This window comes from Channa argus, chromosome 9 (genome assembly GCF_033026475.1).
Source record: "Channa argus isolate prfri chromosome 9, Channa argus male v1.0, whole genome shotgun sequence".
Taxonomy (NCBI): Eukaryota; Metazoa; Chordata; class Actinopteri; order Anabantiformes; family Channidae; genus Channa; species Channa argus.
In genome coordinates, this window is record NC_090205.1 from 6,524,864 (window position 1) to 6,596,195 (window position 71,332).

Consider the following 71,332-nt stretch of genomic DNA (forward strand, 5'->3'; position numbering starts at 1 on the left):
GGATGGCTCGTGAATTCCTCCATTTTAATGAAAAAAAGATCCAAAGACCAGCAGTGGGTCCTCCCTTGTAGACCTGGGCCCTGTGACACACTTTGTTAAACATAATGTCACTAATTTGGGTGTTAAGGTGGGCAGTGGTTTTACCTTGGACGGGCAGGTTAGTTCCAGCTTCTTTCACTTAAGACAACTCTGCTGGATTACTGTAATTCTCTTTATTTTGGTGTCTCTCACTTGTCCCTGTCCCGTCTTCAGCTGGTACAAAATGCAGCTAGATGTTTATTAACGGGAACAGGGAAGAGAGAACACATCACCCCGGGTTTAGCTTCACTGCACTGGCTGCCTGTCCATCTTAGAGTTCATTTTAAAGTTCTTGTGTTTGTTTTTCAATCCTCAAATGGTCGTGTCCCACCCTATATGTGCACCCCCCCTCTCCCTCCAGGTCACTCAGGTCAGCTGACCCAGTATGAGTAGTTTATTATACTATTTTATTGTATTTTATTCCTTAAATTCTTTTATACTTTTTATTTATATATATAATTTGGCTTTACTATTTTAATTGTTAAGCACTTCGGTCAGACTTTGCTGTTTTTTAAAGTGCTTTATAAATAAAGTTGGCTCGACTGTGAGCAACATGCCAATTTTGACTCTGTTTCAGTTTTTATTCTCTCTTGTGTATATACATTACTCCTTCCATTGCTGTTTTAGGTTTGGTGATGATTATTAAACCTTAACTGATTGTCTAAACGTGGGACACCACAGATATAATTGTAATGTTTTAATCTCGGGAATGCGCACACTAGAATATTCATTTAACAACTAACACCACAAACTTTGACATTATGCTCAGCATCAACTAACATGTCAGCTCGTGCTGTTTTGCTCTGAGAAACAAGATATTATCCTTTAGTGGGGCCCAGCTTTAGATGGTTGGCCCTCGCTTTTTTTTTTTTTTTGTCTTTTACTTCCTGTATAAATAAAACTGTTAATCCACGTGAGTTATTATGCCTCCGTTTTGTTGACACACATAAACCAGGATATTGGGATGTAAAGAAAGTGAAGCACTTACTTCAAAGTCGGTGGAGTTCCATCCATCCATTTCCAGGTGCCCTCTTCATCTCTATCACTCAAACCAATCCATGCATCTTCCGCACTGAATCCAGAGAGTAATGTCTGTTTTATATAAAAAATCTTTAACCACCTTACACCTACTTTGAAGTGTTACAAAGACAGATGACACACTTTCAAACAGAAAAAACTGTGCTTAAATATCTGATAACATCATTTACTGTAAACTGACATCAGTTTAGGACACGGTTGTGTAAAATGAATAGAAAACACAGTCCCATTTATTCTACCCAACCTGATGCAGCTTTGTAATTTCCTACTTACTTTCTGGAAAGAACAGTGGCACAAAGGTTTCACAGTTCAGAATAAATGTACAGAAGTTGAGGGGCCGGGGTGGGTTGGGCTGTTAAGACAACACAGCTACAAAAATAAAACAGACTTTGACTGTGTGTGTGTTGTAAATATAATTGCTGCACTTGATATATCGTGACTTCCTGTCTCTGCTGTGTATGTGTCTGACAAAGTGAACTGACTGAGTTTCAGTACAAGGTTAAATTAACTGAGGTCTCTTAAATTAAATTCCTCTTAATCCTTGAACATTTGTCTTCCTCCACTTTTACAATGGAAGTTTGACCCACTATTGTTACCTGCTAAATATTTTTCTGATATATTAGAAGTGTCGCAGTTATATAAGTAAGATTCTCTATAACCTTCATCCACGTGCCTCAAGGCAACGACCATCGTGCCTGTGCCTAAGAAGTCTACTGTCTCCTGCCTCAATGACTACCGTCCCGTCGCGCTCACACCCATCGTGATGAAGTGCTTCGAGAGGCTCGTCATGAGGCACATTAAGACCCAACTCCCAACCTCCCTGGACCCCATGCAGTTTGCGTATCGTCCAAATCGTTCCACGGACGATGCCATCTCCACGCCCCATCTGGCCCTCACCCACCTGGACAGTAAGGACTCATACGTACGAATGCTGTTCATTGACTTCAGCTCAGCATTCAACACAATCATCCCTCAGCACCTGACCGAGAAATTGAGCATACTGGGCCTGAACACCTCCCTCTGCAACTGGATTCTGGACTTCCTGACTGGGAGACCCCAGTCAGTCCGGATCGGGAACAACATCTCCAGCACCACCACACTGAGCACTGGAGCCCCTCAGGGCTGTGTGCTCAGCCCTCTGCTGTTCACTCTGCTGACGCACGACTGTGTAGCAATGCACAGCTCAAACCACATAGTCAAGTTTGCTGATGACACGACCGTGGTGGGTCTAATCAGCAAGAACGACGAGTCAGCCTACAGAGAGGAGGTGCAACGATTAACAGCCTGGTGTGGAGCAAACAACCTGTCTCTGAACGTTGACAAAACTAAAGAGATGGTTGTGGACTTCAGGAGAGCACAGGGTGACCATTCTCCATTGATCATCGATGGATCCTCAGTGGAGATAGTCAAGAGCACCAAATTCCTTGGTGTTCATCTGGCGGACAACCTCACCTGGTCAGTCAACACCAGCTCCATCACCAAGAAGGCCCAGCAGCGTCTCTACTTCCTGAGAAGGCTGAGGAAAGCCCATCTCCCTCCCCCCATCCTGACCATGTTCTACAGAGGGACCATTGAGAGCATCCTGAGCAGCTGCATCACTGCCTGGTTTGGGAACTGCACCGTCGCGGATCGCAAGACCCTACAGAGGATAGTGAGGACAGCTGAGAAGATCATCGGAGTCTCTCTGCCCTCTATCATGCACATTTACACCACACGCTGCATCCGCAAAGCCAACAGCATTGTGGACGACCCCACACACCCATCACACACACTCTTCACACTCCTGCCATCAGGAAAGAGGTTCCGAAGCATTCGGGCCACCACATCCAGACTATGCAACAGTTTTTTCCCACAAGCCATCAGGCTCCTCAACACACAGAACTGAAATAGAACTTAAACACACTGCAAACCGAACTCAGCACATTCTCATCACTCACTACTCATCTCATTCCACCACCACTTATTTATTATTATTTACTTTTATCATTCTACATTTACTGCACTACACTGTTTACCTGCTGTTTTTTGCACATTCCAATGCAATTGCACTTTTTTTACATGCTGGACATTTAAATGCACTATACCGTTTACATGCTGCTCTTTTTTTTAACACCCCTAGCACACTTAACTGAACTGTACTGTACTGTAAAATAGTATACAGTAGGTTTACTGGTCGGCACTGTCTTGGGTCTTGTGTCTTGTGTCCTGTCCTGTGTTACTTGTGTTGTCTGTCTACACTGTCCCTCTGTACTGTTTTTTCGTCTGCACTGTTTGCACTTGGTTGCACTCGATGCACTTTATTATAGCTTGTGTTGTTTGTAGCACCTTGGTTCTTGGAGGAACGTTATCTCGTTTCTACTGTGTACTGTGTACCACTGTGTATAGTAGAAATGACAATAAAAGCCACTTGACTTGACTTGACTTGAGAAGCCCTGAGAGCGGACATGTGAGCATCAGAACTGGACCACAGATCGATGGATAAAGGGGGCCTGGTCTGATCAATCATGCTTTCTTTTACATGATGTGGATGGTTGGTTGCATGTGCATCACTTACTCAGGAAAAGATGCTACCAGGATGCACTATGGCAGAAAGGGAAGCTGGCAGAAGCAGTGTGATGCTCCTGACAATGTTCTGGAGGGAAACCTTACGTTCTGCCATTCTTGCAGATGTTACTTTGACAAGGTACCACCTACATAAATGCTGTTGCTGAGCTGAAGTACACGGAAACTGTATTTCCTAATGTCTGTGGTCTCTTTTAGTGGTCTCTGCCACACTTCAAAAAATGGTTCAACAATGGTTTGAGGAAAACACTGAGTTTGAGATATTGACTTGGCCTCCAAGTTCTATAAATCTCAATGTAATCGAACATCTGTGGGATGTGTTGGAAAAACAAGTCGGATCCATGGAGGCCTTGGAACTTATCAAGCATCTGTTACTGAGAGCTTAGTGCCAGATAACTTCAGGGGTCTAGTGGAGTCTGTGCTTCGATGGGTCAGGTCAGTTTTGGAGGCAAAGAGGGACCTACTCAATGTTTGGGGAATGATTATAATGTTATGGTTGATTGGTGTGTATTCTCTGCAGTGTGCAGAGTGCACACAACTTAGCTCAAGCAGCACTGGCCCCACTGAAACAAACAGCCATAAAGAAATCAAACATTTGTGAATGTCTCAATTGTAATTTACATTATACACAACTTAAATTGCTTCACTTCTTTCCTTTGTAGTTGTTCTTCTTCTTCTCTGTATCTTTCTGCAGATGTCCACGGCTTTGGAGCTGTGTGTTTCCAATGTGCAGTTACTGGCTCTGTCAAAGCTTTAACAGAGGTGTATCCAACTCTAGACCCCTGGCATTTTGTTTGTAGACCAGTAAATAAGCATCAATCATCTCGTTCTTAGACACCTGGAAGATATCACAGCATATGATTGATACCATTGATCATAACATTTTATTACAGAGAGTGGAAGATGAAATTGGGATTAAAGGAACTGCACTAGGTTGGTTTAAATCTTATCTGTCTGATAGATTTCAATTTGTTCATGTTAATGATGAATCCTCCATGCACACAAAGGTTAGCTATGGAGTTCCACAAGGCTCTGTGTTAGGACCAATACTTTTTACTTTATCTATGTCTCCTTTAGGCAAAATAATTAGAAAACACTCCATAAATTTCCACTGTTATGCTGATGATACCCAGCTATATTTATCTATGGAACCAGATGAAAATAATCAGTTAATAAAGCTTCAAGCCTACAAGACATAAAGGCCTGGATGTCCCACAAGTTTTTACTTTTAAACTCAGACAAAACCATGTTGTTACCCTAGATGGCATAAGTCTGGCCTCCAGTACTACTGCAAGGAACCTTGGAGTTATTTTTGACCAGTATGTGTCCTTTACCTCACATGTAAAACAAATCTGTAGAACAGCCTTCTTCCACCTACGGAACATTGCCAAAATTAGGAGCATCCTGTCTCAAAGTGATGCCGAAAAACTAGTCCATGCATTTGTTACTTCTAGGTTGGACTACTGTAATTCCCTACTTTCAGGATGCCCCAGTAACTCCCTAAAGAGCCTGCAATTAATCCAAAATGCTGCAGCAAGAGTGCTGACTGGAACTAGCAAGAGAGATAATATTTCACCTTCACTAGCTTCTCTCCATTGGCTTCCCATTAAATTTAGAATAGAATTTAAAACCCTGCTTCTTACATATAAAGCTCTGAATGGTCAGGCTCCATCATATATAGGAGACATAATAGCACCATATCATCCCAGTAGACCACTTCAATCTCAGAATGCAGGCCTACTTGTGGTTCCCAGAATTTCCAAAGGTAGAATGGGAGGTAGAGCCTTTAGCTATCAAGCTCCTCTCTTGTGGAACCAGCTCCCAGTTCAGATTCGGGAAGCAGACACCCTCTCTACTTTTAAGTCTACGCTTAAAACCTTCCTCTTTAATAAAGCATATAGTTAGTTATAGTTAAGCTGCCATAGGCTTAGACTGCTGGGGGACCCACCCCCCGATGCACTGAGCTCCTTTCCTCCTCTTGACCATCTCTCCTCTCCTCTCACCCCGCAATTGTCACCACTGTATGTCATTAACTCTGTGTGTTCTCTCCCGTAGTTGTCTTTGACCTTCTCTGTACCCCTCTCTTTGGCCCTTTCTGCAGGTGTCCTCCGGCTTTGAAGCTGTGTGTCTTCCAGCGTGCAGCTACTGGTCCTACCAATCTGCCCGATGTTTTGTTTCCACTCACCCCAACTGGTCGAGGCAGATGGCCGTCCACCCTGAGCCTGGTTCTGCTGGAGGTTTCTTCCGTTAAAGGGAGTTTTTCCTCTCCACTGTTGCCTATGGCTTGCTCCAGGGGGAATTGTTGGGTTCTCTTTATACATCTTTATAATCTTGACTTTATTCTGTAAAGTGCCCTGAGATGACTTTGTTGTGAATTGGCGCTATATAAATAAAGTTGAATTGAATTGAATTTAATATGCTCACGTTCTCTTTATTGATTGGGTGCAGTTACTTAAAAGGAACACGAGGTGGCCCTGGTGGCTAATGTAGAGAATAGAGTTGAATAGAGGAATGTAAACAGGAAGTAAAACTTGTTAAGAGTTTGCTAGCAAGAAAGGATGACAACATTTCATACCACACATATGTAGCTGTTCAGTAAAGAGTTGAAGTTTCCCTCCTGGCTATGTGTGGAAGTGTCCTTGGGCAAGACACTGAAATCCCAAGTTGCTCCCAGTGTGTCAGGTGAGCACCATGCATGGCAGCCATCGGTGTGTGAGTGGGTGAATGAGAAGCAACATTGTAAAGTGTTTTGGAAAAAAGTGTTGTACAAGTGGCCATTTATCATTTATCCTCAGGCTCTGACACAGAGATAAAGATATGTCATTACACCACGTTATTACCAAATTAAACAGTTTATGAAAGGGTGCAGCTCCCACCATCTCATGGTCACAGACCATAGTAAAGTTAGAGTTATACTGGTAATATTTTGTTACTATATGTTACTTTGTGTGTTTTTGTATTTATGATTTGCAGTGTTACGTTTTGTCTTGTTTTACCATGCATAAATGTCAGCCTCATTCAAATGAGTGAGTGAGAGCAGTGAGGTACAAGAACCCACAGTACACAAAGAATCCCAGAAAACACTGCTGCAAACACAGTTTTCCATATGAACCTGTCAATGTAGGCAAATACTTGTGTTTGAACACTAATGGCGTCCAAAGGCCGGAGATGACATAGTCAGATTCTCTGTGCATGGTAACATTAATACCACTTAGTGGACAGGAGTCAGCCCTGATAGACGGGTATCGAACCACACGGGTCATCACAGCTTGCAGTGTATGTCCATATGTAGATTATTTAAGATTTTGAACTTTTAGCAATTTACATTTTAAAATAAATGTATTTCTGTATTTTTAGGATTATTGTAACATTTGAATGCTGCTTTTAAACACATTGTAACTTGTGTGATTCTCATCTAAAATGGGCTCTAATGTGAGTGAGGCATAGAAATAGCACTTGTTTATTCAATGTTAGAAATAAATGAGCGATGCTCTCATTAACTAGCCAGTACTTACTGTAATATTGTTTTAGATTCTTCAAAACAATGTAGTCTGATATAAATGATAGAAAAACTAAGCTCTCAGACCTCCCAATAAAGTTGATGTATATCAGTTTAAATAACTTATGAAAACAAAATTACTAACTGGACTCTAAATAATAATAATAATAATAATAATAATAATAATAATAATAATAATTCTTGCATAGACCTTGTATACATGTGCCCTATTATTTGTTATCGTGTACCATCCTCCAGTCACTTATTAGTTTTTGATTGAATTTTCTGATTTTCTATCAGATTTAGTGCTTAGTACAGATAAAGTCATTATAGTGGGTGACTTGTGTGACTTGATGCTGACAGTAACTGCCTCAACACTGCGTTTAATTGATTATTAGATTCAATTGGTTTTTCCCAAAATGTAAAATAAACCCACTCACTGTTTTAGTCAGAGCTTAGACCTTGGCCTTACATATGGCATTGAAACTGATAATTTAATAGTATTTCCTCATAATTCTCTTCTGTTTGACCATTTTCTAATAACATTTGAATTTCCAATAACGGACTATACAGCAGTTAGGAAAAAATTCCACTACAGCAGATGTTTCAGGAGAGGTGAGCACATCGAAGCCACAGGTGTTTTCAATGGTCAGTCAGTCTCCAGAGACTGATATATGGTGTTTCTTCAGTACATGGGAAATGTGTGTGCGTCAGTAACAATGGAACAGGTCAGGAGAACCTGGCGTTTGTCCCAGAATTAAACAGTTCCCAGCGACTCTGTTGAAAACAGTAGGGGCATAGAATTTTTGGCAAGAAAGAGGAAGAGAACAGGAGATGATGTTTGTCCCTGAACTGTTGCTAAGGAGGAGAAAGATGGGAGAGTATTAGAGTCTTTTTGCCTTTTTGCCTGTCTGACTGATGCTTTATCCACGGCATTAACCATCTGCCTTCATACACCTGTACAGCTGGACTGAGGTCAGGTGACCCTGGAGGAGAAGGTCATCCCTGGTGGGCCGTAACAAACTCCCTGGCAGCATTAGCTGTGTGTATGAACCAGTGTGAATGTGAATTCAATAAAAGAGCCTAAAGCCAGTGCTTTAATCTCCTTTCATGTTAAATATGATAAACCACACAGGCAAAACCATTAAAGTGTGTGACTGGACAAGTTACAGGCTGTACTGTACTATACTGTCTAACCTGTTGCTGGTTGTATCCTGGTTGGTTATCACCAGTTTATAAGGTGCAGTTGTGCGCAGCCTCAGTAATTCGTCCTTCATGATGACGATGTCAGGGTGAGCAAGTTTCTGCATCAGCTTTCCCATGAAGGAACCAACTACAAACAGGACACAAATGTCTTCTGTTAAACATTTTGGTGCAATCTGCATCCACAAACCAAAGCTTAATACATTTATTAAAAAAAAAACCACAAGTCAACAAACCCTCCAGCTACACACAAGTCTTTTTAGCCTGTAGCCTCGTGATCACATGTCCCTCTTGGACACAATGAATGATACATGTCTGTACATATATGTAAAAAGGCTGTTTCCCAGGTGGAATAGAGGAGCTACAGTCAGTAAACCAGTTTTGAAATGCAGAAAGGTTAACATTGGTGTATTTGTATCTGTGCTTATCACATACAGATACTATGAAAATATAATGGATATGTATAGTTGTGTATTGCAGTACTGTTACTCTATGCAGCAATGGCTAGAAAGCTAATTTAATCATATTACAGCATTTCTGATCATTTCTGTGGAGAAATTAATGTGATACAATCCACACAGTAGTAAAGTGTCCCTATTTTCATTATAATGTTACTTTGGTTTATGCAAACTAAAACGAAATATCAGAGTCATAAAGTCACATGTTGTTAATATTTTTCAGTCGGTGACGTCTGAGTGACAGTTTTCTTGATGTTGTAATATGACGTTTTTTGATTACAGCATTTTGGATGTAAGGTTCATTGTGCTGAGCGACATGTTTGCAAAGACTCAGTGATGAGTTAACGGCCATAAAAGCTGCAATAAGCAGGTTGACTAAACACAGATCTGGTCACTGGACGTGACAATGTAGGAGTTAAAACCCGGTGAGCTGCACAACAGACGATCATGTTGTAAAAACCAGTAAAGTTGCCGGTCTGTGAGGATCCTCAGTCATCCAGGTCATGGTTATCCCTAAGTGCTGTTCAGTGGAACCTGGACTTCAGCTTGTAATTCTCCAAGACGTGTCCTCTGTCCTCTGAAAGTCTTGTTCAAGCACCAGTCCAGTTCCCACTGAACAGCACTTTTAGTGTAAAGTTAGCTCCCACTGTTTGTTAGCTGTTAGCTACACTAGCTGTAGCTGTTGACCTGCCTGCATCGACTAACGTTATCTGCTGTAGCTAACAGTACAGAAACACTAGAAACACTGTTTGGCTGAGCAGGACAAAGTCAAGAGCAAAACACTACGGCGACTCAAAGACAGGTAAAGGTGAGACTCACCTGAGGGACTGTGGAGGCGGCTCTGTGCTCCTCCGTTCAGCACTGGCTTTACTGACCGACCTCGGAGCTTCATGTGTTCTTCACTAAGCCTGAGCGCGGACTGTAACGCAAACTGTGAGCTGAACCGTACTCTGCCTGTAAGGCTGAGCCTGGGAGTCCGAGCTAAGGGCAAACTAAACCTTCCAAATCGGTTTATGCGCACACTCATCTTGCAGACGGAAGAACAGTAGATAAATTCCACCGATAAAATCACAATTGTGAGGCTTTCCAGCACTTTTACTTATAACCTAAGTGTTTTCTCAGATTATTAGACATTTACAGTTAGTTATTTGAGTGAATACATTTGCACATTATTTTACACACAAATATTACAGTTACAGATTTGTTATATATTTGTTATAAACCTGTTATATTTTTATTGCTTACTTCTACACTTGTTGCGCTTGCAATTTTTACATTTCCCATGAGTAAGAGGTCTAATTATGCGAGTCACAGAGTGCTATGACTCATCAGATGGCACTCATTGATATAACATCTGCAAAGTATTTTGTTTCTCTGTCCTTTAATCTCATTCCATGTTCAGTCACATAAATGTGGACACTAACACTCTACCTGTTCTTCTTTGCTGTTTATTATCACCAGATCTGCTCCTTTATTTTGGCAGTCGCTTCTTCCATTTGTCCAAGAGTCCGACCTACTCCAGAGAATATAGCAGGACCAGCGGAACTTTGTCCATCCTGCAGGACAAGTTTTCTCTGTAACATATAAGACAGAAGATAATAGAAGTCAGTCAAGACAAAGTGAAGACACCATGAGGTAAAACATGCAAATGTGGCACAGAGGTGATTTGTAGTGTCTGACTCCTGTTTAGAATTACATAACAATAACCTCAACATGTTAACATTAGTTTATTAACTTGCACTTAGAATCTGACCAATGCTTTCAAAGTCTTTGGGAAACATTATTTGTGCAAACATAAGTGTCTAAACTGTCTTATATGGACGATTGTACTGTGTACTATTGTGTACAGCTGTGTATAGTATTTTTTGGCATCAGTTAGGCTTCATGTGCCTTGTCCCTTACTGCCCATACTCACTGGACAAACTGTCAAGCCAGTCTCTGTCTTTAGTCATTTCACTGAGTTTGGCAGTCAGGGAAGACACTCTGGAATTCAGCTGGTCTTTCTCTTTAGTCAGGGAGGACACTCTGGAATTCAGCTGGTCTTTGTCTTTAGTCACGGAGGACACTCTGGCATTCAGTCTGTCTTTCTCTGCAGTCAGGGAAGACAGACTAGAATTCAGCCAGTTACTCTCTGCAGTCAGGAAATTAATTCTAGCAGTCAGTCGGCGTCTCTCTTCAGTCAGGGAAGACAGTTTAGCATTCAGCTGGTCTCTCTCTGCAGTCAGGGAAGACATATTGTTCCTGCTGTCCTGGAGACTCTTATTCATGTTGGCCTTCATAGCTTTCCCACTGTTTACTGTGTTATGGTCTAAAAGATAATAAAGCATGTGTGAATGACAAGCATCATATAATACAATTCACCTTATTTCCTATTTTTTTCCTCCATGGCTACAGTGAACTAATGCTCCATATGTTCCATAGATTATTTCTAGTAAAATCTTACACTTGTAAACATGTTCCTTAGTGTTTTATTAGTCTCATGAAACATCGCACAAATCAAATAGCTACATGCATTTAGCTTTGTCTGTTTCTTTTTATTTTATTTTACATTTAAAAAGGCAATTTGTAATGTATTATAAAAGTTTTAAAATATAAAAAAGAAAATTAATAAACAGGAATATTTGAATGTTTAGAACTAAATGTTAGAATTTAACTTGTGTGTATTTGTATTTTAGCTTTGTGCATTTTATTTAGTGTTGTTTTTACAATTGTTTCAAAACACATTTGTCCAGATTTAACACAAAAAACATATTAAGCTTGAACTTCATAGTCTTATATCATTCAGAGTAGCATAATGCTCCTTATAAGAACAAATTAAATGTTAATTTATGAAAACCAGACTCACAGTGGAGATTGAAGATGAAGAGTCCAGTCAACAGGAAAACACTCAGCAGCCCCAGACAGAAAACCACAGCTCTATAAATTCTCCTCTCTGAGCTCCAAAGATCTGAACAGAGAAAAGACCAGTGAATACAGTCAATAAGTTCATAGTAAGACCAGATAATATCAGATTTATTCCCAATCAGTCTGTAAGCATCTATGTCTGACTGAACATTCTTACCTGTCTGAGTTGTTTTCCTTCTTAAGAGAAAAGACTTGTCATTTTTAAAATTCATTTGTATTTCCTCCATTGATAAGGTGGTCAGCTCTTACTAGAAGCTCAGCTCTGCAGCACAGATTGCAGTAAAATGTAAATGAAGAAAGTTAGTTTCAGTTTTTGAGGAAGCTGAGCTTAAGAGGAAATGAATCATTTTGAGGGCCAAATGTTTACGGAGTAGCATTTTAAGACACATGTCCTTACAGCCACATAGGACTGAATCATAACAACAGAATAAAGTCAGGACTATAAAGATGTATAGAGGGAACCCAGCAAACCCCCCTTTAGCAAACACTAGGCAACAGTGGAGAGAAAAACTCCCTTTAACGTATGAAACCTCCAGCAGAACCAGGCTCAGGGTCAGTGGCCATCTGCCTTGACCGGTTGGGGTGAGTGGAAAGTGAAGAGAGAAAAGAAAAGAGCAACAACAAAACATCAGGCAGGTTGGTAGGACCAGTAGCTGCAAGCTGGAAGACACACAGCTTCAAAGCCGGGGACACCTGCAGAAAGGGACAGAGAGAGGGAGACAGAGAAGGACAAAGACAACTATGGGAGAAAACACACAATCCTTCTCAGTGGACATACATACTTGGTTAGAATAAAGAAGTGAAGAATGACGCTAGATTCAATAAGCAGTGTAACTCATGAGCACGTAGTTAAACAGTCGTGTGGGCTGTTAATCACATAAACTGTATGTTAACTCTGTGTGTTTTCTCCCGTAGTTGTCTTTATCCTTCTCTGTCCCCCTCTCTTTGTCCCTTTCTGCAGGTGTCCCCGGGCTTTGAAGCTGTGTGTCTTCCAGCGTGCAGCTACTGGTCCTACCAACCTCCCCGATGTTTTGTTGTTGCTTTTTGTTGCTCTTTTTCATTTCTCTCTTAACTTTACACTCCCCGGGGGGGCCGGGGGATTGCTCCAGGGGGAATTGTTGGGTTCTCTCTTTACATCTTTATAATCTTGAATTTATTCTGTAAAGTTATGACAAAGATGACTTTCTTGTGAATTGGCACTATATAAATAAAGTTGAATTGAATTAAAGGAGACATATATAAAGTAAAAAGTATTGGTCCTAACACAGAGCCTTGTGGAACTCCATAGCTAACCTTTGTGTGCATGGAGGATTCATTGTTAACATTAACAAATTGAAATCTATCAGATAGATAAGATTTAAACCAACCTAGTGCAGTTCCTTTAATCCCAATTTCATCTTCCAGTCTCTGTAATAAAATGTTGGGATCAATGGTATCAAATGAAGCACTAACAGAACAAGTACAGAGACTAGTCCATTATCTGAGGCCATGAGAAGATCGTTGGTGACTTTTACCAGTGCTGTTTCTGTACTATGATGAACTCTAAATCCTGACTGAAACTCTTCATACAAATTATTCCTATGAAGGTGATCACATAATTGTTTTGCAACTACTTTTTCAATTATTTTAGAAATAAAGGGGAGATTAGATATTGGTCTGTAATTGGCTAAAACACCTGGGTCAAGACAGGGTTTTTTAAGTAGTGGTTTAATTACAGCTACCTTATAGGCCTGTGGTACATAGCCTGCTTCTAAAGATAGATTGATGATATCTAATATGAACGTATCTATTAAGGGTAAAGCTTCCTTGAGCAGCTTAGTTGGAATAGGGTCTAGCAGACAGGTTGTTGGTTTAGATGAGGTAATAATTGAAGTTAGCTCAGAGAGATCTATGGGTAAAAAGCAGTCTAACAGGGATTGGGGCCTTATCGATGATTCTAGCACTGCTGTACATGAAGATCTATCTGTAATATTTGGGGGGAGGATCTGGTGACATGTTTCTCTAATAGCTACAATTTTATTCATAAAGAAAGTCATGAAGTCATTGCTGCTCAGAGTTAAGGGAAAACTAGGCTCAACAGAACTATGGCTCTTAGTCAGCCTGGCTACAGTGCTGAACAGAAACTGGGGGTTGTTCTTGTTTTCTTCTATTAATAATGAATAATATGCTGTTCTGGCATCACAGAGAGCTTTTTTGTACATTTTTAAACTATTTTTCCAGGCTAAATGAGATTCTTCTAAATTTCTGGAACGCCACTTCCTTTCCAACTTTCGTGTTGCTTGTTTTAAGTTGCGTGTTTGTGAACTATACCATGGAGATCACCTCTTCTGGTTTACTGCCTTCTTCTCCAGAGGGGCAACACTATCGAGTATTGTATGTAGTGGGAAACCTTTTAGGGAAAAACCCGGTTTGATTAGGAGAGATGGCCTCCATCCAAAACAGTAAAATGTGGATTATTAAATATCAGATCTCTCTTGTCTAAATCTGTGTTAGTAAATGGCCTGATTAATCAAGTCAGTAAGTTGATCAAATTGATAATTTTTTTCTAATTGAAACTTTTCTGCAGCAGGAAGAATATGTGAGTCTAAATAAGTCAACCTAAAAAGTTTACTGTATTGGATTTATGAATTACACCAGGATGCTTTGACCCCATTAATACTGACCTTCATGACCCTGTTAATACCTGCCTAAAAGCATCCTGGCAGACTAAGCACCTTTTTGCTGCCTCACACTGGTTAAGTTTGATCATTGCCTCATTAGTTGCTACTGTACTTGATTGGTTTAATTCAGCTTCACTCAAAAACAAAGAGTAAAGGTTTTTTTCACCCTGTAATTAACTCTAACTTGATGAAAACTACTAAAAGCTGCATATTGTTGATAACTGAGTAAAGCACCTAAAAATCTAAGTTAGGATTACAATTGGATTTTCAGTGTGTTTCTCAAAATGTACATGTACCCACTCATTGTTTTAGTCACACTCTAGACTTTGTCCTTACATAGGGCATTGAAATTGATAATTTAACAATATTTCCCCATAATTTTCTTTTATACAATAATGGACTATACAGCAGTTAGAAAAAAACCTCCATTACAGGACGCGTTTATCCGAAATGCTGTGAACAAATTTAATGAAAAGTTTCTTTTACCATTTACTTCTATGCTATTGTACAAGCGTGAAGTGGCTACTCACAAGTACATTGTCATTGATGGTTCTGCAGCCTCACTGTGACTATACTTGATACTGTTGCCCCTCTGAAAAAGAAGGCAGTAAATCAGAGGAGACAACCTCCATGGTACAATGGTAACATCCAGCTTAAAGCAGTTAGAGAGGAAGTGGAGTTCCACTCATTTAGAAGAAACGCACTTAGCCTGGTAACACAGTTATATATTGGTGCTATATAAATTGAGCTAATTGGAAAAATTTGAATTGAAAGTATAAATATAATAACACATTAAAAAAAGAAAGTAACACTGGTAAAACCTTCTTACTTGGCTCCACTTGAGTGGGAAAAGTTAAAATTAGAAGGTGGGAGGAGTTTGGGGGGTTTTGTGTCATATTTCTCCATGGAGGTCACTATTAACACAAACAAAAATACACACAGAATGATCGTAACCACAAAATTGAAAAAAAAAAAAGAAAAATACACACAAGATGTCACCAAGCTCCAGAAACATAACAAGACACAAGACAAGCGACAATATATATACAATATTTCAAAAAAAGAGACACGTGAGGGTTGGAAATAGACATATATTGAATGAAATTGATCAGAAACAGTTGAAATCAAAACACAAAAATGACTGAAATAATGTGACAGACACATTTGTGGTCACTTGTGTCAGTGGTGGGGCCTTTTACTTGTCTGTGTCCAGGGACCCATTCTCCCACCAATCCATCCATGACACTACTACTGCACCTGCAGTGTGAAAGTCAGAAGGTGGCGACAGATACTGTTGTATTACAGTCACTAAGTAAGTAACAGTAAGAGCAGCAGAATGTACTGCAATACTCTCAGTGCAGTAAATATGAGTTTAAGATGCTTCACAGGTGTCAGACTCAAATTAACCAATGGATGATAAAACAAAAACAGATACAAATATTAATTAAACATCAAAAATGTACGTAAGTCACAAAAAAGGATAAAAAGGCAAATTTTTTAACAAGCAAAAATAAAATGTGAAGGACACTAATAAAAGAAGACAATACTGATAAACTGTCCATTTACTGCTGAAGGGTGAATGCAACTTTAAATAGCTGTGTACTGAGCATAGATTTAAAAGACTATTAATGTGTAGAACAAGTGGATCCTCACACTGGTTTACACAGTTACACAGCACAGAAACTGGTGAGAAAGAGCCGTACGCTACATTTACTGTCTCAGACACAAGATACCAAAGACTTTTTGTGGAATAATATCTGACTTTCTAAAAGCACATGTTACTACTGCTGAAGCTTTTTCTCACAGATCCAGTGTTTAGAAGCATCACATGACTGATCGTTCCAATTATTTTCCAATTCCCTGCCACCTCGGATGTGTGCACAGTCTTCCTCTCCCCACTTTATGTCTCCACCACCGTTGTCAGGTTGATTTGGCTCCCACTGTCTAAACGACAAGAGAATCACAGTACTTATACACATGACTACTGCCTTAAAATGAAGCAAAAGTAGCTGTTTCTTATTTCTTTACATCTGTCTGACCAAAGGCACCTAATTAAAAACAGAAAACTTCTACTAAAGTGCAATTTAGATATATCTAGTATACTTCCATTCCCTTATGATAAATGTATTTCAAGTGTGCTACTGTTCATGTACTTAAAGTCTACTAATGATGTAGAATTAATACAAATAAAAATCTACTAAAATACACTTAAGTGGACTTAACTCTAAAGTCTATTTAAATACATTGTTTTATATTGTTTTGTATCTGTTTAAAATATTTGAAGTATATTTTACTGTATTTTGCTTTTAATATAACTTAATATGTAAAAATATAACCAAAACTTAATACAATAATACAAACAGTAATAATACATAAAACTGTATTACATACAGACAGAATAGATCTGAAGTATATTTAATATTATTGACACAAATAGTGCTGTGATGATTTTGTTTTGTATAATCTCTGCATGTCCACAGTTTAATTATCATTCACATAAGGTCCAACATGAACATTGTGCAGAGACAGAGACAACTTGAAGCCATTCAGACCCAACAGAAGATGCTTGTTTATCATTTTATCATCACAGTAAATTTCTAAGGTGCAGTTACTAGCTGACAATAAACAGGACATGAAAATCCACTTAAATTAAACTTGAACGTAAAGCATTTAAAGCAGCTCAATACGTGAACTAATCAGGGGTTAAACTGGGCAGGAGCTTCGTCCTCTTCATCACATTGTTGGCATTTTTGTTTTCAAGTCACCAAACAAATGTGAACTCCAGCTCAAGTTTTGAATTTAATTACATCCCTGTGGGTCTTAAACTGTAGCAGAAACTGCAGAAAGGGTCAGTAACCATGTGAATCTCCAGCTGGGACATTATTGTCTTCTTACTTTAGTCTTGAAGCTTTTTGTGCAACACCCTGATGGACAGATTCACTCTGTGAAACCAGCGATTTCAGCAGTTTCAAACATTGTTTCCTCTGCGTGTTTTAAGCAGTGAAGGTTTTTTTGATTTGCTTCTTAAATAAACATGAACATAAAAAACAAATATGAAAATTATCTAATTACTTACACAAATAAAATATAAAGCCAGAAGTCTAAAAAGTAATAACAATTTTTGTACTCAAACAGTCAAACTGAAGAGGTTAAATTACTGGGGCTCATTAATCTCGTAAACCAAGATTTTGTTCTTGAAATGTCTCACACTGCTGTAGTGATACGTTACTATAGTGATATGTTATCAGAGCAGATTTTGGATTCAGAAACCACTGGATAAATATGATCATAAACAGCTTCACCAATTATTTGTTGGGTAATATGCAAATATTCTTTCTCTAAACTTGGAGGAAAAAAGTGATGGAGTCTCATCCCGTTGTCTCTGGTATTTACTCAAATACAGCCAAGAAGTTTGATGGACTTTACTTGTGTATTTAGTCTTATTTTAACTTGGCTAAAATTCAGAAAGCAATGCTGCACATTTTCTTATAGTTACATCACAGATACAAATTGTTAAAACAAAATCTATTAAACTTTTAAATGCTGATGTGTTTTTGTGGATGAAGCTTTTTTCAGCACATAAAGTTGTTAAAATGATCTTTACTCGCTGCAACATTAGTGATGTTCACTGTTAATGCAGGAATAATATCATTTATTAATATCGTTCTACATGAGTTATTTTACTTTAAGTATATTTTTTCAGCACTTTTATTGAAATGTTTAAAATCCAAACAGATTTTTTTCTGTCTGATGTCCACAAAAATGTATTTCTTAATGAAATTTCTACTTTTAAACAAGTGCATCTTCAGGCTACTTAAAAATATTCTTTCAGTAAGGTGCTGGTTCAAAAGGATGCTCCTGTTACAGGCTACAGTTTGTGCTGCTGAAACTAATTAGGTCCAACCTCAGAGTCAGTGAAGATCCATCAACCCATTTCCAGGTGCCTTCTTTTTCACTGTCAGTCAAACCAATCCAGGCTCCTACTGTGACGAAGTCTGAGATGAATTTCTGTATGAAAGCAAAAACTAATTATTAAAAAGTTAGTGTTCACATTTACCTTTGTCATTGACCTCAGTGTCCTAAAACATCCACACTGTACCTGTTCTTCAGCACTGTCTATAACAACTAGATCTGCTTCTCTGTCTTTGCAGTCCTGTCTGCCTCTTTTCCAAGAACCAGAGTCATGGGAGATGAAGTAACAGGAAAATTTGAACATGTGCCATCCAGCAGGACACGTTTTCTCTGGAACATATATTAAAAATGTAAAACATACTTAATCAGAATTGGTTTACAAATATTGTCAGTGTGTGTGAATAAGAAATTAGACTTAAACTTTCTTTTGATCGCAACAGGCAACAACCAGCTAAGAGCGGCCGCTTCCACATTGAAGCCTGTAAATGCTGTCCACTCGGATTCCATGTCCCCAGCCCCCCCCGGAATGCAGGAGAAATTACTCTAAGGTGGGAGGTAATGATCTGATACACAGGGGCCTCAACCAGGTGTTCCCAGCACTCCCTAAATACACGTTTGCGTTTACCAGGTCAGTCCATTAGCCTCCCCCGCCCCCTGATCCAACTCACCACCAGGTATTAATGGTTAACAGCTCTGCAATACTCTTCATCCAAGTGTCTAATACAAACAGCCTGAAATCTAATGATACGACCACAGAGTCAATCATTGACCTGAGGCCTAAGGTGTTCTGGTACCAGGTACACTTGTGACCAACCCTATGCTCAAACAGGGTGTTTGTTATGCCCAACCCATGACTAGTCCAGAAGTTCAATAACAAAGCACCTCTCAGGTTCAGATCATGGAGGCCATTCCTACAATCACTTTCCTCAAGGTTTCTCCATCATTGCCCACCTGGGCGTTGAAGTCCCCCAGCAGAACTATGAACTCCAAAGGTGGTAACTTCAAGGACCCGACCCAAAGTCTCCAAGAAGGCTGGATACTCTGTAGTGCTTTTTGGTGTGTAAGCACAAACAACAGCCAGAGCCTCCCCCTCACATATAGGTGACCCTCTCATTCACCAGGGAGTATTCCAACACAGCAGCACTCAGCCGGGGACTTGTGAGTATCCCCACATTTGCCTCACGCCTCTCACTCTGGGCAACTCCAAAAAAAGAAATGAGTCCAACTACTCTCTAGAAGTTTGGTTCCAGAGACAGTGCTATGTGTAGAGTTAAGCCCCACTATATCTAGTTGGTATCACTCATCCTCTCACAGCAACTCCAGTTCACTTCCCTGACAGAAAGGTGAAATTCCATGTTCCTAGATATACTGTAGCTTCCAAAGCACTGAATCAGCATGTCTAGACTCCCAACATTGCCTGCTGCCCAGCTTGCATTGTACCCAACCCTGACTTCTGTTCCTGCATATAGTGGGCCTACAGGATGGTGGCTCCCTTCCCAGGTCTGACTACAAAAGGGTGCGCCGGTCTCCCTATTTTAGGCAAGTTACCAAGTTACTGAACTGCCATATCCTCAGGATGTCTGTGAATTGCATTTAGTCTGGAAACACCTCTGGGACCACTTCGCCTTCTGAGACCCTACCAGGGCCTGTTGCCCCCAACAACAAAGCACCAAGGAACATAGGGAACCACAAGCCCCTACACAATCAGAAAACTGTTTATTGCTAGACACAGTTAAGAAAACTTAAGGTTACTAGGTGCAAACAAATAATCTAAAATAAGAAAGTGCAAAGGTGTGTTACACAACAAATATGACGTATGTACACAAAATGAAATAAAATAAAAATTAAATAAACTATGTACAGAAAAAGTGAGATTAGGGGAGTCCACCACATTAAGGGGGCGATTCTCAGAGGGGAAGCATTTCTCAATCCTTGAAAACATTAAAGGCCTTATCCCATACTGCCTACACCTACTCACTCTGAAGCCTGTTCAGTTCCTCTGCTGTTTTATTGAGTCTGGCATTCAGCTGGTCTCTCTCTTCCGTCAGTGAAGACACTTTGTTCTTACTGTCCTGAAGAAGCTCAGTCAGGTTGGCTTTGATGGTGGAGAGTTCTGCAGCTGCACCATGTGCTGAGTTATAATCTGAAACCACATGAATTCATATAATGTAATACTACTTCCTATTTAGCCAGGTCAGATGTTTCCCCCCAAACTTTACAACGTGCCCATGATTTAAGTTCCATATGCTAAAAATCTCCACAACAATCCTACACTTTTATTCCTACAGTACATTAAGTGGCTTTTTTAAAAAAGCATTAAAAACAGTGGTTAACCAGGGGGTCCTAGGCAAAGAAGTGTAATGAGGCTCCTCAGTAGCAGTGGAGCACGGTATAGAGCCTTTACAGGCTCAGGTTTACAACTCTGTAAACATAGCAATATATTTATCAGCTATTCTGCTGTAGAACTGTTATAATGGCTTTTGATGTAATAATGCATGTTTGCATACAGGCATAATGTGCATACTACAATGGACAAATGAAGAAAATACCAGCTGCTGCAGCTGCTTGCAGCCTTCGCCGCCACCAGATTGGAGGCCCTGAACATTTTAAAAGTGAAAGCACTTGAAAAAATAATTTAACAAAATGCAGTTCCATGGTCACAGGGTGGCATGCGTAGCAGGTTTAAAGGCATTGAACACTATAGAAGTGAAAACAGACGCTACAAAATCTTGTTTACAATTGCGGCATCAAAACTCTTCAGCAGGTGCAGCCATTGCAGCCATTTCTGCTGACTAACTGAAGCACTGAATAATGTAGAAATGAAACTAAACTAACTTAACGACACTAAAAAATCATTTCAAAACATTTATTGCAGTTCCACGAATGGAACAGCACAGGCAGATAAAAAGCACTAAACAACTTTCTTTAATGGTAAAGGATTTATTCCACAATATTTTAAAATAAACCTTTTTCAGGTTTCTGAGTATTCGTAACAGGGTTGCACCAAGGAGAGTGTACAACAAATAAAACACCTCACCAAAATTGTAAAAGTATTGTCTGAGCTGGACAAATCAAATTGTTTAATGGTTAAATACCTATTTATTCTTATTCACAACAGAAAGCTAAAAAATAAAAAGTCAGTTTTTCAAAAGTGTTAATGCTTAAATTTTCCTCCAATTCTGGAACGACCCAAAACATATTCATAATAATTATTGGACGTTAGCTATCAGCACAGAAAGTAAACGCACCCCTCTCCTGACCAGGCTTAACATGTTAGACTTGGAACCATGTTTGTAGCGGTTAGCGTTTAGGACAAGTAGCAGGCCAAATAAAGTATGTACAACAAGAGTGAAATGGAAACAACAAGAGTGTGATTCACACTAATAATGTCAGAGTGGAGGTGAAGTTCCTGTTTGTCTGGTGCTGAACAGCTGAAAGCACTTTTCCTGCTGAACTTTGTCACTTTAGTCAAAACAACGTGCTAAAAACATTTAATTTTTACATTTCAAAATTCAAATGCATAAATAGGAAACTTGAAAAATAAAATTTGTACATTTAAATAACAATACTTCTTAAACTCATAAAGTGTCTCTGATATGAACTTATGTAACATGGACTCACAGTGGACACCGAGGACGATGAGTCCAGCCAACAGGAAAACACTCAGCAGCCCCAGACAGAGAACAACAGCTCCATGACATCTGCTGTCTGAGCTCCTGGGACCTGAACAGAAAAAGACCAGTAAACACAGTCTTAGATCAGAAATAACATATGATTAAAACAGATTTAATCTCTACTCAGCAACTAATTAAACATTCTTACCTGTCTGATTTGTTGAAGGACTTGAGTGAACAGATTTGTCATATTCCACATTGATATATATTTCCTCCATTGATCACAGGTTTGTTAACTGCCTCAGAGCTCTGGTCAGCTTTGCAGCACAGTACATGTAAATGATAAAGACACTTTGGTTTCAGATACTAAGAACCCTGGGCTTTAGAGGAAGTGATGGGCCTTGTGGTTTTGATAGTGGGCAATTCTCATAAGGAGACACAGCAAACTACACTAATAGAAGATTGAAGCACTTAGTTCAGTTTCTTCACAATTCTGACATTTGCTGTACTAAACTGACACCAGTCACATTTATTCTACTTCACCTGAAGCAGCAACAAGACACTTTGTGGCTTTGTATTTATTTTTAGAGCCGTCCAGATTTTCTAGAGGGTCTCCAGTGAACACACATATTCTCTGAAACTTAAATGCAAAATTAGCAGTAAGTCTCTCTGTGCTAAATTAAAACCCCAATATAATTAGCGCAGAATTACAAGAAATTATGTTTCCATTTTCCATCTTTTGACTAAACGATAAATTGTTCAGCTGATGTAGGTCATTCACACAATCTTACATTTTAAACAAAATTTGCATGTCAATGCCAGTTTTAGTACATAGTTGCTCTTCCCAACAAATATGCTGATCTAGATGATTTGTAAAATATAGATTAGCTCATCATTTTAGCATAGTGATGTTACTGCACACATTAAGATCATCATGGCTGCATTTTACCATAGAGATCTGACAGTGTGAGCAGTAACCACAGAGCTGAGTGACTGTGGTCAAACTCTGAAACCTGTTCAGCTGCTCAGTCATTTCAGTGATGCTGCCATGCAACTGCTTTCTCTCTTCAGACACATAGAAAAGCTTGTTGTTGTTCAGTAATGCAGACTATTTTTTAGACTATTGTGCATATTTTTTGGAGCAGGTGTTTCAGGAAAGTTTTTTAATGGTGCTGGTTATTATGAAATGTGACTAGTTTAAATATCATCTACAGAACATTTATTTCAGAGTTTGGCAACAACGTTTTTTATACTGATGACTAAACTTTGTCACCAACCTAAAAGATGATGTATTTGAAGAAAACAAAAGAAAATCTCATCATGGTGATAATCTGAGACGGTGGACTGAAGGTGGTGAAAGCTGGTGGTGGTACAAACAGATGATGAGGGCAGAATAAAATAGTAACTAATGAAGTTGGGGTGAACACACCTGAGTGTAGAGGACAAGTAGGGACGTGACAACAAGCCTTCACACAGTTTCATTCACATTAAACATAGTTTGACATTCTCCTTAAAATGGTTTGTGGCATCATTATAAAAGACTTTTCTTCTGACACACAAGTCAGAATCCACATGGTAACAAGAGGTCCCTGTTACACACAAACAGTTTTTAGACATTTGAACAAACACTGCTGTTGTTTCATTTACAAGATAAAAGACATGTAATAAAGACGTGAGAACACAAAATTAGACAGTTAATTATGGTGTTTATTGGTGACCCAATGTTTGGTAGACTATCAGAAAGTTTAGAAAAATTGCTGTACAAAAGGCCGAGTTCCAAAAACATAGTTTATGTCTTGCTTCCAATGCTGCATCATTTCTTTAGCATGACATCACAAAAAGTGCTTTCGGCTTGTCCCTTCAGGGGCTGACACAGTGAAAGGTGTTCTGCACGTTTTTACGCCGGATGGTCTTCCTGCTGCAACCCTCCCATTTTATCAGGGCTTAGCCCTTGATGCCTGGATTCAAACCCGCGGCCTTCTGCATCCCAACCCAATGCTCTACCACAGAACCACCAGGGCTCCACTAAAGTAAAAGTGCAAGAATTGGCCTAGAAAGTCTGCACAAGTACCACAGCAAATGTTTTACTCAAGTACTAAGCAGAAAATTTATATTTTACTCAAAGTACAAACACATGTCAATGTTAAGTATGTCAATACCTGACGGTGGTCTCGGAACTTGTGTAACCATGTCTACAACTGACTAGAATGAACTGGACACTTTGTGTTGACAGTACAAACATACCATTACTGTGTGTATATACTGCCATTAAGAAACAAGGCCAGAAAGCATGAACTTTATCCACATATATTATTCAACAGTGATATGAGGTTATAGTGACACAATGAAAAAGAATAAACAAGAAGAAGTCATATTTCATTATTTTAAATGATTTATTCTTATTTGTTGCATTATTATTCATTACATTGCTGGTTTTCTTAGAATTTTCACAAGACAACTTTAATGCATTATGTCACTGATAAAAATAGGTTGACAAACAGATAAACATCACCAGCCATCAGCCAGTCTGTGCACTGTTCACTTAACCAACCAAGATGTGGACTCACCTGGCACAAGGCTACAGAGAAATCTAGAATGAAGCCTTGTTCCCTGCAAATCAAACATGCAGAAATGGAGCCTGCTCTCTGATTAGTCCATGGTGTTTGTATATATGTCAAGGACCTATTGCTAGCAGTTTGTTCAACACAGAAAATGTTTGTATGTAAATGAAATATAAATGACAGAGGTGGTGGACAGAGACAGGACATATTCATGTCTTATATAAAATATTTCCATATGTATGATGTCAAAACATTTAGCAATATTGCATTTTTTTCTCACATTCTGTCATGATGTGACTCTCACATTCACTTTTTGCCCTGGACTTTCATTTCGTTCCCCTTCTACGTCTTGTCTCATCTGGATTATCCGTGCAATGTCCAGTCATCTGTTTACCTGTCTCAGGGTTTGTGGACTTCTATCCTGTATCTTGGTCTGAGGTTTGGTTAGATTTTCATTCGATGCCTTAGTAGTTTTTTTCTGTGCTTATTTTCAGTTTATGGTAAGTCCTTGTTTTCTCGTTCATGTTCGTCTGGTTAATAATTTCACATTGATGTTTAGGTTCGGTTCCCTTATTGAATTTGGTTCCTTAGTTTCTTTAGCCCTGGTTAATGTTTATGTCCTATCTTTCCCGTCTTAATATTAAGGTTCACGTTCATTAGTTTCACTGTTCCTAGTTATGGTTATCTTCTGGTTCTAGCATCAACAACCCAGTTTTCAGTTTTAGACTAACCTGTTTGATCCATGTTTACTTTTCATTTTGATTCTTCAGTTTGTCTGCTCAATCCTTGATTAGTCCCTTAATGTACCTATGTGAGTGCCTATGTCCGAGTTAATTTCTTGTCTCTAGTATTATTGTGGCCTTCAGAAACGGTGCCAGTTTAGTCCTCGTTGTAGGAGTGAAATTATGTTAGTAGTTTTTCTTGTCTTTTATTAAAAATTCTAAAGAGAATTTATTTTCTTACGAAATCCCGTCTCGCTTTGTTGCACTTGGGTCGACCCTGAAGGCCGACCCTGACAGATCCATTGCAGAGTTACTTAGTACAGGTCATTCCACCTATAACCTTTCCGAAAGGACAAAAAAAAAAATCTTTAGGTTTTACTAGAAGTTTGTTTCAATCCTCGAGGAAACTGAGCTTTAGAGGAAGTGAGAAGTTGCGATGGTGAGCAATCTTCTACAAGCAACATTATTTGAAGAGCCACCACAGCTATAAAGAAGTGAAACATGAGAACATGTTGTTACTGTTTATCTGTCTTTAATGAAGACAGTTATTCATAAATTATTCAGATTATTCACTAGGAAGACAAATGAAGAACAAAGTAAAATTCATTCTGCCACCACTGATGCACCGTTAGGAGGATTTGGAGAAAGAGTCATAACTAACGTGGCCACAAAATGTCACTGTTAGATTCAAGCAAACACACAATTTGAACAAACACTCACTGTTGTTTAAAATTTATGATAACAGATGAACAAAAATCTTTTGTCATCTTTTGTTTGAGTTATCTGTAGATTCTTTGAGATTTGGAACTTTTAGCAATTTACATTTTAAAATAAATGTATTTCTGTATTTTTAGGATTATTGTAACATTTGAATGCTGCTTTTAAACACATTGCAACTCTGCAATTCTCATCTAAAATGGGCTCTAATGTGAGTGAGACATAGAAATAGCACTTTAATGCTGCCCAGTGTCAGAAAGCTTGGTCTCAGTCACATGTCCTCCAACAGCATAATGACCCACACAGCTCAAAACACCCAAGAATGGCTAAGAACAAACACTGGACTATTCTGAAGTGGCCTTTGATGAGCCCTGATCTAAATCATATTCAAGAAAGAACTGAAACATGCAGTGTGGAGAAGGCTCCCTTCAAACCTGAGACCGCTGGAGCAGTTTGCTCACGAGGAGTGGGCCAAAATACCTGTCGACAGGTGCAGAAGTCACAGAAATCACTTTGTTGCAGTAAATTCAAAAGTAATGTCTGACAAGCTTATTTTAAGTACCAGTGAATTCAGTGACCATAGTGGTTTTTCTTTCTTTAACAAACGGTACCAAGAATGTTTTCCACGTGTGTATGATGGCTAAACAATAGTTATGCTATTTTTCACATATCCATGGCAGCGAGGCTTCACAGGGCAGGTCATTCCACACTCCTTTCTGAGCTCGGATTTGTACACAGTCCTCATTGCCAAAAATACCACCATTGTTGGGCTCCTGCTGCTCCCAGTACCTAACAGAACAAGCACACAAACATCATGATGTGGTAAATATGTGACATCAACAGTTTCTCTGCGGCACCTGATGATCTCCAGGTTGATGACTGGAGTATCAAGTGTTGTCAGCAGACACTCTAGCAGCTCCACAAGTTTCTGCTCCAAGTGATGCTCTAAGCAACATGCCAATTTTGACAGTGGTTCAGTTTTTATTCTCTGTCGTGTATATGTATATTTTTTTCTCCTTCCATTGCTGTTTGAGGTTTGGTGCACATTAGATGATTATTAAATCCTGGCTGGCTTTTAAAATGTGGGAGATCCCAGATATGAAGACAGATTTACAGAATGTTAATCTCAAGAATGCAGCATCAACTAACATGTCAGCTCGTGCTGTTTTGCTCTCAGAATGAAGAAAGAGCATGAGAGGAAAATATTGGGCTGTAAACAAAGTGAAGCACTTACTTCAAAGTCAGTGGAGATCCATCCATCCATTTCCAGGTGCCCTCTTTGTCTGTGTCACTCAAACCAATCCATGCATCACTCTGAGCCAGTTCAGAGAGGAAAGTCTGTTCAGTACAAGAAAACCAGAGTTTACATTTCAGTTTTAAGCATCTTATACCTACTTGTTACACAGTCAACAGTTTGAAAATTAAAAAAACCAAATAAATAATTGACAAATTCATATCTACAATAACCACACGATCAACTGGAAAAATGATTTGACATCTTCATCAGTGTCTTGGGAAAAGTCCAAGCTCACAAAGAAATGAGCTACAGCAGCTTCACAGCACGTAGCATTTCAACATCACACAGACCAGAAACAGACATTTATCCACGACTTCTCTGTAGGTGAACATTCCTTTATTTCCTCAGTCCTCACTCTTTGTTCTGTCACACAAACATGGACACACAAACACACTGCACCTGTTCTTCAGCGCTGTCTACGACCACCAGATCTGCTCTTTTACTGCGGGAGTCCTCTCTGCCTTTTGTCCAGGAACCATGCTCAGTGGAAAGGAGATAAAAAGAGAAGCTAAATATTGTCCATCCAGCACAAGTTTTCTCTGTAACATAAAACAGAAGACATAAGGAATCAAAAAAGACACAACTCCACCTCCTGCAGATGTGACACAGAGATGTTTTAGGTGCATGACTAGTGGAATTGAAATGAAAAAATGTCTCCAAAGCAGCCGTCTTTGGGAATCTCTAGGTGTGCAAACACATACATGCTCAAATTGACCATCTTAAATGGATAATTGTGTTTGAAGCTTTCCCCTCCCCATCAATGACGTATCTTTTCCATTTAGCCTTTAGCCCACACTTACTTTGTCGGGACAAACTCTGAAGCCTGTTCAGTTCTTCAGTTGTTTTAATGAGGCTGATGTTCAGCAGGTCTCTCTCCTCAGTCAGAGAAGACACTTTGTTCTTACAGTCTTGCAGAAGCTCAGTCAGGTTTGCTTTGATGGTGGAGAGTTCTTCAGCTGCACCATGTGCTGCTTTATGGTCTAAAATTATAAAGAGACATGTCTGTGAAACATAAAATACCACATGAATTCATGTACTGTGATGTAACAGATTAGTATGAATAGTCTAATTGTTTCCTATTTTTTGACTATGGTCAGTTTATTGGAACTGACCATGAACTGACCAAGTTGTAGGCGTTAAATATCTTTACTACACGTACATTGATTGTATATCCACACAAATATAGTGACTTTATGTGATATTGCGCATTTACAGGATTGTTTAAATATGATTTCAGAATCAGTGTTGGAAAAATTATTTTGTTTGGTACTGAATAGCTGCATGTATTTGTTTTGTCCTTTTAGTGGAAAAATCTTTTACAGTATAAAAATCAAATTGAAATCAATTATTAAATCCAGTTTTTAAAAATGACTCATGGAAAAGGTAAAAAAATGTTTTAACTAAATGTAACAGTTCCTGTTTGATTGGTACTGACAAGCTGCAATTTTAGCTTTTGCAAAAAATCAGTAAAGTGTAATCGGTGTTTTGGGTTTACAACAGAACAAATTCAAATGTAAAATTACACAATATTTAAAAAAAAACAAAAAACTTTAATTTATTGAGAAAGCCTCTAAAAATCAAAAGATTGGCTCTGACATTAACTCAAAAACTCACATTGGACACTGAGGCTGATGATTCCAACTAACAGGAAAACACTCAGCAGCCCCAGACAGAGAACAGCAGCTCCATGACATCTCTTCTCCGATCTCTAGACAAAGACCAGTGAATAAAATCCATTCTAGAACATTTACTGCAAAGCAGATATAATATGCACTTAGAATAGAATAATACTTTATTGATCCTTTACAGGAAAGAGCCTCTGACAACTTCAGTTTACAGAAGTGCAACTTAAAACAGGAAGTTTCTCACTGTCCAAATTTTGCTACAAATGAAACTTAACATTGTTTTTGTCTTTGTTTTTTGACAACCACAAAGAATAAATGTGCCATATCTGCAGTGAACTGTTGATCAAAGTACAGAAGACTGAGCTTTGTTTATATATAGATTATAATACTTTGATTAGACTCAACTCATCTGAGCTTTGTTTGGACAAACCCTGAACACTGTCCAGTCATAAGTGTGGATTCAGCAGGTCTTTATGATGCATCAGAAAAAACAAAAATGTTTATACTGTCGTACAATCACATGTCAATGCCAACAACTGCTGCAGGTTTTTTAGAGTTTTATATATAGTTTAAACTAAAAAAATGAAGCCTAAACAAAGGTGTTTAACACCATTCAATGAGGGATAATAAAACGTTGATTGAATGGTAACTTATGAAAACCCGAATCCCAATGGACAATGAGGCCAATGAGCTCAGCCAACAGGAAAACACTCAGCAGAAAACAGCTTCATCAAATCTCCTCTCTGAGCTCCTGAGATCTGAACCCAGTTGAATACAGTCAATCAGCCATATAAGAGTAATTTCAGATAATAATATACATCAATTCACAGCTCAGACCATGAGTATCTCTATTATAATAATGTACTGTTATAAAGTCATCATTGTGCTCATTAACATCATTTACTTGAAAAGCTTCAGACCACTTTACAACCTGAGCAACAAACATGAGTTGCTCTGACTTGACCTCTTTCAAGCTGAAACAATGACGTGAATAATTTAACTGGAAGTGGAAGTTCACCGAATTTTTAAAGAAGCAAAACTATTAGATTTCCCAGGGTGCATTGTTGCAGTGAGTGTAAAAACTGTTCAATGACTCTGCTTTTCCACACCCGGCGTAAAAACTGTGCCAAATCAACATGCGGACAATGATCTGCTGTGGTGACCCTGAACTCACGGCATAAGCTGAAAGGACAAAAAACAAAAACAAAAAAAAAAACACAATATAAATATGGTAACCATGATAAAGGTGGTGTTGAATTCAGTTCCTTCCCACACCTAGCACAAACAGTTTTTAGACATTTAAACAAACACTGCTGTTGTTTCACATACAAGATAGAAGACACACAATAAAAGACAGGTAATTAGTTTTAATGGTGACCACATGTTTGACAGACTAAGTTTACAAAATCTTTTTTTAGCACCACATCACTTACAATAACTAAACCAATTAAAAAACGTTACAGCAAACAAAATTCAGAGCAAAACATTTTTCTCGATTCTTCAAAGTAGGCACTGTTTTCCTTGATGACGTTTGCCCCTTAGGTACACTCACCTGCAATGATTTTCCAGTAGCAGGTGAGGTTTATTGCTAGTGGCTTTTCTTTTTGCCATCAGTTGCCTTGTGCTGAAGGGTGAGGAGTTATTCACTGGTGGTGCTCTGCGGTCCACTTTGCAGCGATCAGTGACTGAACATAAACCCTCCAGCACTCTGCAGTGGGTGGGATGGATTGTCCAGGAGAGCATCCTCCTCTCAGCCAGTACATGTTAATAATCCTCCAACCTTAACATGAGTCTTTGTTTGCACTGAACCTTTGCAGGATTTTTTTTCTTCATTGTTTTTAAGTCTTTGTGGTTATTTTTATGCACTATTGTAGCTTTCTGGTTATGAGGGGTCTCCTTTCCACAGGATGTGGGCAGCACTCTGCAAATGAAGATGTGGCAGGTGAGTCTATAGTATAAGCTGGGTAAAAGAGAGCCCCTCAGATGAGTGTGGAAATAGATTGCTGCCATTCCTATTCAACAAACTGCTTCAAACAGCAGAGGGTCTCTGAGCTAACTCACAGTACAGTAGCAGATAAACTACTAACAACACATAGTAATGTCTCGTAATGGTAGATGCACAGATTGAAAGGTTAAGCAAACCACAAAACTCATACACATGCAGCAGCAGATGCAAAGGGGTGAGTAGATATGAGTGTTTGTTGCCAGCCTCTGTGGTCTGGGTGATTGTACTGATAAGATGCAGGTTAGCGTGTGCAGGGGGAGGAGAACAAAGGTCGTCAGAGGGGAGGAGAGTCTGGGGCCATCTGCTGGTACAGGTTTGTTAAAGAAATACATCATTTTCATTATTGTTGCTTCACTCAGATTTTGTACTGTGTGTTGTTCATTAGATTTTTTCTGTAAATTGAACTGTTTTTTCTTTTAACAAAAATAAATGTATTGAAGGATTTAAAAAAATAATGCTTTTCATTTCCAATCCATTTGACTTATCCAGTTTATTACTGCACATCCAGTCTTGATATCCTAAAATAATTTACAAATACTTTGTACCAACTAAACTGTAACTTGCAGGTTGTGTTGAAATTCCCAGAGTTTTCATTTTTGTACCCAAAGTGGGATAAATCACCACTGGATCATACAATGTCCATAACAGTACAGGGTCAAAGATGACACTGTGTCAGCATCATCATATCTCTGATGTCAACACATTCAACAATGTTGTACTTTTTTCTCACAGATCCAGCGCAGGAACGTTTCACAAGGCAGGTCGTTCCACTCTGCAGTGTGTTCTCTGATATGTGCACAGTCCTCTTCAGTCGTTTCATGTTTGCCTCCATTATCAGGCTGGTTCTCCACCCAGGACCTGAACAAAACAAACCGACACCACAACAAGCACAGTAATGTAAGTATGTGACTTACTGTTCAGAGGAACTTGATGGTACTACTGGTCTTTCACGTCCTCAGTAAAGACAGGTCACCACAAGGACTGTTTATGGCAGCTGTGGAGTAGTTGTGTTTGTCAGTGCATGTACAATTGGGTGCAAAAGTTTGCATCCCCTCATGTAAAAATAGTAAAAAGAGTAAAGCAAAGATTGTTTATCAACATTGTATTTAATGCACACTCAGCCTTTTAAAAGTTAAAGCAAATTTATCTGGAGGGATGCAAACTTTTGCACCATTGTAATTCATTTACTATAACTACACTGTATTACTATCAAAAACTTGATCATTTAAATGTTTGTTGTTGCTGAAAAAAAGATTACATCCCATGACTTACAGTGGTGTACCTCCGTAGTACCCGTGGATATGTGGCAAATGCTCTGCCCTCATGTAGCACTTTTCTACCTCTTGGTAGTCAAAGCACTTTACACTGCTTCTCATTCACCCATTTGCACTCGCACACTGATGGGGGAGCTGCTCGTTACTTGACAATATTAAGCAAACTTTGGAAAATAAAAGTGTAACAAAATGAGTATTCACAACATTTAACTATAAAATACTTGTTTCTTATCAATTTTGCCAAAGTTTGCTTATTTTCAACAAGTAACAAATATGTATCCAGAGGTACTATGGAGTTACACCATTGTTACTAATAAGTACACAGTAAGTTAGCTGTACTTACCCTGTAAGTCATGAATGTTGGATTTTTTTTTGGCCAAAATAGGGGGATGCAAACTTTTGTTTCACTCTAAATATTCAACTTTTTTGTTACTTCTGATGATTAAAACACATTTGTACGAGTAGAATATGCATTAATTTGTATGTTGTATTTTTGAAAGATTCTTTTGCCATTTTAATATAAGAAGACGAAAACTTTTGCATCCAGCTTCACAAATTAGTGTCAGGGGTTTTATATGAGGACCCAAGAGACAACACTGCCAGAGGGATGCAAGTAGACACAAGGTTTGAATACCAAATCTAAAACTGAGACTAGGCCGAATAGCAGTGAAAGCAGAAACACAAACTAACTGACAATATAACAAGAAATTAAAATACAAAAATCTGAGCACAGGAGCTACTGTCAACATATGACAGTAAACCAGGGCTAATGAAACAGATCACCACGTGCACACCTATACGGAAACTGAGATGGGGTAGACAAGGGGAACAACCCAAAGGAAAAGGGGGCATGAGAAATAACCTAAATTAGAGACACGCGAGGTATAAAACTAAAAATCTCTCCAAAAAAAACACGGAGGGCAAAACACAGACTTGGGCTAAGAATAGAACACAAATTATTCTGGAAACACAAACCAGAAGAGAACTGAGTACTAGACAGAGAAATGATAACTGGAGCAAGTAAGAGAAGACAGGACAAGGACAACTAAAGAATTATCTGGAAAATGAACATGTGCTCAACAAAGCAGGATGGGAATCAATATGAGAAACAAATGGTGACAGAACAGGGCTACAATAAGAAAGTCAAAAACCATAACCAAACCTCAGACCAAAATACAGAAAACAGAAGTCCCTACAAACAAGAGTCAGGAGTTCAAAAACCACGAGACAGGTAACTGGCTAACTCGTAGACGGTGTGTGGCATGGACAACAAAGACAATGATCTGACCAGGAACAGGGGGAGAGCTGGGTCAAAAGGCAGGGGAACAGGTAAAAACAATTGAGAGCTCTGATCACTGGTGAAGCTGGAGAAATTAACTGGGGACAGGAAGTGTACAAAATAAAAGTCCAAGACAGGAAGTGAGTATGAGGGCCACATTGTGAGAATTAAATAGGAGGATATTTTGATTTTTACTAGGTAAAGAACATTTTTGCCTTACTTCAAAGTCAGTGGAGATCCATCTATCCATTTCCAGGTCCCCTCTTCATCTATGTCACTTAAACCAATCCATGCTGACACGTTGGTGAATCCAGAGAGGAAATTCTGTTCAATATAAAAAGGTTGACGTATAATAACATAAATAGTAGAAAAAAAGTAGAATTCCTGATTTTTAACAGTACTTGAAAACAACATTACTTGAAAATATCTGATGATTAATTTAAATAATTGCACAACGTTTATATTAAAACACATTTGTTATAAAAGTTCATTAAATACATGACTTAAGTTTTAATAGTATCTAAGAAAACCAATTACAGCTTTAACACACTTTTCTACATAAACACTATTGATTTTACCTCCAAATTCTTGCTTAGCATTAATAATTTAGACAGATAAAAACACTGCACCTGTTCTACAGCCGTGTCTATAACCACCAGATGTGCTCCTTGATTTTCACAGTCCGCTCCACCTTTTTTCCAAGAGCCAGACTCAGCAGACAGGTAATAACAGGAGCAGCTGGACACCGTCCATCCTGTCGGACAAGGTTTTTCTGTGACAAAAAAATTACAGATATTAAAAATCTGTCCAGACACTCAGTCGTCTACTGCAAAAGAAAGGTGTGAGGTAAAAACTGCAGATTAAACAGCTTGGTGTTTTTTTTTTTTTTTGGCCACAAAAGGCCACAACAGTAAATGTCCATCGGTGCATTAATGTGCACAGAGAATGTGTCCTGTTGGTCCTTAGTATCTGCAGAACTATAGTGGACTGTGCAAACCTGAACATGCACAGTTTCATATGGATAATTATATTTACAGCATTTGAACCATGTCATGTAATGTATGTGGACAAACTCTGGAGCTTCTTCCGCTCTTCAGTCATTTGAATGATGCTGGCATTCAGCTGGTTTCTCTCTTTAGTCAAGGACGACACTTTGTTCTTAGCGTCCTGGAGACGTTCAGTCAAGTTGTTTTTAATGGTGGAGAGTTCTGCAGCTGCACCGAGCACCGAGTTATAATCTGAAATAATGAAGAGACGTGTTTGTATCTGATGCTCATAATTTAATCTTCATCCAGTCTACATTTGTTAAATGTCACCTACACTGACAACGTATCATAACAGATATAATATTAATTAAAAATAAACCATAAGTCAATTGACAAAAGACAGCAATAAAGACAATGTCTAAGACGAATAAAACCAGGACTTAACTTATGAAAACCAGACTCACAGTGGACACTGAGGACGATGAGTCCAGCCAACAGGAAAACACTCAGAAGCCCCAGACAGAGCACAGCAGGTCCATGACATCTGCTGGGACCTGAACAGAGAAAAGACCAGTGAAGACAGACGAACAACAGAAATAATGGATTATCCTCCTCTCAGTCTGTACACATTTTCATTCTCACCTTTCTGATCAGTTGAAGGTCTTGAATGAACAGACTTGTCATATTCAACATTGACATATACTTCCTCCATTAATCAGAGAGGACAACTGTCTCCTGGAAGGTAAACTGCATTTCACGTAAACTACAAAGGTTTTGTTGGTTTCAGTCTCTCAGTGCTTTAGCTTCAGAGGAAGTGACAAGTTTCAGTGGTTTTAATGGCGGGCACTTCTTTTTAGTATTTAGTTCTGTGTCTTGGGATGTTCACTTTAGACATTATTCACAAATAAAACATTGTAAACAAAGTCACCTTCACTCTACACACTCTGATGCATTTCAGTATAAAAAAATAATCTCTGCATAACTTGAAATTGAAATAGATTTTATCACTTTTACCGAGAACAGTGAGGTCATTTACATTTGTCTTCTGTACAGATTTAAATAATAATAAAACAATTATATAATTAAAAACTCAGAGACTAACAGACCCAATTTTAAAATGAACTTCAACCAGTTCTCTATGGACTCAACACTATGATGTTGTCATGAACATTTGAAACCTGAGCTGTGTAACTGTCTGCTGTTAACAGTCAGTCCCAAGGAGGACTTATTGTCTCCCCATCATTACATCACTGCCAGTAAAAGATGTCTGGTTTGACCTTTACACATTAAAAATAAAGCCACTCAAGTACCCAGTGGCAGGATGGTTTCTGTGTGTGTGTCTGTGTGCGTGTGTGTATGTATGTTTGTGTGAGTATGTGAGTGTGAGAGACAGAAAGAGAAAGAGAATGAAAGAGAGATTTTTTTTTTTACATTTAATGAGGCAGCATGAACCAATTTAAAACCAATATAAAAAAATAAATCATGAAAGCTACTGTACATCTCCCAGGATGATGACTGGCCTAAAATTAAGTGATAATACTTAAATATGCTTCTAAATTAGGTGATAGTTGGACAACATAACTTTAATGCATCATGTCACTGATGGAGTAAGCGAAAGCTACCTGCTGACAGGTATTCTACTACAGGCAAACCTACAATAAGTCACTTTTATCTATGCATCATTTATAAATTGGCGCAAGAGCACAAAACCTCTAAAATTATTGTATTAGGGAAACTCTTGTACATAAAACTTTTACACAGCAGTCTGAGTCGTACAGCCCACATCAACCTGACTGTAGTCTGCTCCAAATACTGTGCAGGACACACAGTATCTTACTATGTGAAAACTCAGTTTCTGAGTTTTCTGAGTACTCAGTTTCTACAAAAGAAACAGTCCATCCAAATAGGCCCAGTTCAAATGGAAACATTTCAGGAACAAAAGCTGATACAAACTGGACTAAACACAATAACAGCAAACACTAATCAGCTCTGTGAAATCACACCTCTCAGCTGCCTGAGTCAAAACAAAGGAAAGACCGGTAAACAGAGTCCGTCATATGACAGTTAAACCACAATACTTGCCTCGGGAGCAACATAGTTGCTCCCGAGGTCATGGATTCTCTTTAAGGTCAGCTCTTTAGCAAAGGTTACTACGCATCTAGACTGGAGGTTTACATTGGTAAAGTTTCTGAAGTGCCAAATAGTTTGAGGACATTTGTAACCTCCCTGAAAATCAGCACTTATATAGCGCTTTTCTACCTATTTGCCCTCAAAGTGCTTCACACTGCTCCTCATTCGCACTCACACACCGATGGGGGAGCTGCTATGCAGCTGGCCAACACTCAGCGTGAGCAACCAAGCTGGGTTTCAGTGACTTGATCAAAGACACTTCACCATGTCACCGGAGGAGCCGGGGATCGAACCAACAACTGCGGAATGGCTGGACGACCGCTCTATACCTTCCACTCTACCGCTCTCTATCTGGGAGAGGCAGCACAGTGCTGGAGTGGTCAGTATCAGTGTCACCTCACAACTAGAAGGACATGCATGTTAGGTTAATTAGGGACTATAAATTACCTGTGGGTAGGAAAGTGCGAGAAGTAAGTATCAGAAATAGTAGTAAATTATACCAGAGATTATCCGTAGGTTGAATAATGTCAACTGGACCCCGCTACTCATCAAAGGAGCTTCTTCAGTCTGATGGACATAGGCTGGGGGGACCCAGTTAATTCATCCAGGGTGGCCTTTGTTTCTCACCTGGCCTGAACAGGCTGTTCAGATGGATAATAGGAGAGATGAGATCAGCGGGGAGCCATCAGGGTGCAATGATTCAGACCCTTCATTCCCCTAGGACGGGGTGTTTAGGTGTGGCCTCATTGGTGGATGTGAAGTGGTATTTATCTTCCTAGAGATGTATGAAAGGGCAGCATGGACAATGCGAGACAGATTTGTGTCTGAGGCCTCGACAGCAAGATACTTCACATAAACATAAATGGAATATAGAATATAGAATCTGTCTTCTCTGTCCAAAATGTGGATATTGTTGTCCTCAAACAAGTGTCCTTTGTCCTTAAGGTGTAGGTACACTGCTGTTTCAGGTCTTGAGGAGTTGCTTCTCCTGGTCTGGGCCGTCCTCTTGTGGAGTTTTTTTTGGTTTCTCTCCAGTCCAATGCACTGTTTAGAGATCTATCTCCAATACACTACGTTGCTCTTCATGTGTTTAGTTGTCTGGTCTTTTGGGTGAACAAGTGTAAGTGGTCAGTGTAAGTTTAAAGTGGACAGGTATGTGGTATTTTCTGAAGATCCTTTTGGGCTTCTCTGACACTCCAGCTGTGTAAGGAATCACCTGGTTTTTCCTTTGACTCTGAGTCTCAGCTCTACCCATTGTCCTTATGTTGTGCTGGAGGTGGGGATGTTTCCTGCCCCGTGGTCCTCATTAAGTCTTTTCCTAACAACTCTCAGGGCATCTGTAGTGGGGATGCTGGTGAAGAGGGAAGTGACTTCAAATAGGATTTCATGGTTTCATCAGCATCCAGTTTCAGTTTCCTAACCTTTGCTGCAAACATACAAAAGTGATTTTTGGATGTGGTGTTCAGTGTGTCCAAATAGCGGTAATAGGATGGTGGCTATGTGAAGCCATTTATGTTCTTATGTAGAATCATTCTCAACAGAGAAGGCCGCTTCATACACAATATGTATTGGGGTTGTGGAGCTGACTCTTCCTCAGTGTGTTGGGAAAGGGGCAGGGTGACACGTACGTTTTCTGATTATTCATTTTTTGTTACTATATTGGTGATGATTACTGTTAACCCAGTGTTAGTGTTTTCCTACTTAATATCCTGCTAACCTAATTAACCAGACAAAATGTAAGTGCACAGAGTTGACAGGGTTGAAAGCACATTTCTCAATTTGGTGGTTTTGTCGCTTTTTGCAATGTGTTTCTTAATGCTGCACCCTCATTGTCAAATTAATGAAGTCGTTTTTCTGTGTTTACAGTGCTGTGGACCAAAATCTAACTCCAATGCAAATCATACTACATGTACACAGTCCCATACACAGCAGGCCATGATGCACCATGTGTTCCGAGACCTCTCAATCATGGCCAGGCTTAATTTTGTCCCATGCTGACCCTTGTCCACCACATGTGTTAGCAGAGACTCTCACCATGTCCCCGCCTGCAGCCGTCGGAGACGTTTAATGTTCTCTGCAAACACAACCACGTCATCCTGTGTGATGATCTCCAGCTTTGAACCACACACACCCTACATCATACACATGCACCACTTTCCTTTGTAGTTACCACTAGGTTTTTTTTTAGCATTATTGCTCGCACATAGTACAAAAAGTCAAGTTTGTCAAACAAATACCACAGGCACATTAAAATAAATATAATATTAATAAAATATATTAAAAATTCAAACATCTGAAGCATTTGTCAGACTAGAATCTTGCTCCTCAAAATCATTGGTTAACGCTGATGTTAACTTATGAAGACCAGACTGACCCAGATGAGATACATATTCTCCAGTATGTTCTGAGCGTACCTTGAGGTCTCTTAACAGCTGCAAAACCTACTATGGAAGCAACCACTTCAACTCGCTCTATTCGAGCTGTGGTTCAACTCCAGATGTGTGAGCTCGGGACCCTATCTCTATCCCCTTCGAGAGTAACCACCTTAACTTGGTGGAGGGGTTTGTGTGTCCTTGTGATGCTGGGAGCTGTGTTGACTGGGACAACAGCACCTGGCAGGGCATCCAGTTGGCCCACCACCGGGTGTTGTGCAACCCAGGCGGCAGGCAAAGTGGGGGACATACAGTAGATGTGCTGAGGACAGCTGGGGTAAAGTTTGGAAAGATATTGACAGTTTTTTGGATTGGAATGGCAGCAGACAGCACAAAGTCTTTATGATAAGCACAAATTACCAACAACAATCTCATCTCGTTCATTCTGAACCATCAACATTCTGTGAGAAAACTAAACAAAGGCTGCAGGATTCAATTTAAGGGAGACAAGAGAGACTCTGGGGACATCTGCTGGTACAGGGAGGACATGACATGGACAGAGATGAGAGGGATGTAGTCACACCATGTTTGTATCAATATCAGGGATTTATCAATGGTATCAATGTTTTTATGATCAACATCACTTCTGATAGTTGCTGCCCCTCATGGAAATCGGTCTTCATTCGGTGATTGTGTGCTGTGTTGTGGTGCTGCTCTTTAACGCAACAGCTCTTTGATTCGTCTGCAATCAAAACACATTTCTAATAAAAACAATACAAAATCATTTTGAAATACGATCAAATGGAATAAAAACTAGAGGGACAATCGTTAGAATTAAGACTTTAAAAAGTGTTTCATTTCCCATGATAGAAACTCATTCCCAATCCCTGGACATAAAGTGAAGAGGATACAACAGGCTGCTTCTAAGATCTAACTCTGCACAACTTCTCTTAATCCCTCACTCTCACTTAAAAACTAAATTGCCTCTGCAATATCCTCAAGTTTAGTCCTGTACTTAACTTGAGGAGGATGTTAAAATAAATTTTAAAATACATGTTTTCATCTTTTAGATCAATCTGAAGTTACCATGCTGGTTGGAATTTATCTCATCATCTTCACATGATAATATCATTTGCAAAAATTTTGTATTGCAATTTGTTCGATCCCACTGTGTTTTCTGCATACACAAACCTTTAACATGCCTTCTTTACTTTTCATATTCTTCTGGATTATCACAACCCTTTATTTGTTAACTTATAAACTTTTTATAGAATTCTACTGCTTTATATTGACTTGTATATCTCTAAACATGCGCACACACACACACACACACACACACACACACACACACACACACAAACACACACACACACAAACACAATGCAGATATTTTTTGCTGTGTGCTTTTAACAGACCCTAACAAAGACCATAAGCTGTTTCTGAAACATCACTGAGAGGCAAAAAACAAAATGACATCAAATGCAGATCATTCACAGAAAATACAAAATCTTATAATGTATTTGAAATAAACATTTACCAACAAGTAGATTTATTTTAAAGAACATAAAAGGCAGCAGCTGAAGGCAGCAGGACTCATGTCATATATACATTAAATCATGACCAAATGATACCTGGCTGCTAATAATTAACCATACATTATTGATTAATAGTAATGAAATTATTATTAATTACTAAGCCCTTTAGAGTGGTTGTTGAGAATCTAATCCTGTGCATTGTGACCTTTCTTTCCAACTTTTTTTGCAGTTTTATGTTTAGAAAGAAACACACAAAACTCTTCCAAAGACAGCAAATAGACTCATTTTTCTGTTTTGCTATTAGCTATTTTTCACAGAGCCACTGTAGAGAAGCTGTACATGACAGATCGTTCCAAATAACGCCAGGGTAAACTCTGAGATGTGCACAGTCCTCTTCACCCCACTGTGGGTCTCCACCACCATTGTCAGGTTGATCGCCTGCCCAGTACCTAGCAGGTCAGTACACAAAAGGATCATGACCCCGGTTATCTCTGGTGAAGTATTCTGACTTCAAACACTTACAAATACAATGTAAATACAATATACAAATAAATGTAACAACGGAAACAGAAGTTCAGATGAAAACTATGTCTGTATCTCCTGGATGTAGATTTTTTTGCCGTCACCTTTGACATAACATATTTAAAAGATAACATTAGTAGGCTGTAGTGGAGTTCTTTAGCCCCCATGTGACTAACAAGTAAATAGAGCATTAAGATTCACCAAGATTAAGATTTGGATCTATGCACCCAGGTTGTTTGGCTTCGCCAGTTGAATCTTACGTCAGAGTCAGTGGAGTGTCATCAATCCATTTCCAGGTTCCCTCTGTTTCCATGTCATTCAAACCAATCCAAGCTGATTTGCTGGTGAACTTTGAGAGAAACGTCTGTGCGACATAAAGAAATGCACATTATATTTGAGATATACCCACAACATGTGCAACATGCAAGTATTTGACAGAAAATATCTAAGAAAAAAACAAGCAAATTATTAAATTGTAAGGTAAAAGACTTTTAAAGAATAATACAACCTCATTTCACAATTTCAGATGTGGAATACAAAAAAAAAACAATGACACCAGTGAATATACAGTATGTACTCCCCCATTTTAGGAGTGCACAGCAATGTTTGAACGCAGCATTTTAATCGGGGAATCCTAAATGTCACCAGTTAGTGGGCATCTTCTCTAGCAGTGTTTGACCACATGTATTGTAGCCATTGCTAATAAACACATTCTCAGTTTGCTTCAAATCAGCTCTCAGCCACAAAAAACTGTCCAACCAGTAGTTATATGAGTAAAGGTAAGTGAGCCACCAACACACTAACACACACTGTTTTGAATCTTGGAAACTTCCTTCTCTGTTACACACTTTGCTCTTGACATTACTCCTTTTTGCTTTATCTGCCCACAAGACCTTTTCCCAGGTACCTCTTACTTACTTGTTGACTTGTAATAATAATGTGGCTCTAGTTGGGTGGGGGTAGCTTGAAAACTAACAGGCCAGGGGTCCCTGTTTGTGGTTGGGAACCACTTCTGTAGACTGTGAGCCAGATTTTCAGATATGTGATCTTACCTCAACATAAATATGGACATTAGTACTGCACCTCTTCTTCGTCGCTGTCTATGACCACAAGATCTGCTCCTCTGTTTCTGCACTCATCTCTGCCTTTCGCCCATGAACCAGATTCATTAGAGAGAAGATAACAGGCACCGCTGAACGTTGTCCATCCTGCAGGACACGTTATCTCTGTAACATAAAACATCCATTGTCGTTCTTTCAGTTTCCAGATGAATAAGAGCCCTGTGATTCTTTGAGAGCTGCAGCTGAACTCTGCCAGGGTGTAATGTGGACATCAGAAAGACTGTGTAGTGGTTGAGAGCAGCATCATTCTGATAAAACACATCTTTGTGTTGTTACCCAAGCAACACTCTGCTTTAATTGTTAAATTTTAATTGTTAAATAATTTAATTGTTAAATTAAAGCAGAGCAAACCAATTGCATTAAAATTGAAACATATTTCAAGAAGCTGTTATACACAGCTTTCTCTTTCATTCACATTCTTCTCAGTCATGGTTTCTTAACCAAAAATGTAATGAACGCACACTACTATGGTAACATTACTATACCACGATACTGTATTATACAGTATATACAGGGCTGCCTGTAGCTCAGTTGGTAAGGCAGGATGGAGATGTAGTAAGTCCTCAGACTCACTAGGTGGTGGTGACCTCCAGTCTATGAGTGAGGACACACAGCTGAGTAACTTAGATATGGAGTCTAAAACATGAAGTGAGAAGTGTGTCTCAGTCTGCCTATTGTGGACAAGGTACAACATTCCCGAAGTGCCACATCATCGAGGGTCTATGTATGACCCACACTTGGTCCGGCCCTCCCTTGGACCACTTTGCCTTGGGAGATCCTACTAGGGGCCGCTGAAAGACTGTTTTGTAAAAATAACCTTAGACAGACCTAAAGTTTCATAACTTATGTTTCTTTTGACAGGTTACCATTTTGATTTAGATGTATTCACACTAAATTCTGATTCACTGCACAAAAGAACTCTGACACCGTAAACCAATTTTTGACACATAATGATATCACACTACATTATTATTCTAAATTAAATTTATCAAAAGCATGGGAAACGTTCACATCCTGTTTTTTGTTATTTCTGTACAACTAAGGTCATCGTAGACAATTATTGTAGGGAGGCGACAGCTTTTCACAGATAAACCTCACCAACTTCCTCAGAGGATCAAATTCCAGAAAGGTTCCAGCCTATATATGACCTGCAAGTTACAATTTAAATATTTTGTACAGACAATATATCAGTAAAATATCTACCAGGTGCCAACATTGGGACAAATGTGCATTGTGCAACAAATTGTTTTCTGTCAAACAAACTATGTCTTTACTGAAAATCAATTTCCAATTTCCTGTTCTCAAGCACAGTGTCCCTGGGGGGTCGATCTTGGATCCATTTTGTTTTCTTTATGCATGATCTTCCTGTTGACTTTAAACTGCCTCTCCCAAAACTATATATCTGACCTCTTAGTTCCATATGAACCCGTATTAAGATCCTCTGACAGAGGCTTTTTATCTGTCCCTGAAGTGCAGCCGAAATCTTGAGCTGGCAGAGAGTTTGTAGTTAGAGCCCCAAAGCTCTGGAATGAGCTGAGGAAATCAGGTCAGTACAGTCAGTAACTTCTTTTAAATCCCTTCTTAAATCATACTGTTAGTGGAGAGCCTTCCTGGACCTTATTTGATTTTAACATTTTTCAACATCTTATTACTATGTCACAGTTTTATGTAGCTCATATTGTATTTGATCCTTTCATTTCGTATTTGTAATTTTGCTCTATGCTTATTTTAGGCACCGTTGAATGTGTCTAAAATTGCAGTGTTTTGAGCTCTCAGGGCCACCGTATGTGATGGATCAATTCACTAGAATAGATTTTAGATTATGCTGTAAAATGAAAAGTGGAGCCATAGAAGGGGGCCTGGGTCCCTCAGCAGAGGTTTCGTATCACCAATACAATATAAATGGTGAAATTACTAAAAATAAAACTACACATTAAGTTTTACTGACACAAGCATTTAAAAAAATATATAAACCACACACTCTGGAGTATCTCTGAAATTCAGGAGCATCTTCAATAAACAATATGTCCCTGTACATTTCCAACACACTGAGGCAGAAGCTCGTCCATCCTTAATACAAAACACCCAGACGTGTACAATGGAGAAACAATACAACTGCTTTACAAATCCGAAGCACTGGAGAGTCAGCTGACTCTCAGTCAGCATCCAGCTTCCTCAGAAAGACAAAGGACACTACTTTAAAGACATTCTGACCAGAAAAGACATATGGTTTGAAAGAAAAGTAAAGGAGGTCATTAAGGTCAAATTGTTAGGAACCCTGCCATAACTTAACAGAGGGGGTGGAGCACAACACCACAGCCTTCCAGTAAAGTCTTGGCATTTTTTTCCCAAGCTATTTAACAGCCGTTGAACCTTTGAAAGCTACAGGTTAGTTTAAAATACACTGACCTGCTCAGCTCGAACATCACCAGGAGTAAAAGACTTGACTTCAGTACTCCTGTGAAACCTGACCAAATACTTCTGGACTATGCATCTTGTAACTCTGCTTCACACTTCACAAGGAAAAAGGAAATGTCTGTTTACTGAGAAGAGAGGAAATGACATTAGTAACACCTTCTTTCTTGTCTTTACATGAGTGTGAAAAGTGATAATCAGATGGTGACCAAGTAGTTGTCACTGTTCACATACAGTGCACTCAACACTTTATCTGAACATAAAGTTCACAGTGAGCCACATATTTTATAACACACTGTACAGGGAAAATTCATTCATCCTCTGGGGAAAAACATTGATGTGGATAATTAATCTGATATTTGTATAATTGTACATTTTTTAATGATTCTTAAATAGCTGAAAGTAAAAACACCAGATGAATCACTGATCGGTTTGAGTATTTTTGTGATCGATATGAGGATTTTCAGATTGTATGCAGGTATTTAGCTGCTGGGATTCAGAGTAGTTTGTATCCATGCACGAGAAAAAGAAACCCAATGTTTTCCCTAAAACAACCTGAAACTCATAATATAAAGGAAAAGAAGTAAAGTGAGACTTTGCGTTTTATTTCTGATTCAACAGAATATTTAAACTAAATCAAACTAAATTAAATTAAACTAATTCAGCTTCACATGTTTTTAACCATGTAACCAGTTATTTAGCCTCTTTAAATTGGAGAAAAGTTGTCACTTATTTGGTTTTTACCTTTGTTGTAATATTTTAAACATTTTACTGACTCAAAAATCCAAAGCAAAGTCAGATTTTTACTTTTGTCAATTTTAACATTTTTCAGAAAAAAATGTGTACAAAACGATTTTATCCACGTCTGTGCAAGTTAAGATAGACGTCAGCAAACACATGCAGACATATTTTTTTTACAAACATAGAAGAATGTCACTAAAAAGTTCTGCATTTATATAAATGACAGTGTCAAAACATTTACAAATATACGATTTAATCACACAACGGTCTTATAGTAGTTTTTCACAGATCCAACGCAGAGAAGCTGTACATGACAGATCATTCCAACGGGTGTTTTCTTCATTTCTGATATGTGCACAGTCCTCGTCACCCCACCGTGAGCTTCCACCACCATTATCAGGCTGACCCTTCACCCAGTACCTAGCAGGGCGGTGAGCAAAAAGATATAATGTACCAACAAACCTCACAGAGAAAAGTACGATGATTAGGATAAGAATCTTCTGATCTTAAACTTAGTCAAATTACTACATATGATACAAACTGCTTGAGGTGACTGTATGGTTTAGTCTAACTACCCTCCGTATCAGATCATTTAAATTCAAGTAAATACAAATGAATTCTATTATTACTATATTTTAACAGTTTTCAATCAAAGTGAAGTCTTACGTCTTAATCAGTGGAGTACCATCTATCCATTTCCAGGTCCCCTCCACTTCTTTATCATTCAAACCAATCCAAGCGGGTTGCTGAGTTAATCCGGAAACAAAGGTCTGTTCAACATAGAGAAACCTTCATCATACTGCATAGAAATATGAGCGACTGGATCTATCTGAGGATACTGTTTTAACTTGGGTAAAGCAAAAGTCTAATACAAATCTTACCTGCACTTCATCACTCTCTATAACCACCAGATCTGCTCCTTTGGCTCTGCAGTCCGCTCTGCCTCTTTCCCAGGAACCAGACAGACTGGAGAGGAGGTAACAGGAACAACTAAACTTCCTCCATCCTGTAGGACATGTTTTCTCTGTAAGATATGTCCAAGGACAGAACTTCAAGAAGAGGCCAGATCTTCTATTTGAGAGGTTACAAGAGGTTTCCAGTCCATGTTCTACACATGATGTTAGTCCACATGTGTTATGCAATGCACAATGAATCCAATTAGCTCTGATCTACAACATGACAAAATGACTATCATCAATCAGCCTTAACTATATTGAAAAAGGTTGTGTAACACCTGGATTATTCTCATGATTAAAGGCTATTTGACAGGTCAGTATCAGCATCAAACATATTGGCATGTCGAATCTGACCGTTCAGTGGTTTAGAAATTATCTTACAGGTAGGATGTGTTGTTGTAGATGGACATTAGTCAGGTATTGTGACAATTTCTAATGGGATCCCTCAAGGTTCTGATTTGGCTCCTATCTTATTTTTCTATTTTTTTAAATGACACTGGGAGAAACCTGAACAGTGCAAAAATCCGCCTTTATGCAGATGACACACTCAATCACTCCCTCTCTGCTCTAGGCTGTTAATGAGCTGCCTCCCTCCCAAAAGAGATCCAATTCAAGGGACATCCTGGTAAAATAAATGAAAATTAATCATGAATTGAAAAATCATGAATTAGTATGAAAAGAGCATCACAGAGGGGCAGAATTTTACGAATTAATAATGAGTCAAGGTTTACCACCCATTGTAAAAGGCTGTGTGGGCAAGTAGTAGACAATTTAAATATGTCCATACATCCATTATCTTAATCACTTATACTTTTAAGGGTTTTCTCAGGCCAGGCATCATGCTTTTCTAAAATATTCTAGGGAGTGGTTTCAACTTAAAATGTAGCAAAGATTTGGCTATTGCAAACAACTGTTAATGTACAGTACAAAAGCATCACACAGTGATTGTGGCCACATTCCAAATATCTCTGGAATGTACCAGAATACCAGAAAAGTCAAGGTATTTTTAAACATTACATTTGTTTTAGCTTTGAAATAGATGCTAAGAAGATTTCTCATAGAATAAGTACACAAATCAATACACAATTAAAGAAAATGTGGCCATGGAAACAAGACCAACGTACTGGAAAGCACTCACTCTGTTTGGACAAACTCTGAAGCCTGTTCCGCTCTCCAGTCATTGCGATGAGGCTGGCATTCAGCTGGTCTCTCTCTGCAGTCAACAAGGAAAGTTGACCATCACTGGCCTGGAAACGTTCAGTCAGATTGGCTTTAACAGCAGAGAGCTCTGCAGCTAAACGATGTGATGAATCACGGTCTGAAATACATTTAGGATACATGTTTCTAAAACAGAAAAAGGTACACATTCATAGTAATAATAGCTAAAGTATAAAGGATGCAAAATACTTTATAGTTTTGTTCTAGGGTTAAAACCTCAGATGTTTTTGTGCTTACTATATGCAGAATGTGACATTTCTCAACCCCAAAACTGAAGTGAAACCAGATTAAAGTTGGCAAAAGGCAATCTCCTGATGCTCAAACCATTATCCCATATAAGTTTATTTACAAAACCAGTGTCTGAGAAGAATTTTGATCTTTACATTACATTTAGTCATTTAGCAGACGGTTTTATCCAAAGCGAATAACAAGTGAGTTACAAGGCAGCAAAAATCTAAGTCTGTCAGTTTTTTGAATATTGGGAGTGAGTTTGCTAAGGTTGCAGAGTTTGGTAGCTCGTTCCGCTCGTAGGATCATTGTGCTAAAAAATCTGTGGTACTTTATAAAACATTTAAAATTTGCTTTAATTAAATGAGTTTGAAAGAAGATTATCGCTGAAAGGCCACAGGGCAAATAGATAAAAGATATAGAAAAAAGTGTTTAAGAGCAAAATACTTAATGTTAATACTTCTGAAATGCAGACTCACAGTGGACAATGAGGCCGATGAGAACAGCCAGAAGACAAACACTCAACAGCCCCGAAAAGAGAACAGCTCCATGAAATTTCTTCTCTGAGCACCTGGAACCTATGAAAAGACCAATGGATTAGGAGTTTAGGTTACATTCTGTCTTTGACTTGGTGTATTTGGTTTGGTTAGGTAACACATTGTTAGGTGTTTTAGCCACTGCTCACGTCCGAAACAAATAAATTGCCACTGTTCGGTTTTGGAACACTAGTGGTTTCGCTGTTTTTGCTTGGAAATGGGAAGAGTGGGGGACCACATTGTGTTGTGCCTAGGTTCCTCTAGACCAGGGGTATAACAATACAGTCAATTATACCACAGTGAAAGCTGATGATATAAATTCAGGCAAAGCACAGTCAGTGAGCATCTGTCTGACCAAACAAACATACCCGTCTCATCTGTTGAAGTTCTCAGTTCCAAGTGTTTTTCAGGTTCGACATTCATATAAATTTCCTCCATCACAACCAAAAATGCCACGTATTTCCTAAAGGTTCAGCTCTGCAGCTCAAACTACAGCATATGTGAGTGATTCATCTCCCAACGCTTTTAATTTCCCTTTTTCATCTTCTGAGGAAGTGATGAGTTTCAGAGGTGGTGAAAATAGTTTGAACAAGAATAATCTGTTAGTGAAACTGAGTTTTTACATTTCTGTATCTGTGTAAAGGGAGTCGCACCACATTTCAATTTCACACAAAATCACGTTAGAGAAAGACTTTCATCTGTTGTTTTATACATGCATATGGTGAATTATTATTAGTAGTTTTTGTATTTAATATCTATTATGTTTTATATTAATTGTTAAATAGAGAGACATCAACCTACTGAGCCAAGGGATATGGAAACATATTTCCGCCACTGGGAGAAGAAAAAAAAAATCTTGATCCTGTATCCCAAAATAATGACATAGTTTCTCAATATTATGAGTTGCTAAGTCAAAATAATGAGATACTTTCTCAAAATAATGACTTGATAAGTCAAAGTAATGAGATACTTCCAGGAAGTACTGTGCAAATATTCCTGTCATTGGATAGTAGCTCTCAACTTGGATTGGTTTGAGTGACAGCGATGAAGAGGGGACCTGGAGATGGATCGATGGAACTAAACTGACTCTTACGTAAGACAGAAATATGCTTCACTTTGTTTAAATCTACATATATCTGGAAATAATGTGTGTTTGGTCCAATACAACTGAAACATGTGAGTTTCAGTAAAGAGCTCATAAAAGCCCTTCATAGTTTAACTAAGGAAAAAAATCGTAAATGACAGAAAGAGAATCCAACCAACCAAACCAGAGCAATTCCACTAGCAAAGAGGACTGTGCAAAAATTAAAAGTTTATATGTGGAATGACAAGCCATGTGAAATGTCTCAGCAATGTTATGTGCAGCTGTAGTCACAGGAACATCAAGCTGCTTGGCGATGGTCTTATAAACTTTACCTGTAACATGTTTGTCAGTAATTTTCTTTCAAATCTCCTGAATCAACTCTCTAAACTTTTGTCAGATTCAAGTTATTTCAGTAACTATTGAGGGTTTTTCTTTCTTTACAGTAAGGATACCAACAATTTTGTCCATGTGTGTACAAACTATATGAAAATGCTTTTACAAGGTCAGCTATGATTATGCAGTGACTTTAGCTGGCAGCGGGTATCCACCACCTCTCATTCATATATGTCACTTACAGCATATACTGTATGTAAAATATTGTGCAAATTTATTGATTCAAAAAAACTAAATGTAAATGTCTAATTATCTGAGAAAACGCATAGTTTTTTACAAAGTGGTCTTTTTACGTGAGGATTTTTGCTACTGTTCTGCCATCTGGGAGATGTGTCTGTATTGGAAGGTTTTGGTTGCCCTCAGCTCGGGCTCCCAGGCTCAGCCTTACAGCATACGGTTCAGCTCACAGTGTGCCTTAGAGTCCGCGCTCAGGCTATTTCAAAGAAGACTGAAGTTCCAACACCAGTCCATAAACCCAGTGCTTAACGGAGGAGCGCCGAGCCGCCTCCACAGTCCCTCAGGTGAGTCTCACCTTTACCTGTCTTTGAGTCGCCGTGGTGTTTTGCTCTTGACTTTGTCCTGCTCAGCCAAACAGTGTTTCTAGTGTTTCTGTACTGTTAGCTACAGCAGATAACGTTAGCCGATGCAGGCAGGTTAGCAGCTTTCAGAGGACAGAGGACATGTCTTGGAGAACTACAAGCAGAAGTCCAGGTTCCACTGAACAGCACTTTGGGATAACCATGACCTGGATCACAGAATCCCCACATTTTGTCCTTTCAGCTTATCCTGTGAGTTCAGTGTCGCCACAGCAGATCACTGTCCGCATGTTGATTTGAGGCTCAGCACATATTTGCTTTAAACCTCTCTGCTCTCTGTCATCTCATGTCATCTCCTCCCTGTGCCAGCAGATGGCCCCAGACTCGTTTACATTTAGTCATTTAGCAGACGCTTTTATCCAAAGCGACTTACAAGTGAGGTACAAGGCAGCATAAATCTAAGTCAAGGAGAAAAAAAAGCAAAGTCCTATCAGAAAAGTGTTCACAGTTCACAAGATGCAAGTGCGAGAAAGAGCAGAAAGGATTTTTATTTATTTATTTATTTATTTTTTAAAGAGATTTAAGTGCATAGGAAGATGCGAAAGAGTTCTGTTTTCAGCAGTTTTTTGAGTATTGGGAGAGAGTTTGCTGAGCGTGCAGAGTTTGGTAGCTCGTTCCACCCTGGTGGGATCATTGCGCTAAACAGTTTTGCTTGGTGTCTTCCGTGCGGTGCTGGGACCACCAGACGTCGTTTGTTGGCAGATTGCAGCGGGCGGGAAGGATTGTAGACTTGAATAAGTGAGTTGAGGTAAGCGGGAGCTGTCGAGTTAACCACCCTGTGAGCCAGAGACAGCGCTTTGAACCTGATGCGAGCAGCTACAGGAAGCCAGTGTAGAGATCTAAAGAGCGGTGTGACATGGGTCTTTTTTGGCTGATTAAAAATGAGGCGAGCTGCTGCATTTTGGATCATCTGCAAGGGTTTGATTGTGGATATCGGTAACCCCATCAACAAAGCGTTGCAGTAATCAAGACGAGATGTGACCAGCGCCTGTACAATGAGTTGGGTTGTATATTCCGTGATGTAGGGTCTGATCTTCCTGATGTTGTAGAGAGCAAATCTGCAAGCCCTAAAGAATGAGGAGATGTGGTCCTTAAAACTCAGTTGGTCGTCGATGATGTCCCCCAGATTTTTGGCCGATTTAGTGGGGACAATCACTGTAGATCCAATGTTGATGCTGATTTTGTGTTGCATCGAAGGTCTGGCCAGGAAGACAAGGACTTCGGTCGTGGAGAGGTTGAGCTGAAGGTGTCTCTCAATCATCCAGGCTGAGATGTCTGAGAGACAGGCAACAATGCACGATGAGACAGTGTGTCATCAGCGTAGCAGTGATAGGAAAGACCATGTGAGTGAATGATGGCACCTAGGGATGAAGTATAGATAGAAAAGAGGAGAGGACCAAGAACTGAGCCCTGTGGCACACCGGTAGAGAGGCTATGAGAGTGAGAAAGATGCCCCCGCCAGGATACCTTGAAGGTTCGTCCCGATAGGTAAGAACAAAGCCAGTCTAGAGCTTATACAGAGATGCCTAAGTCAGAGAGTGTGGACAAGAGGATCTGATGGTTCACAGTGTCAAAGGCTGATGATAGATCAAGTAGAATTAAGACAGATGATTGACCTGTGGCTTTTGCAGCTCGAAGATATTCCACAACAGTCAGGAGTGCCGTTTCTGTGGAGTGACCCCTCTTGAAGCCAGACTGGTTGACATCGAGGAGGTTGTTCTTGGAAAGGAAGTCTGAGAGTTGGTTGAAAACTGCTCATTCCATTGTCTTGGCCAGAAAAGGAAGGAGGGAGAGAGGTCTGTAGTTCTCCACTACAGAGGGATCAAGAGAAGGCTTCTTGAGCAGTGGGGTAATCAAGGCCTGCTTGAAAGAGGTTGGAAAAGTCCCTGTTTTGAGAGATGTGTTGATGACTTGTGTAATAGCTGGCATTAGTGCGGGTGCAACTGCTTGAAGAAGAGTGGAAGGGATTGGATCCAGAGTGCAGGTGGTCGGATGATTAGAGAGGAGGAGGGTGGATACGTCATCCTCAGTCAGAATTGCAAATAATGACAGCAATGCAGTGTTGGAAGAGGTTAGACGGATGTCATCATCTGGAGGAGAGAACTGTGAGCTGATGGCTGCCACCTTGTTGGTAAAAAAGTTGGCAAAGTTGTCAGCAGTGAGAGAGGTAGATGGCGGAGGTGAAGGTGGGTAGATGAGTGATTTGAAAGTGGAGAACAGCTTTCTGGTGTCCGAGGTGTTGCTGAGCTTCTCCTGGTAGTAATTGATCTTTGCCCTGGTGACACTGTGAGAAAAAGGTCCAAGCAGATCCTGATACTCAGCAAGGGCAGATGGAGTCTTGGATTTGCGTCACTTCCTCTCAGCACTCCTGAGCGTGGTGCGTTGTTCACGGATCCTGTCAGTGAGCCACGGATTAGAAGGTGAGAGACGAGCGGGTCTCAAAGACATGGGACAGAGACAATCCAGACATGATGAAAGTGTATTGCAAAGGCTGTCTGTGGCTGCAACTGCATCGCGGATGGAGAGGTCCTGTGTTGGGGGCAGAGTTGCGGAGACCAGCGAGGAGAATCGATCCGGGTTGAGAGACCTGAGGTTGCGCCGGAATGTTACAAGTGTGGGGGAAGAATGCGAAGGTCTAGGGATAAAGACTGTGAGTTGAATGAAGAAATGATCCGATACATGCAGAGGATAGACCAAGATGTTGTCTGTGGTGCAGTTCCGGGTGAGGATGAGGTCGAGGTTGTTGCCAGCTTTGTGGGTCGGAGGAGTGGAGACTAGACTCAGGTCAAATGTGTTTAGAAGAGCAAACACATCAGCCGCATGTGGTTTGTCCAGGTGAATGTTCAGGTCTCCCATGACGATGAGAGGAATGCCATCTTCCGGGAAGTGGGACAGCAACATGTCCAGTTCATCGCAGAAGTTCCCCAGCTTACCCGGTGGTCGATATATCACAATCACCTGGACTGCAATCGGTGCTGAGATCCTAATGGCATGATATTCCAGAGAAGACAGATTGCTGAGTGGTGCTGTTGAGGAAAACTTCCAGGTGTCATTGATGAGAAGTCCAGTCCCACCCCCCGGCCTGATGAGCGAGGAGTGAGAGAGAATGAAAAATTGGCGGAGAGTGCAGCTGGGATGGCCGTGTTCTGTGGCATGATCCAGGTTTCTGCAAGTGCAAGCAGGTGAACAGCTGAGTGTGTAGCAAAAGCTGGAATGAAGTCGGCCTTGTTCACTGCAGACTGGCAGTTCAACAGGGCAAGAGAAAAAGAGGTTGGTGACAAAGTGGTCTGGGTGAGAGTGCGCAGGTGAGAAACATGTTGTTCCCTAGTAGGAAACCATGTCCTGCATCTGCGGAGGAGAACAGGGATCTGCTGAAAACACATAGTATAACAAAGAAAAGGCTTTCCGGGGTAGAAAGGGTTAATGTGAAGCAAAGTAGAGAAACAGAAGTAGAAGAAGTTTGAAATAAACTACCTAGTGTCCTCGCTCGGTGGACTCACGCAGGTAGACTCGCTTGTCTTTACACCGTCAGTCCACTCGCGCAGATTCAAGATTCAAAGTGTTTATTGTCATATGCACAGATAGAACGCATGTTTCCCTGTACAATGAAATTCTTACTTTGCCCTCCACTCTGAATGTCACACAGTAAGTAAAATGAGAATTTACAAAAAATAGAAATAAAATAAAATACAAATAAAAAAAATAATAATAATAAAAATAAGAGCAAACAAATAAGAGCAATAAGGCAATAAAGTGAGGTAGTGCAGTTCTGAGTAAGGCAATAAAGTGAGGTAGTGCCGTTCTCAGTGCGGTAGTGCAATTCTGAAAAAAACAATTTGTGTGCAAATACAAAATGTGATTCGTGAGCAGTTGTGTCCATGTAAACAGTTGTGTCTGTGTAACAGTTATGTTATGTTATGTTATGTTATGTTCATGGTTGCAAACTCCTGTCAGCTGTTTAGGAGTCTGATGGCAGAGGGGAAGAAAGAGTTCTTCAGTCTTGAGGTCCTGCATTTCACACTTCTGTACCTCCGTCCTGAGGGTAGAAGTGTGAACAGTCCGTGCTGGGGGTGGGAGGGGTCTTTGAGGATGGACGCAGCTCTCCTGTGGACTCTGCGGTGGTAGATGCTCTGCAGGGAGGGCAGTGGAGTCCTGGTGATCTTCTGCGCAGTCTTCACCACTCTCTGCAGGTAGACTCGCTTGTCTTTACACCGTCCCTCTTCACACAAGGAGGGCTGAACAAGGGCTGACGCTCCAGCCCAACAGGTGCCTTATATATGGTCTTAATTGGCTACAGCCAAAACCGCCCCCTCGTTGAAACCAACCTAACTTGTGTGACTTTGTTAGGTCAAACAAATTTCAAACAGTACTTACTAGTTGAGTATATCTCCTGTCCTAGTTTGGTGCTTGACTCTCCTCCCCTCTGACGACCTTTGTTCTCCTCCCACACGCTAACCTGCATCTTATCAGTACAATCACCCAGAACACAGAGGCTGGCAACAAACACTCATATCTACTCACCCCTTTGCATCTGCTGCTGCATGTGTATGAGTTTTGTGGTTTGCTTAACCTTTCAAACTGTGCATCAACCATTATGAGACATTACTATGTGTTGTTATTCCCTTTTTATACCTCAGCTCAGAGACTCTTCCTATGCAAAGTGCTGCCCACATCCTGTCACTGAGAACCATCTCAGGTGGCCCCATCAGAAACCTTGAACTCTAGACTGCTAAAATGTAAAAATTCCTCTGTGATTAAAAACCTGCAGGTACCAGAGGACACTTACAAATACATGAAGGTGAAAATTTAACTCAATTACGCAAATAACACATGCTCCAGCTTTGAACCTGAGTTACCGAACTGGCTATAAGCAAAACATACATGAATGCAAAGAGATGAAAAACAAGAGACAAGACACATGAAAACCAAAAATATGTAAAAATGTAAACGGTTGTAACAAGTTATGTGACGTATTTTCTGTGATGATCAGTGAATTTAAGCAAAACCACAACATTTTGGCAACACCTAACCATGTTTACGTAGGGCCTAACCTAACCCGGATCTTTAGCCAGAATAGCAGGGTGCTTGGATTCCTCAGGAATGATTTTTCTGTTGGAAGAAAAAGCTTTTATGATGATACCACAAACCCTCTGAAGGAGAATGTCAAATTATGTTTAATATGAATGAAACTGAACTTACTTTTTCCCCCATGGATAATTTTCTGATCTGCATGTAATAAGAGACAGAACTAATGATTGTAGTTTGGTCAAGAACTGCTCACTATAAAATTATAAACTATAAAATCTCAATATTAAAAATAACTACTTTACCCAATCATTTCACTTAGAAAAGTCATTATGGCTTTCATACGTTCTTCTTGATGGCCTAAAGATCTCCCAGCTGCAGCTGCTGATGTCATGTAGTGTGCTAAACCAAATACAACTATATCATTTGAAGTTATTCCCAGATTCTTTGTCAAACTGAAAGTGTGCAGTGTGTGGGAAGGAACTGAGTTCAACCAAAATCTTTATCATGGTTACCATATTTATATTTTTATAAGAAAGAGAAATGCAATAAAAATTACTACTGGGAGACTAGTCAGGATGGAGGGAAAGATGAATGCAGTAATGTACAGAGACATACTTGATGAAAACCTGTTACATAGCGCTCTGGACCTCAGACTGGGATGACGGTTCATCTTTCTACATGACAACGACCCTAAGAGCACAACCAAGATAACAAAGGAGTAGCTACTCTCTCTGTGAATGTCCCTGAGTGGCTCAGCCAGAGCCCAGACCTGAACCTGATTGAACGTCTCTGGAGAGATCTGAAAACGGCTGTGCACCTTTGCTCCTCATCCAACCTGATGGAGCCTGAGAGGTACTGCAAAGAAGAATGGGAGAAACTGCCCAAAATAGGTGTGTCAAGCTTGTAGCATCATACTCAAAGAGGCTTGAGGCTGTAATTGGTGTTAAAGGTGCTTCAACAAAGTATTAAGCGAATGAGGTGAATATTAATGTACATGTTTTTTTTTCTTAATAAATTTGCAAAGATTTTAAACAAATCTTTCACGTTGTCATTATGGGTTATTGTTTGTAGAACTTTGAGGAAAATAATGAATTTGATCCATTTTGAAATAAGGCTGTAACAAAATGTGGAAAGTTAAGGGCTGGGAATAGTTTCCTTGTGCTACTTACTATGCTGCATACATCAGTAAACACCACTACAGGTTATTTAGGGCAGTCACGAGCGAAAATGTGAAGCACCTGAGCACAATAAGTTCTATGTACGTTTATCATTATCACGTTGAAACTGTCTTTTTTTTTCTCAAAATTTGACAGTTCTGCATTACCGTTGATGGCTCTCTGCGCTCCAGTGACTTTTTTGGCGCCCACCTTTAAATAGGGGGCAGTGGCAGTGATTTGTATTGGCTGATGAGTTGTGGGTAGGAAGGAGGAAGCAAATGTAATTAAAGAACTGGTTCTAAAGTTGCCCCACAATGGTGGTTTAAGTAGCTTGATACAAAACAGGTGCTGTGTTCTACTTGTTTCAGCTTGTGTAAATCTACCATAACTAGCAGAAGTTAGCTTAGCGTTACTCAGCCTACCTGTTGTCTGCAAGGAATGCTAACTGTGGCTAGTGCCTCCAGACATAACTAATAAAGTTCCTATAATGTTAGAAATTATGTTTCACAGCCACCAGGAGCCTGTACATGGCAACAAATCCAAAAGAGCAAGATTAAACATGAAAAATGTATGTTCAGAAACACATGGCAAATACATGTTAAGGCTAACTTAGATAATGCTGTCAAAGGCAGATGGTGGGGAAAGACCAGCTGAGTGCAGCCGTCTTTACTCTGACCAGACGAGGACTGAAATGCACAGTTTAGAAGTTTGGCAGAATTCGTCAGCATTGTGGAGATGATTTATTTTGAATTCAAAGTAATAGTCTCTGGAGCAGACTTTAACTAAAGTGTGTCTGTTGTAGGTGCATCCTTCCAGTTTCCTGCCAGTGAACCTGCTGCTAACAGCTAAACTGAAGTGAATGCTGTAAACCACAGTGTAGATATTGTTACGTATGTCTGAGGCATCACAACTTTTAAAAACTCAAAGACGAGTCTTGTGATACTCACATAACTGCCCACTTCTCTGTCAGATGTGACAGTGATTACAACTACAATGTTTCTGTAACACTAAGCCAAACTGTTTCTCCATTTGTTTGATTTGAATCCAACTCAGTCATTGTTAATTAAATGTGTAGTAAGTCAATGTCACATCAACTCCCTGTATTTTATTGTAATTGCAATTGAACTTTATTCATTCAGTATGTGTTTATGATGCATCACCACCAGTTAACATAAGCAAATAAATCTTAATTAAGTTTACATACATTAGTCCACATTAAGTGTCTTTGATTGAATATTGATGTTAGATTTTGGTATTAAATTTGTCGTTGCCACATGAATCCTAGTCTGTTAGAGGGAGGCTTCAAACAATGAACAGTTTAGTCAACTGAGTTACTGTATTTTATTATATGTATATGGACGTTGTTAAAATGGCACTTTACTATGTTCATACTAGGCTCATACAGTATCACTACATTTGGATAAAAGGATATTAAATGAAAGCAATATAGTTATATTGGCACATATGTGTTTATCACTGCATATAGCAACAATGTGACTGACTATGTTAACATAACAGTAAACACGATTTAACAATGTAATAGTATCACTTTTATTTTGTTCACCCCGTTGGTGTCAATAAAGCTAAATAACAGAAATCCAAAATCACTGAATCAAAAAATCATAAAGGAGTAAACTCCATCATAAAGGAGGATTTATTGGAGTTGTGTTGGACTGAGTTAGTGTAGCTGATACACTCACAACTGAGTAAGAAAGAAATGTAGTGGAGTAAAAAGTTTAATATTTCCCTCTGACATCCAGGTGATTTAGCCAACTATAGACCAATATCAAATCTCCCGTTTATTTCTAAAATCCTGGAAAAAGTAGTTGCAAAACAATTATGTGATCACCTTTACAGGAATAATTTGTATGAAGACTTTCAGTCAGGATTCAGAGCTCATCACAGTACAGAAACAGCACTGGTAAAAGTCTCCAATGATCTTCTCCTGGCTTCAGATAATGGACTTGTGTCTGTACTCGTCTTACTAGACCTTAGTGCCGCATTTGACACCATTGACCACAACATTTTATTACAGAGACTAGAACATAGATTTGGGATTAAAGGAACCACATTACATTGGTTTAAATCTTATCTGTCAGACAGATTCCAACTTGTTCATGTTAATGATGACTCTTCTTTATGCACCAAAGTTAGCTATGGAGTTCCACAGGGCTCTGTGTTAGGACCAATACTTTTTAATCTGTACATGTCACCTTTAGGCAAAATTATTAGGAAACATTCCATAAACTTCCACTGCTATGCAGATGATACCCAGCTCTATTTATCTGTGAAACCAGAAGATACTAACCAATTAGTCAAACTTGAAGCATGTCTAAAAGACATAAAGACCTGGATGTCCTACAACTTCCTACTTCTAAATTCAGACAAAACTGAAATCATCCTCTTTGGGCCTAAAAACATGAGAAATATGCTGTCTAACAATATAGTTACTTTAGATGACATAACTTTGGCCTCCAGTACTGCGGTGAGGAACCTTGGAGTTATTTTTGACCAGGATTTGGCATTTACGTCACATATAAGACAAATCTCTAGAACAGCCTTCTTCCACCTACGGAACATTGCTAAAATTAGAAGCATCCTGTCTCAAAGTGATGCCGAAAAACTGGTCCATGCATTTGTTACTTCTAGGTTGGACTACTGTAATTCCCTACTTCTGGGGTGTCCTAATAACTCCCTAAAAAGCCTTCAATTAATCCAAAATGCTGCAGCAAGAGTGCTGACTGGATTAGGAAAGAGAGATCATATTTCACCTTCACTAGCTTCTCTTCATTGGCTTCCCATAAAATCTAGAATAGAGTTCAAAACCCTCCTCCTTCCATACAAAGCTCTTAATGGTCAAGCTCCATCATATTTAAAAGATCTCATAGTTCTGTATCGCCCGATTAGACCACTTCGATCCCAAAATACAGGCCTACTTGTGGTTCCCAGAGTTTGCAAAAGTAGAATGGGAGGCAGAGCCTTTAGCTATCAAGCTCCTCTCCTGTGGAACCAGCTTCCAATCCAAATTCGGGGAGCAGACACCCTCTCTACTTTTAAGACTAGGCTTAAAACCTTCCTTTTTGATAAAGCTTATAGTTAAACTGCTCACTCAACCTGAACTAGCTTTTCTCTATACATTTACTTGTCACTACTGTATACCATTAATTCTATATCCTACAACCTGCACGATGCTTTGTTGTTGCTTTTTTGTTGTTTTGTTGTTGCTTTTCTTGTTGTTTTGTTGTTGCTTTTTGGTTGTTTTGTTGTTGCTTTTCGTTGTTGCTTTTCGTTGCTCTTTTCTTTTCTTTCTCCACTTTCCACTCACCCCAACCGGTCAAGGCAGATGGCCGCCCACCCTGAGCCTGGTTCTGCTGGAGGTTTCTTCCGTTAAAGGGAGTTTTTCCTCTCCACTGTTGCCTAGGGCTTGCTCAAGGGGGATTTGTTGGGTTGCTTCTACATACTTGTGTAGTCTGGACTTTATTCTGTAAAGTGCCTTGAGATGACTTTGTTGTAAATTGGTGCTATATAAATAAAGTTGAATTGAATTGAATCTACTGAAGTAGTACAAGCACAAGTATTTCAAAATTGTACATGTACTTGTCTTTTAAAATACCTCAGCTAAACACTTACTCTACAACACAATCATCAAAACGCCAAACTAGGGAATGTTTTCTGTAATGTTCATGCTTTTATAGAATCAAAATCATACAAAATATTACTGTACCTTCATGACTCATTTAGTAATAGTATTCAAATTGTACTCATTTATCAGTTGAGAGAGGAAGCTGTGAGAAGTTATTTTCTGGTGGCAGAGGTCGGCGTATCTTTCTCTGGTCATCCACTCCTCCTGGTTCATGACCTTGGACCCCTTCCCACATTGTGCTGTGACTGGTTTGGTTTCGTATTCACAGACAGTGTGTGCTGCCAGTTTCTAGTGTTTATACAATTTCTGCTGAGTCCTTAGGTATTAGACCAGGGTAGTTCAGAACGACAATCCAAATATCTTTATCCATAAAACTACAATAATACAGTTAAATATCAATAATACAGAACAACACAGATTCCATTTTAAACACAGAATCCAAATCCAATTGTCCAGAAAACAGAGAGCCAGAGGCAGAGCTCAGAATCCACAGTATCTGTAATAGTCAGGGATTCAGAGGATCAGACAGTCAAGCAAAAACTCACTTAAGACTGCTTAAGACCTCACTCACCGAGGTCTTAAGCAGAGAAGGCAGATTAGCAGGCAGATTACAGATTATTAGCTGATTCCACTGTTCAATGGTTATGTGGTCACAGTGTCAAAAACTCCAGTCTCATCAGTTCACCTTATATCATATATGAACATACTCAGTACCGAGCTAAGGCAACAAGTAATTAATGAAGAATTCAACAAGCTAAAAGCAACAGCACCACTCTGCAGGAAGTTACCATGTGTTCTGCAGTCGATACAGATTAAAATGTTTAGATAAGAATTTTATATAATCACACCCATGTCTTTGTGTGTGTGCATGTGTGTGTGTCTGTGGGTTGCTTGTTTCTTTGGTTGATTTCCTGTTAACAACTGATGTGATGAATGATGGCTAATTAACACACAAACTATATGTTGATGTGATTTCCTGTAAAATTTCAAAAGAACAGAAGTTTCCTCATTTACACGTAGCATCACTTCTGCTGCAGAGCTGATCTTCCATTATTAAGTTGCCATTTAGTTTCTTCCAGACATGGAGGAGATGAATGTAAATGCTGAACATGACAAGTTTGTTGATTCAAAAATGTCACAAACAGGTAATTTAATATTATACAGACACTGAAAGACTGAATTATCATTATTACTGTTGTATCATATTCACTGGTCTTTTCACTGTTCAGGTCCCAGGAGCTCAGACGGAAGATTTTATAGAGCTGTTGCTCTCTGTTTGGGGCTGCTGAGTGTTTTCCTGCTGGTTGGACTCGCCCTCGGTCTCCATTGTGAGTCTGGTTCACTGTTAGATTTGAGCTGTTTTCTCGTCTTATACTGCTTTTGTGCTTTTAAATTTAAATTGTTTTATATTATTATATTATTTTATATTATTTTTATGTTAAGAAATGAAAAACGTTTAACAATATCCCATGAAAAACTTGATATAATTTTATGCTGCACTTTAAACATGTGGTTTTGCTTTACAGTAACTGAAAACAAAAATTGAGAAATGATGATATTTGTTATGTAAAAAATAAAAATAATGTGAACTGTGAATTGTTTTATCTGTTTAAGACCATAATTTAGATCGAGGTTCAGCTACAGATTTTTCCGTTATGAAAGACAACCTGACCCAGCTTCTCCTAGCCAGTGATAACAAACTGTCTTCCCTGGCTGCAGAGAGAGGCCAGCTGGATGACAGGCTGTCTTCTCTAACTGCAAAGAAGGACCAGCTAGATGCCCAAATATCTAACGTAACTAAAGAAAAGGATCAGCTAAAATCCAGACTCATTGAAATGACTAAAGACCGAGACCGACTTGAGAATTTGACCAGTGAGTGTGGACAGTAAGGGACAAGGCACATGACAGTTTATTTGCTGTAAAGCACTTTGGAGCTTTAAAACTCCTGGTATTTTTTAAAGCTCTATATAAATAAAGATTGAATTCAACTGTATTTTCCATATTAGATTCAAGTCCATTTAGACAAACTTATGTTTGCACAAACAATGTTTGCGCATGTTTTACCTCACACTGTCTTTCTTTGGCAACAGATGGAGTTTGTCTTGACTTACTTCTATTGTCTATTGTCTTATGTTACAGGGAAAACTTGTCCTGCAGGATGGACAAAGTTCAACTGTTCCTTTTATTTTCTCTCCACTGAGTCTGGTTCGTGGACAAAGGCCAGAGAGGACTGCCAGAATAAAGGAGCAGATCTGGTGATCATAAACAGTGCAGAAGAACAGGTACAGCATGTGTGTGTGTCCATGTGTGTGTGGCTGAATAAGGAATGAGGACTGATTAAAGGACATAAAAGGCCATTTCTGCAGAACCACCTACAAGCACGTTAGCACGACTAAGACTAGTGGGAAATGGGTAATTTAAAGTTGACATTGTCTTTGTAGGGAGGAGGTCAGAATGAGTTCCCCCCATGATCTTTACCACTCTGGTTTCCTCCTCCCATGTTTGCTTAACTGGTGACTCTAAATTTCCTGTAGGTGTGAATATGAGTGTGAATGCTTGTCTGTCTGTGTCTCTCACTGTGTTGGACCAGAGACAGACTGGAGACCTGTCCAGGGTGGACCTTGTCTCTTACCCATTGATAGCTGGGATAGGCTCCAGCCCCTGTGACCCTAAACAGGATAAGCTTACAGAAAATGGATGGATGATATTTCCCTACAGTTACTGTCTTATTTTTGTGCCTGAATCTAAGTATAGTCAAAAGGTTTCAGTTCTAGCTTCTAAGTTGTTGTTCTTAGCAATAAGCCAATTTAATAATTGGAATTTTATATTAGGAAGATATTTTAGCATTTGATTGTTCTCTGAATCCATCATAACATAAATGGAATAACTCCAACTTTTTAGCTTATGTGGTTGTTGTGGATCTCAATTTGTTATCTGTTACATTTACACTAGTTTATATTTTAAAAGTGTGTGTAATCTGTCTCTGCCCTAACACACATGTGAAGGTGTAATGTGGTTAAAACTAGAACATAAAAACTGTGGAATTCTGTCTCTGTATTGAACAGGAATTTCTCTCTGGATTCACCAAGGAGTCAGCATGGATCGGTTTAACTGACATAGCTGAAGAGGGAACCTGGAAATGGGTCGATGGATCTCTACAGACTTTTAAGTAAGACAGAAATGTGCTTCACCTTCTTTAAATCCCAAAATCTCTGTAAATGTATGTTTGGACCAACACAACTGAAACAAAGAGGTTTCTAGAAAGAGCTCATAAAGGCCTTCGTGGTTTTACTGAGGAACAAAAATGACAGAAATTGAAGCCAACAACCTTTTCACACTGTTTGACCTGCACAGTGTCAGAGTTAGGATTTGGCTCTGAACACCACTGACTGGAGACTCTCAGAGCTGCTAGAATGACTGCTGACACACTTCCTGTCTGTTTCAGTACTGTTGGCTCTGACTGCACCACTGCTGTCATAACATTTAATAAGTTATCAGCATAGAGACCATCAAGAGTCTTTTTATGTCAGATATTCACAATTTCACGATTGTTTTTTTGTTCATTGACTTGTTAGATACTGGGATGTGAAGCAGCCCAATGATCGTAATGGAGAAGACTGTGCAGAAATTGATCCTCAAACAGGTCACAAGTGGAATGACCTGCCATGTGGACATTCTATGAAATGGATCTGTGAGAAAAACGTGTAACACTGGTAAATGTTTTGACATCATACATATGGAAATGTTTCATATAAAACATGAATATGCCTGTGTGTTTTTGTGTGGATGGATGCTGTGGATGGATGCACAGCTGCCTGCACTTGCTGCTGATTAGTATGAACCTTTTTAATCCTGCCTCAAAGTGCACTCTGTGTCTGTGCGTCTTTCTCCTCCCTGCTCTAGAGTCCAGATCATCAGTTTACACATCAGTTGATGTTCTGTCAGCTCTGATTGTCCGGCCCATCTGGTTTATCCTTTTTCCTCTGCAGTACTCAGACCTGATCTGTTTACCCTCTGGTGTGCTCTGACTTGTTTAGTTGACTTTCATATAGTACTGGACCCCTGAGTTTGTCAGCTTTATCCCTCATACTCTGAGGCCTTTTGTTGTATTTTGTATTAATATTTATCTCTGTGAGGCGCATTTAGTTTGAGCAACCAGCTTTTGTTTTCTCCCTGTACTTGTCTGCCTCCTGATCATCTTAATTAATCTTAATTTACTTCCTTACATGAGTGTGTGTGTGTGTGTGTGACAGAGAGTTGATTCTGCTTTTGGGTCGAGGTCTGACTTACAGTAAAATGTCTTGTCCCTGTGCACCACCTGTTTCATTTATATACAAACATATTCTCTGTTGAAAAATCATCTCATGCAAATTAAAAACTCCATGAGAACAACACTTCTAATTTTGTGATTTCTTCCACATTGATGATATTCTGAATACACTTTGAACCACTGATCAAACAACGTTGAGTGTGTTTAGATGGACCTGGCTACAGTCGGCTTTCTCACAATAGGTGATTTCTTGAATGTCATGTAAATGGAAAGGTTGGTTTCTGAAATCAGGGTTAGGGTATTAGGGAAACATATAGTCTCTAGGTAGATTTCTTTTGGAGAATGTAAATTTTTTTGAGCAATAGATAGTTATATTGGCACATATGTGTTTATCACTGCATATAGCAACAATGTGACTGACTATGTTAACATAACAGTAAACACGATTTAACAATGTAATAGTATCACTTTTATTTTGTTCACCCCGTTGGTGTCAATAAAGCTAAATAACAGAAATCCAAAATCACTGAATCAAAAACTCATAAAGGAGTAAACTCCATCATAAAGGAGGATTTCTTGGAGTTGTGTTGGACTGAGTTAGTGTAGCTGATACACTCACAACTGAGTAAGACAGAAATGTAGTGGAGTAAAAAGTGTAATATTTCCCTCTGACATCTACTGAAGTAGTACAAGCACAAGTATTTCAAAATTGTACATGTAATTGTCTTGACTCAGCTAAACACTTACTCTACAACACAATCATCAAAACGCCAAACTAGGGAATGTTTTCTGTAATGTTCATTTTAGTTCTTCAGAACTGAATAATCTGACCACTGAGGTTGTTCTGGAGGGAACTTGTGGAACCTCATCTCAGAACGACGTCAAATGATTTGCCACCCATGTGCAGATTTAAGACAGAGAGAAGGAGAGAAAAAAGTAAATAGACTGTAAATCTACATAAATGAATAAAGGTGCTTTTATAGAATCAAAATCATACAAAATATTACTGTACCTTCATGACTCATTTAGTAATAGTATTTAAATTGTACTCATTTATCAGTTGAGAGAGGAAGTTGTGAGAAGTTATTTTCTGGTGGCAGAGGTCGGCGTATCTTTCTCTGGTCATCCACTCGTCCTGGTTCATGACCTTGGACCCCTTCCCACATTGTGCTTTGACTGGTTTGGTTTCGTATTCACAGACCGTGTGTGTCGTCAGTTTCTAGTGTTTATACAATTTCTGCTGAGTCCTTAGGTATTAGACCAGGGTAGTTCAGAACCACAATCCAAATATCTTGATCCATAAAACTACAATAATACAGTTAAATATCAATAATACAGAACAACACAGATTCCATTTTAAACAAAGAATCCAAATCCAATTGTCCAGAAAACAGAGAGCCAGAGGCAGAGCTCAGAATCCACAGTATCTGTAATAGTCAGGGATTCAGAGGATCAGACAGTCAAGCAAAAACTCACATTACCGAGGTCTTAAGCAGAGAAGGCAGATTAGCAGGCAGATTACAGATTATTAGCTGATTCCACTGTTCAATGGTTATGTGGTCAGTGTCAAAATCTCGGTTAAAGACTGACACAATGTGTTCTGCAGTCGATACAGATTAAAATGTTTAGATAAGAATTTTATATAATCACACCCATGTATTTGTGTGTGTATATGTGTGTGTGTCTGTGGGTTGCTTGTTTCTTTGGTTGATTTCCTGCTAACAACTGATGTGATGAATGATGGCTAATTAACACACAAACTATATGTTGATGTGATTTCCTGTAAAATTTCAAAACAACACAAGTTTCCTCATTTACACTGTTTGACCTGCACAGTGTCAGTTAGCATTTGGCTCTGAACACCACTGACTGGAGACTCTCAGAGCTGCTAGAATGACTGCTGACACACTTCCTGTCTGTTTCAGTACTGTTGGCTCTGACTGCACCACTGCTGTCATAACATTTAATAAGTTATCAGCATAGAGACCATCAAGAGTCTTTTTATGTCAGATATTCACAGTTTCAGGATTGTTTTTTTTTGTTTATTGACTTGTTCGATACTGGGATGTGAAGCAGCCCGATAATCATCTTAAATATTCGACTGATGGAGAAGACTGTGCAGAAATTAATGTTCGAAAAAGTCACAAGTGGAATGACGTGCCATGTGAACGGTCTCTGCAATGGATCTGTGAGAAAAAAGTGTAACACTGGTAAATGTTTTGACATCATACATATGGAAATGTTTCATATAAAACATGAATGTTTTCTGTCAAGGCCTGTGTGTTTTTGTGCTTTGCTTATTATTGTTGTAACTCTGTCTCCCTCTGTAGGCGGCTGCTCTTCCTCCCTGTCATTGTCTCACCCTGGACTGATGCTGTGGATGGATGCACAGCTGCCTGCACTTGCTGCTGATTAGTATGAACCTTTTTAATCCTGCCTCAAAGTGCACTCTGTGTCTGTGCGTCTTTGGAATTGTCCTGCTTGCTCCAGAGTCCAGATCCTCAGTCTCCACTTCAGTTGATGTTCTGTTCTTTCTACTTTATATGGAAGTAGAAAAGTAGCAGTATTTGTATGTGTACAGGGATTTGTGTGTCTGTACTGTCATGGCAAAAATGACAATATCTGGACTTAAACACCTCAAGTGTAATTAGTAAAGAAGCTTCAACATCCAGGACGTCTTTTAGGGTTTTATTATCTTGCAAGAGAAAAGTACATCGACAGTATCAATTCTCCATCCTATGCAGTTCTAAACTTCATACATCACACATTAGAACCTTTTTAGAACCTTCTGTTGCTGGGCAGAACATTCTCCACCCTCAGGCTCTGGCCCCCAGCCCCTTTCTCCTTTTATGGAAACCTTTTCCCTTTCCAGCACTTCACATTTACATTTACATTTAGTCATTTAGCAGACACTTTTATCCAAAGTGACTTACAAGTGAGGTACAAGGCAGCAAGAATCTAAGTCAAGGAGAAAACATCAAAGCAAAGTCCTATCAGAAAAGTGTTCACAGTTCACGAGATGCAAGTGAGAGAGAGAGCAGAAAGGAATTTTTTATTTTTATTTTTTAAGAGATTTAAGTGTATAAGAAGATGCGGAAGAGTTCTGTTTTCAGCAGTTTTTTGAATATTGGGAGAGAGTCTGCTGAGCGTGCAGAGTTTGGTAGCTCGTTCCACCATCGTGGGATCATTGCGCTAAACAGCTGCTGCATTTTGGATCATCTGCAAGGGTTTGATTGTGGATACTGGTAACCCTATCAACAAAGCGTTGCAGTAATCAAGACGAGATGTGACCAGCGCCTGTACAATGACTTGGGTTGTATATTCCGTGATGTAGGGTCTGATCTTCCTGATGTTGTAGAGAGCAAATCTGCAAGCCCTAGAGACTGAGGAGATGTGGTCCTTAAAGCTCAGTTGGTCGTCGATGATGACCCCCAGATTTTTGGCCGATTTAGTGGGGAAAATCACTGTAGATCCAATGTTGATGCTGATGTTGTGTTGCATCGAAGGTCTGGCTGGGAAGACAAGGACTTCGGTCTTGGAGAGGTTGAGCTGAAGGTGTCTCTCACTCATCCAGGCTTAGATGTCTGAGAGACAGGCAGAAATGAGCGATGAGACAGTGGAGTCGTCCGGTGGAAAGGACAGGAAGAGCTGTGTGTCATCAGCGTAGCAGTGATAGGAAAGACCATGTGAGTGAATGATGGCACCCAGGGATGAAGTATAGATAGAAAAGAGGAGAGGACCAAGAACTGAGCCCTGTGGCACACCGGTAGAGAGGCTATGAGAGTGAGAAAGATGCCCCCGCCAGGATACCTTGAAGGTTCGTCCTGATTGGTAAGAACAAAGCCAGTCTAGAGCTGATCCAGAGATGCCCAAGTCAGAGAGTGTGGACAAGAGGATCTGATGGTTCACAGGGTCAAAGGCTGATGATAGATCAAGTAGAATTAAGACAGATGATTGACCTGTGGCTTTTGCAGCTCGAAGATATTCCACAACAGTCAGGAGTGCCGTTTGTGTGGAGTGACCCCTCTTGAAGCCAGACTGGTTGACATCGAGGAGGTTGTTCTTGGAAAGGAAGTCTGAGAGTTGGTTGAAGACTGCTCGTTCCATAGTCTTGGCCAGAAAAGGAAGGAGGGAGACAGGTCTGTAGTTCTCCACTACAGAGGGATCAAGAGAAGGCTTCTTGAGCAGTGGGGTAATCAAGGCCTGCTCGAAAGAAGTTGGAAAAGATGTGTTGATGACTTGTGTAATAGCTGGCATTAGTGCGGGTGCAACTGCTTGAAGAGTGGAAGGGATTGGATCCAGAGTGCAGGTGGTCGGATGATTGGAGAGGAGGAGGGTGGATACGTCATTCTCGGTCAGAATTGCAAATGATGAGAGCAATGCAGTATTGGAAGAGGTTAGACGGATGTCATCATCTGGAGGAGAGAACTGTGAGCTGCCACTTTGTTGGTAAAAAAGTCGACAAAGTCGTCAGCAGTGAGAGAGGTAGATGGCGGAGGTGAAGGTGGGTAGATGAGTGATTTGAAAGTGGAGAACAGCTTTCTGGTGTCCAAGGTGTTGCTGAGCTTCTCCTGGTAGTAATTGATCTTTGCCCTGGTGACACTGTGAGAAAAAGGTCCAAGCAGATTCTGATACTCAGCAAGGGCAGATGGAGACTTGGATTTGCGTCACTTCCTCTCAGCACTCCTGAGCGTGGTGTGTTGTTCACGGATCCCGTCAGTGAGCCACGAATTAGAAGGTGAGAAACGAGCGGGTCTCAAAGACATGGGACAGAGACAATCCAGACATGATGAAAGTGTATTGCAAAGGCTGTCTGTGGCTGCATCTGCATCGCGGATGGAGAGGTCCTGTGTTGGGGGCAGAGTTGCGGAGACCAGCGAGGAAAATCGATCCGGGTTGAGAGACCTGAGGTTGCGTCGGAATGTTACAAGTGTGGGGGAAGAATGCGAAGGTCTAGGGATAAAGACTGTGAGTTGAATGAAGAAATGATCCGATACATGCAGAGGATAGACCAAGATGTTGTCTGTGGTGCAGTTCCGGGTGAGGATGAGGTCGAGGTTGTTGCCAGTTTGTGGGTCGGAGGAGTGGAGACCAGACTCAGGTCAAATGTGTTTAGAAGAGCAAACACATCAGCCGCATGTAGTTTGTCCAGGTGAATGCTCAGGTCTCCCATGACAATGAGAGGAGTGCCATTGATAAGCCGCTGTTTGCATGAAGTGACTCTGGGTCACTGCAGTGTGGGATGGTCTGCTGTTAGACAGTAACTGACCTTGGAGCAGTTGTGCAAACACTTCGACACAAAACATGTATATGAGACAAAGTTTGAACAACATTTCAAAAGTACAGTGAGTACAAGTTGCCATTATAACTAGGTAAGATGCTAAGAGTAAAATGCAATCATTTATTACATACTTGATTTTCCATCACAATTCCCTCCTTTTGATTACATTTTAATCATAAGACACAACAGAAGTCATCAGATGTACAAATTCATAAAGATTCCATATACATCCTCTCAATGTTGTATTGGAAATTCAGGCACTGTTTTTGTGTGACTTGTTTTTTTTTTTTTTAATAAATGTATTAAGCTTTGGTTTGTGGATGCAGATTGCACCAAAATGTTTAATGGAAGTGATTTGTGTCCTGTGTGTAGTCGGTTCCTTCATGGGAAAGCTGATGCAGAAACTTGCTCACCCTGACATCGTCATCATGGAGGACGAATTACTGAGGCTGCGCACAACTGCACCTTATAAACTGGTGATAACCAACCAGGATACAACCAGCAACAGGTTAGACAGTATAGTACAGTACAGCCTGTAACTTGTCCAGTCACACACTTTAATGGTTTTGCCTGTGTGGTTTATCATATTTAACATGAAAGGAGATGAAAGCACTGGCTTTAGGCTCTTTTATTGAATTCACATTCACACTGGTTCATACACACAGCTAATGCTGCCAGGGAGTTTGTTACGGCCCACCAGGGATGTGAGAAGTGTACTGGTGCCCATTTTTAAGAACAAGGGAGATGTGCAGAGCTGTGGCAACTACAGAGGAATAAAGCTGATGAGCCACACAATGAAGTTGTGGGAAAGAGTAGTGGAAGCTTGGCTAAGGGCAGAGGTGAACATTTGTGAGCAGCAATATGGTTTCATGCCTAGAAAGAGTACAACAGATGCAGTATTTGCTTTGAGGACGCTGATGGAGAAGTACAGAGAAGGTCAGAGGGAGCTGCATTGTGTCTTCGTAGATTTAGAGAAAGCGTATGACAGGGTGCCGAGAGAGGAACTGTGGTATTGTATGAGGACGTCTGGAGTGGCAGAGAAGTATGTTAGAGTGGTGCAGGACATGTATGAGAGCTGTAAGACCGTGGTGAGGTGAGCTGTAGCTGTGACAGAGGAGTTCAAGGTGGAGGTGGGTCTGCATCAAGGATCGGCTCTGAGCCCCTTCTTGTTTGCTCTGGTGATGGACAGGCTGACAGATGAGGTTAGACAAGAATCTCCATGGACTATGATGTTTGCAGATGACATTGTGATTTGTAGTGAGAGCAGAGAGCAGGTGGAGGAAAATCTAGAGAGGTGGAGGTCTGCTCTGGAAAACAGAGGAATGAAGCTTAGCCGCAGCAAGACAGAATACATGTGTGTGAATGAGAGGGACCCAGGTGGAACGGTGAGGTTACAGGGAGCAGAGGTGAAGAAAGTGCAGGACTTTAAGTACTTAGGGTCAACGGTTCAGAGCAACGGAGAGTGTGGAAAAGAGGTGAAGAGATGAGTGCAGGCAGGTTGGAACGGGTGGAGAAAAGTGTCAGGTGTGTTGTGTGATAAGAGTATCAGCGAGAATGAAAGGAAAGGTGTTCAAGACGGTGGTGAGACCAGCAATGTTGTTCGGCTTAGAGACAGTGGCACTGAAGAAAAGACAGGAGGCAGAGTTGGAGGTAGCAGAGCTTAAGATGTTGAGGTTCTCTTTGGGAGTGACGAGGATGGACAGGATCAGGAA

The 71,332-nt window shown here is 39.7% G+C and overlaps 4 protein-coding genes and 2 long non-coding RNA genes across 7 annotated transcripts; 1 reads left to right on the plus strand and 5 right to left on the minus strand.

Annotated features, from left to right (window-relative positions):
- Positions 1-10,065: 10,065 nt before the first annotated feature.
- On the minus strand, positions 10,066-12,097 carry LOC137132660 (CD209 antigen-like). Its single transcript, XM_067515474.1, has 4 exons — positions 11,900-12,097; positions 11,684-11,785; positions 10,754-11,146; positions 10,066-10,412 (listed from the first exon to the last, which is right to left on the minus strand). The coding sequence occupies exons 1-4, from the start codon at positions 11,967-11,969 to the stop codon at positions 10,258-10,260; spliced, it is 720 nt and encodes a 239-aa protein (XP_067371575.1). The 5' UTR covers positions 11,970-12,097; the 3' UTR covers positions 10,066-10,257.
- Positions 12,098-14,928: 2,831 nt separating this feature from the next.
- On the minus strand, positions 14,929-22,206 carry LOC137133450 (CD209 antigen-like protein C). The gene is made up of 6 exons (XM_067517111.1): positions 22,137-22,206; positions 21,936-22,037; positions 20,293-20,457; positions 18,502-18,644; positions 18,307-18,410; positions 14,929-16,346 (listed from the first exon to the last, which is right to left on the minus strand). The coding sequence occupies exons 1-6, from the start codon at positions 22,204-22,206 to the stop codon at positions 16,184-16,186; spliced, it is 747 nt and encodes a 248-aa protein (XP_067373212.1). The 3' UTR covers positions 14,929-16,183.
- A 2,131-nt stretch (positions 22,207-24,337) lies between these two features.
- Positions 24,338-29,025, minus strand: LOC137133611 (uncharacterized). Its single transcript, XR_010915264.1, has 5 exons — positions 28,840-29,025; positions 28,026-28,205; positions 27,625-27,764; positions 27,163-27,266; positions 24,338-26,717 (listed from the first exon to the last, which is right to left on the minus strand). It is a non-coding gene; the product is annotated as an uncharacterized lncRNA (long non-coding RNA).
- A 1,177-nt stretch (positions 29,026-30,202) lies between these two features.
- Positions 30,203-35,152, minus strand: LOC137133063 (CD209 antigen-like protein C). Of its 2 annotated transcripts, XR_010915203.1 has the most exons (7): positions 35,037-35,152; positions 34,859-34,948; positions 34,482-34,646; positions 34,038-34,180; positions 33,629-33,732; positions 31,770-31,849; positions 30,203-30,771 (listed from the first exon to the last, which is right to left on the minus strand). XR_010915203.1 is itself a non-coding variant. In XM_067516196.1 (6 exons), exons 1-6 carry the CDS (start codon positions 35,104-35,106, stop codon positions 31,560-31,562), a joined length of 726 nt encoding a protein of 241 aa, XP_067372297.1. In that variant the 5' UTR covers positions 35,107-35,152; the 3' UTR covers positions 30,203-31,559. The 2 variants fall into 2 exon arrangements, 1 of the variants encoding a protein (XP_067372297.1); XM_067516196.1 differs by lacking the exon at positions 31,770-31,849 and having other exon boundaries at positions 30,203-31,713.
- Positions 35,153-42,069: 6,917 nt separating this feature from the next.
- On the minus strand, positions 42,070-48,679 carry LOC137133602 (CD209 antigen-like protein C). Its single transcript, XM_067517377.1, has 7 exons — positions 48,537-48,679; positions 48,112-48,210; positions 47,325-47,504; positions 46,112-46,254; positions 45,897-46,000; positions 44,484-45,650; positions 42,070-42,179 (listed from the first exon to the last, which is right to left on the minus strand). The coding sequence occupies exons 1-6, from the start codon at positions 48,604-48,606 to the stop codon at positions 45,500-45,502; spliced, it is 747 nt and encodes a 248-aa protein (XP_067373478.1). The 5' UTR covers positions 48,607-48,679; the 3' UTR covers positions 42,070-42,179; positions 44,484-45,499.
- A 12,616-nt stretch (positions 48,680-61,295) lies between these two features.
- LOC137132664 (uncharacterized) lies at positions 61,296-63,241 on the plus strand. The gene is made up of 3 exons (XR_010915168.1): positions 61,296-61,397; positions 62,209-62,351; positions 63,135-63,241. It is a non-coding gene; the product is annotated as an uncharacterized lncRNA (long non-coding RNA).
- Positions 63,242-71,332: the final 8,091 nt, after the last annotated feature.

Bases quoted from the DNA above. Each gene is read 5' to 3' on its own strand.
- LOC137133063 (XM_067516196.1), bottom strand. From the start codon at position 35,106: ATGGAGGAAGTATATGTCAATGTTGAATATGACAAGTCTGTTCATTCA. The intron at 34,949-35,036 runs GTGAGAATGAAA...TTCTCTGTTCAG, and splicing joins ACCTTCAACTGATCAGAAAG to GTCCCAGCAGATGTCATGGA. The intron at 31,714-33,628 runs GTAAGGCAAAAA...TGTTTTGTTCAG, and splicing joins GGATCTCCACTGACTTTGAA to GTCCTGGGTGGAGAACCAGC.
- LOC137133602 (XM_067517377.1), bottom strand. From the start codon at position 48,606: ATGGAGGAAATTTATATGAATGTCGAACCTGAAAAACACTTGGAACTG. The intron at 46,255-47,324 runs GTGAGTGCTTTC...CATATCTTACAG, and splicing joins TCAGAGTTTGTCCAAACAGA to AGAAAACATGTCCTACAGGA. The intron at 45,651-45,896 runs GTAAGACTTCAC...CCGCCCTGCTAG, and splicing joins GGTACTCCACTGATTAAGAC to GTACTGGGTGAAGGGTCAGC.
- LOC137133450 (XM_067517111.1), bottom strand. From the start codon at position 22,206: ATGGAGGAAATATATATCAATGTGGAATATGACAAATCTGTTCACTCA. The intron at 20,458-21,935 runs GTGAGTCCATGT...ATGTGGTTTCAG, and splicing joins CATCGTCCTCGGTGTCCACT to ATTATAACTCAGCACATGGT. The intron at 18,411-18,501 runs GTACAGTGTGGA...GCTTTCATACAG, and splicing joins TAGACAGTGCTGAAGAACAG to AAATTCATCTCAGACTTCGT.
- LOC137132660 (XM_067515474.1), bottom strand. From the start codon at position 11,969: ATGGAGGAAATACAAATGAATTTTAAAAATGACAAGTCTTTTCTCTTA. The intron at 11,786-11,899 runs GTAAGAATGTTC...TTCTCTGTTCAG, and splicing joins AAGGAAAACAACTCAGACAG to ATCTTTGGAGCTCAGAGAGG. The intron at 11,147-11,683 runs GTGAGTCTGGTT...ATTATCTTTTAG, and splicing joins CTTCATCTTCAATCTCCACT to ACCATAACACAGTAAACAGT.